At 49.2% G+C, this 60,948-nt stretch overlaps 6 protein-coding genes and 2 non-coding genes across 8 annotated transcripts; 6 read left to right on the top strand and 2 right to left on the bottom strand.

The window, feature by feature from the left end:
- The first annotated feature begins 28,384 nt into the window (after window positions 1-28,384).
- Shfl (shiftless antiviral inhibitor of ribosomal frameshifting) lies at window positions 28,385-34,041 on the top strand. Its single transcript, XM_051196781.1, has 8 exons — window positions 28,385-28,663; window positions 29,067-29,190; window positions 29,344-29,393; window positions 30,916-30,954; window positions 31,101-31,250; window positions 32,427-32,530; window positions 32,647-32,801; window positions 33,356-34,041. The coding sequence occupies exons 1-8, from the start codon at window positions 28,643-28,645 to the stop codon at window positions 33,562-33,564; spliced, it is 852 nt and encodes a 283-aa protein (XP_051052738.1). The 5' UTR covers window positions 28,385-28,642; the 3' UTR covers window positions 33,565-34,041.
- On the bottom strand, window positions 33,597-37,989 carry Angptl6 (angiopoietin like 6). The gene is made up of 5 exons (XM_051196782.1): window positions 37,444-37,989; window positions 35,927-36,104; window positions 35,098-35,285; window positions 34,742-35,012; window positions 33,597-33,866 (listed from the first exon to the last, which is right to left on the bottom strand). The coding sequence occupies exons 1-5, from the start codon at window positions 37,987-37,989 to the stop codon at window positions 33,676-33,678; spliced, it is 1,374 nt and encodes a 457-aa protein (XP_051052739.1). The 3' UTR covers window positions 33,597-33,675.
- Window positions 37,990-42,873: 4,884 nt separating this feature from the next.
- Window positions 42,874-46,711, top strand: Ppan (peter pan homolog). The gene is made up of 12 exons (XM_051196744.1): window positions 42,874-42,977; window positions 43,067-43,237; window positions 43,827-43,928; window positions 44,111-44,161; window positions 44,255-44,425; window positions 45,103-45,179; window positions 45,362-45,469; window positions 45,561-45,684; window positions 45,766-45,844; window positions 45,931-46,060; window positions 46,135-46,298; window positions 46,381-46,711. The coding sequence occupies exons 1-12, from the start codon at window positions 42,960-42,962 to the stop codon at window positions 46,572-46,574; spliced, it is 1,389 nt and encodes a 462-aa protein (XP_051052701.1). The 5' UTR covers window positions 42,874-42,959; the 3' UTR covers window positions 46,575-46,711.
- On the top strand, window positions 43,969-44,050 carry LOC127232011 (small nucleolar RNA SNORD105). Its single transcript, XR_007835318.1, has one exon. It is a non-coding gene; the product is annotated as a small nucleolar RNA SNORD105 (small nucleolar RNA).
- Window positions 45,213-45,292, top strand: LOC127232014 (small nucleolar RNA U105B). Its single transcript, XR_007835320.1, has one exon. It is a non-coding gene; the product is annotated as a small nucleolar RNA U105B (small nucleolar RNA).
- Window positions 46,712-46,891: 180 nt separating the features above from the next.
- P2ry11 (purinergic receptor P2Y11) lies at window positions 46,892-48,675 on the top strand. The gene is made up of 2 exons (XM_051196745.1): window positions 46,892-46,988; window positions 47,583-48,675. The coding sequence occupies exons 1-2, from the start codon at window positions 46,973-46,975 to the stop codon at window positions 48,647-48,649; spliced, it is 1,083 nt and encodes a 360-aa protein (XP_051052702.1). The 5' UTR covers window positions 46,892-46,972; the 3' UTR covers window positions 48,650-48,675.
- Window positions 48,676-48,836: 161 nt separating this feature from the next.
- Eif3g (eukaryotic translation initiation factor 3 subunit G) lies at window positions 48,837-53,420 on the bottom strand. The gene is made up of 11 exons (XM_051196746.1): window positions 53,233-53,420; window positions 53,070-53,116; window positions 52,854-52,937; window positions 52,658-52,746; window positions 52,461-52,520; window positions 50,563-50,667; window positions 50,278-50,467; window positions 49,642-49,749; window positions 49,378-49,514; window positions 49,175-49,281; window positions 48,837-48,928 (listed from the first exon to the last, which is right to left on the bottom strand). The coding sequence occupies exons 1-11, from the start codon at window positions 53,403-53,405 to the stop codon at window positions 48,913-48,915; spliced, it is 1,116 nt and encodes a 371-aa protein (XP_051052703.1). The 5' UTR covers window positions 53,406-53,420; the 3' UTR covers window positions 48,837-48,912.
- Window positions 53,421-55,333: 1,913 nt separating this feature from the next.
- On the top strand, window positions 55,334-60,559 carry LOC127231299 (uncharacterized). The gene is given in 4 exon segments (XM_051196829.1): window positions 55,334-55,745; window positions 55,852-57,059; window positions 57,061-59,289; window positions 59,292-60,559. Coding segments are annotated over 4 exon segments (5,100 nt in total). The 3' UTR covers window positions 60,543-60,559.
- The last annotated feature ends 389 nt before the right edge of the window (window positions 60,560-60,948 follow it).

Here is a 60,948-nt window from a genome sequence, read left to right on the forward strand (position 1 = left end):
CATCTTCTTGAATAATGGTTGATGTGAGAGGGCCCAGCCCTGGAGGGCAGTTCTATCCCTGGGCTGGTGGTCCTGAAATATATAAGAAAGCAGGCTAAGCAAGTCATGGAAATGAAGCCAGTAAGCAGTGTTTCTCCACAGCCTCTGCTTCACTTCCTGCCCTGAGTCCCCATCACGATGGACTGCATGTTGTAACATTAAATAAACCCCTTCCTCCCAAAGTTGCTTTTGGTGTTGGTGTTTATCACAGTAACAGAAAACAAAGAAGGACACCTGCCCACCTTGACTCCATTCCTTCTTTAACCCAGGATCTAAAGCACAGCTCCATCGTTAATCGTGCTATGTGGTCCTATGCACAATGTTCAACCTCTCTATGCCTTGTCACTTAGATATACAATTTATAGCAAGTACTTCCTCCATTCTGGAACTCAGTTTTTCCTCATCTGAGAAATGGGTGGGTCCCCATACATTAGGTGTGGTGTGGCTACAGGAGCATGAGGCAACTGGTCATGCTTCATCCACAGTCAGAAAGTAGAGAGAGATGGATGCTGGTGCTCAGTTGCCTCCTCTTTTGTTCATTTCTAGCTCATGGAATGGGGCTGCCCATTCAAGGTGGGTCTTCCCACTTTAATGAGACCAATCTAGAAACTCTCACAGTTGTACCTAGAAGCTCATCTTCTAAATCTTCTAATTCCAGATCCTGTCACAATGGGCTGGAGAGATGACTCAGTGTTTAGGAGCACTGGTTGCTTTTCCAGAGATCCTGAGTTCAATTCCCAGCAGCCACATCGTGGCTCACAACCATCTGTAATGAGATCTGGTGCCCTCTTCTGGGCTGCAGGCATACATGCAGGCAGGACACTATATACATAATAAATACATCTTTTTCAAAAAGATTTGTTTAAAAAAAAAAAGAGCTGGGCAGATGACACACATCTGCAACCCCAGCTGGGGGAGCAGAGACAGGCTGCATTTGGCTGGCTGAGTTCTTGCCTAGTTGGACCAGTGAGCCCCAGGCTAGTAGGAGACCCTGACTCAAAAAGTAAGGTGGAGATGAAAGGCATAATGGTGCACACCTTTAATGCCAGCACTCAGGAGACCAAGACAAGTAGATCTCTGTGAGTTTCAGGCCAGCCAGGGATACATAGTAAGGCCATGTCTCAGGTAGACAGACAGACAGGCAGGCAGGCAGGTAGTCAGGCAGACAGACAGATAGGTAACAATGTGGAGGCCCCAGAGAGATGGCTCCGTGGGTAAAGGCATTTGCCCCCAAGACCAATGAGTTCCATGGAACCACTGGGTTCCATCCCTGCAACCTAAGGGGTGGAAGGAGAGACCTGGTTCCTGCAAATTATCCTCTGACCTCCATATCCATATACATATAAGTGCACATACACCATATTCACACATGAAAACAGATACATACATACCCCACATACATGCTTTATTAACCTCCACATTGGACACACAAAAGACAATCTCTAGATGTTGACCAAATGCTTTTTATTGTATTTTGCTGTACCTGAGGTGTATGGGATGGGGATGGAGGAGGATCCAATTAAAGAATAAAGTGGCAGGAGAGAAGCTCAAAGCTCCTGATGCCCTGAGCCACTTAGCTTCTCCTTCAACACAGGGAAACAGTGAGGGGCAAAGGTAAAATCTCCTAGCCAAGTGTACTGGCTGGTTTTGTGTAAACTTGACATAAGCTGATGGGCGGTGCCTTCTTTGGACTTGTGGTCCTGGGTTCTATATATAAGAAAGCAAGTCAGGGGAAATAACCCAGTAAGCAGCTCCCCTCCATGGCCTCTGCATCTGCCTCCAGGTTCCAGCCCTGCTTCAGTTCCTGTCCTGACTCCCTTCACTGATGAGCAGCAATGCTGAAGTGTAAGTTGAATAAACCCTCTCCTCCCCAACTTGCTTTTTGGTCATGGCATTTCATCACACCAATAGAAACCCTAAACCAAGACACCAAGGGTGATTCCTTGAGAACCTAGGAATGCTAATGGACATGAATATTCTAGAACCTACCAGATTAGAGTTCGACCTAATCTGGTCAAACAACAAACAATGCTCAAAATCCACATGGAAAGACAGAAGCAAGTTGTTTCCTGACCTGTACATGTATGATGAGAGAGAGTGCTAGCTGAGTGTGGTGGCCCTCGCCTGTAATCCCAGCACCTGAAGCCTGGAGTAGTCCATCTGCCTTCTTAGGGTCTAACTTGCTGTGAAGATGCAATTTGGCAGAGAGCTGTTGAGCTCCAGTTCAACAAAGCTGCAGTTAGTTCATCTGTGTTGTCTCTGTGGTGTGCGCACAAGTGTGCACACATGTGAAGAGATCACAAGTTCCTCTATTGCTCGATGCTTTGCTTTTGAAACTATATTTATGCATTTATTTATTTAGCATGCTCTCCTGAGTGGAAATCAGAGGACAGTTTGTAGGAGTTGGCTCTCTCCTTTTCCCCTGTGGGCTCCAGGGATAAAACTAAGGCTGCTCAAACCCCATGAGCCATCTGCTGGCCCATGAACACATGAAGATGAGAGGAAGGCTTTCAAGACTCGACCTTTTCCTTTCACCTATGGGTCCCAGGAACCAAGCTTAGTTCTTCAATCTTTCTGACAGGTGGCTTTACCTATGAACCAGCTTGTTTGGCCTTATGCACAGCTATTTTTACATGTATGCTAGGGATTTGAACCCCAGGTCCTCTTGCTTTTACAGCAAACACTTTTTTTTCCCCAGGCAGGATTTCTCTGTAGCTTGGGAACCTGGAACTGGCTCTGTAAACCAGGCTGGCTTCAAACTCACAGAGATCTGCCTGCCTCTGCCTCCCGAGTGCTGGGATTAAAGGCAAACACGGCCTTATTTGTTTGTTTTTATGGGAGGGATTCATGCAGCCTAGGCTGATCTGCCTCCAGCTCCCTGAGTGCTAAGATTACAGCCTTGTTTTGCCATACCCAGTTTACTGTGAGCTGTAAGATTTAAGGAGAAAAAAAAAATGTATCTTGGGTTTTTAAGTTCTCAAGAAATGTTTACACACTCACAGAAGTGATTTTATTTGTCATAATCATGGCCATGTTCCCAGTGTGCTAAGCAGAGCCAGACCCAAGAGAAAATTCTTCTGGATAAATCATTTACGGACATCAGATGCTGTACAAGAGGCAAGGTTGCTCAAGCTGAGACTAGGCTGTTGCTCAGTTGGTAGTGACAACCCACCATGTCAGGAGCCCTGGTTCTGCCCCCAGCACCACATAAACCCTTTGTAGTGGACAAGCCTGTAATCCCAGCACTCAAGGAGTAGAGGCTTGAGGATCAGGAGTTTAGGCTAAATAGTGATTTCAAGAGTAGCCTAAGATACATAATAGACTGTCTCAAAACTAAAATCGTAATAATTTGTCCACGCTGGCAGACAAAAATCTCACACAAAATTTCTCTGCAACTCCAGCTGTGTCCAAACCAGATCAGCATTCTCTTTAACACACACACCAGCCAGCCAGACTTTCTGGGGGACAGAGCAAAGTTTCTTCCAGGAATGTGCCAAGTGTGCTATGCTTTCCTCCCTGCCTTTAATATGCATCGTTCACTTTCCGAGAAAGGAGGCTGACATAGGTCAGGAACAATGATTTACCAAGAGCAACCACTGCCTGCGAGGAGTGTTTGCTGGGTGCAGAAATTGAAGGCCAGCTCAGCAAGGGCGTCTATGTGCATGTGGGCATGTGTGTGGGGATGCCCTGCTCTCCATCTCATTCTTTTTTTTTTTTTTTTTTCCAAGATAGGGTTTCTCTGTGTAGCTCTGGCTGTCCTGGAACTCGCGCTGTAGACCAGGCTGGCCTGGAACTCAGAGATCTGCCTGCTTCTGCCTCCTGAGTGCTGGGATTAAAGGTGTACGCTGCCACCTGGCTCCCCCTCAATCTTTGAGACAGGGTCTGTCACTGAACCTAGAACTTGCTGATGTTTTATACTAACTAGCCAATGGTGAGCTCTGGGGACCCACTATCTCTGTCCCTAGCACTGGGACTACAGGCATACACCCCCATGCCTGGCTTTTACATGGGTGGTAGGACCTAACTCAGATCCTCACATTGTTGCAAAAAGCTCTTTAGTGACTGAGCCATCTCCTCGCCCCTTCTTTGTTTTTTGAGTCAGCTGTCAGACCCCTCGTGCCCCTGGACTTTTGCACCTATTATCCTTGCCACCTGGAGTCTTCAGCAGTCCCTTCAGACTGAGGCCCTCCTGTAGTGAGGTATCCACCCTGCCTGCACCTGTTGCACTGACCACTCCCACTTGGTCACAAGTGCAGATGGACATGACAGGGCAAAGCTAGGTCTGGGGTCCAGACCCCAGCTCGCTCTCTTGGTTCCGGTCGGATCACTGAGAGCAGCTTGGGTGTGGATCTTTGGAGCAGGAACTTGCAGGTCATCAGTTTCTTATGTAAGTGACTTCTCCCTGAATAAAATTAACATATATTTTAACTTCGTCCCTCGTATCTTAATCTGTGCATCTATACCCTCCCTCTCCTATTCAATTCCAAAAAAAAAAAAAAAAAAAAAACCCATAGTTTCATGTCCTGGTACTCCAGATTTAGCGGAGGATGATTTTGAACTCTTTATTATTTTATTGTTTTGTTTTGAAACAATGTCTCCCTAGATAGATTGGGATGACCTTGATTCCTAAAGATCCACCTGCCTCTGCCTCCCAGTGCTGAAGACTTCAGGTGATGCTAAGGACATAAGCAAGCACTCTACCTATTGAGCCGAATCTCCAACCCACAAGACTTTTAAAAACTCTTTATTACATCTATTGTGTGTGCTCAAGAGTGGTCATATGGAGATTACAGGGCAGCTTTCAGAAGTCATTTACCTACCTCTTTCCATTGCGTGTAGCCTGGGGACGGAACTTGGGGCCTTGGGCTTAGTGGCAAGTACACTTACTGCTGCACCATCTCAGCCATGGGAAGGTTTGATCCGTGTTTCTAAGGAAGTTCAATGTCTGGAGCTCTGGGACCAGCAAGCTAAGTGCCAAATAGGTCTCTCAAGCCTGGAACCAGGAACCTGGATAAAATGCTTAGTGTGTCCTGTGGGAACAGCTATCATAGAAACACAACAGCCATCCAGGCCTGGGGATGGGGGTGAAGTGCCACTTGTCATTAGCAGACAATCCCAAGATATCCCTGAGGTCACTGCCCTGGCACCATATGGCTCCCCATCAACAGAGGAAATTAACCATCTATGGGTCTCCTCTGACCCCCCCTAGATTGGGTGTTATCTCAAGGCTACTGCCCCTAGCACCCCTGAAAGGTCTGATAAGATTGAGGGTCATCCCCTAGGTTCCTTCTGTTGGGTTTATAATCACATCCTTCCCAAGTTGTTTAGAAATTAACCCTGCCAAGATGAGCCAATGCCAGCAGCCCTGGGCCATGTCTTGGCAGCACCGTGGGCCATCCCTGGATCCTCGGCTTCTTCCTGGCCCTCAAGGGCAGCCTCTTGGACCACACTCTACCACTGTGTGTAACAGGCAGCTCTCCCTGGTTTGACTCTCCCAGCACTATCATGCCTCATCTGTCCTCTGACAGGTAGTTTCTTCCTGATGGCCCCCAAGTCATGACAGTCAGCAGTCCCAAGAATCCAGTATCCATGCCTACTCAGACTCCAGGAGACACCTCCTGAGGTAACCATCATGATTTGGGACCCTAATGAAGAAGTGTTGTCCAGGAGCCTGTTCACTGTAGGTGGAAAATGGCTTCATGGTTCAGATGCCTGCTCTTCTTGGTTGTCATCTTGTCTTCATCTGGAATTAACTAAAACCCAAGTAGCTGGGCACACCTGTGAGGGATTTTTTGTTGTTGTTGTTGTTGTTTATTTATTTATCAGTTACAGCTCTGGCTGTCCTGGAACTCACTTTGTAGACAAGACTGGCCTCAAACTCACAGAGATCCACCTGCCTCTGCCTCCCAAGTGCTGGGATTAAAGGTATGCGCCACCACACCCAGCCTCTGTGATTATCTTGGAGTGGGAGAACACCCCAACAAAACCTGAGGAAATTGAATATCTCTCTCCAGCTCCCTGAGAGCCTCCCCGCAAACAAAGACACCAATGGGTCATCATCCCCAGATGCTTAGCTCCAGATCCTTGTCCATAGAGAAGATGGTGCTGTAAGTTTGTAACACTGACCATCTGCACCCCTGGGCACAGGGAGGCAGAAACTTGGTTTTAGTTTTGGTTCTGTTACTTTGAAGATGGCCATGACAACTCTTACAAAGGAAAGCATTTAATTGAATCTGGCTTACAGTTCAGAGGTTATGGATTAACCATGTCATCATGGTGGGAATCGTGGCAGTGGGCAGGCAGACAGTGCTGGAGAAGGAGCCATGGATCAGCCCTGTCCTGCTTCCTGTACAGTTCTGTTATTTGTCTGCCACCACAGTCTGTTCCATGCCCCAGAGCCGTGAAGTCCACCATCTTGCTATGATAGATTGAAACACCCAAAACTCTGAGCCCAATCAACCCATTCCTTTTTAAGTTGTTTCTGTCACAACATGAGGAAAAACAATGTTTCTGTGGCTAAAACAGAAACCCTCAAGGAAGGACAGTGCTCTTAACTGCTGGGCCATCACTGTAGCCCCATAACCCTCATAATATTTTTTGAAAGCCACCTTGGTGTAGGCATGTTAAGTATGTTTTCAAGGACAAACAGAGATATATTTTTGATAGACAGGTGAACTTCAAGCACCTCAAAGACCTACAGAAAATGGCATTTAAGATATATAATAACAAGGCTTTTCGTGACAGTGAGACACATCTGCACCACTCTACTTCAAAAAAGAATGGTGGGCATTGAAGAACCTCCATATGGAGTTGCTTTCAGTGTGGCAAAGATAGCCATCTGGGCAAAGAAACTGCCTTTGCCTAGACTGCTGACAGTATGCTGTCCAAACCGGATAAGCAGGACACACACACACACACAAAAAAAAAAGGTGACTGCTGAAATTTGCCAAGACAAGGTAGGACAGTCCTTCAAAGTTTCTGCTCACAGAAAAGTCTGACAGATATTCTAGGCCTGTAAGCTGAAGATGAATGCCCCAACATTGCAGAGGAAGCTTATGTGGCTGTCCAGGCAGACAGATAGATGTCTGTGTAGTTTCATAAGTTTTGGAAGTTGCTTGCTCTACACTTCCTGTTTACTTAGGTAATATTGTACCCTTCTCCAGTCTTTGATGTAGTTGAAGACTAGTTAGCTATAGTTATAGTTTTCCTGATAGAAAGTAAATTAGGTACAAAACTCTGGAGTCATCAAGAGAGAATACCTAATGGAGTATTTTCTCTAAATTTGCCAAATATAAATAGAGTGGACATTATGAATGTAATTATTACCTGATAATTATTCTTATTGTGTTAAAACTTTTCCTTTTTATTTAGATAAAAGGGGGAAATGTGACATAATCTTTTTGTACACTGGGAAGATGTTACTCTGATTGGTTTAATAAAAATCTGAAAGCCCAAAAGCTAGGCAGGATTTCCAGGCACTGAGGATGCTGGGGAAAAGAAGAAAGGTGGGGTTGCCAGTGGTAGCAGAAAGAACAGACATGCAGAAGGAGAGGTAAAGCCACAAGTCACATGGGAACATGTGGATGAATAGAAACAGGTTAATTTAAGTTACAAGAACTAGTGGAACAAGCCTAAGCTAAGGCTGAACCTTCATAATTAATAAGTGTCTGTGTCATGATTTGGGAGCTGGCTGGTGGGACAGAGAAAGGTTTGCTACACCTTGGACTCTCCCAAAGCTGCACTGATGCCAGGCAGCCTCCTGCCTCCATCCCTTCAGTGCTAGAGTCACAGACTTCTGCCTATTAACCTGTGCTAGTGAAGAATCCCAAGACTCCGAGCATGCTAAGCAAGTCCGCTACCCACGGAGCCCTAGGCTCATGTTTTAGATGCAGTGAGGTTCTGCTGTGGGATTTTCACTTTGTCTCCTTCTGTGGCACTGACCACACCCATTGGGGGGTGGAGCCAGGAGCGGAAGTGACCTGGAGAATGAGGTTGGAGGAGGCTTGGGAGAGTGCTCTCTTGCCAGCTGCACAGGGACAGGAGGACATCCAGAGGAATTCTTGGAAGCAGGAACCTGTTGTGGGAGATGTGCTCACTATGCAAGCACAAGGATCTGAGTTTGATCCCCAGCAGTTATATAAAGAGCTGGAGCCAGGCTACACAAAGAAACCCTGTCTCAAAATACCAAAATGATAATAATAATTATCATCATCATCATCTTTAATCCAAGAACTCAGGAGGCAGAGGCAGGTGGGTTCTCTGTAAGTTCAAGGCCAGCCTGGTCTACAGAACAAGTGCCAGGATAAGTTCCAAAGCTACAGAGAAACCATGTCTTGAAAAACAAAAACCAAAAATAATCATTGTTATCATCTCATTGAGGTGATAGCAAAGCAGTTTCCCAAAAATCTTGTCAAGACTTTCTTTCGGAGTGTGTGTATGTGTCTGTGTGTGTGTGTATACATGCATGCATGCGCGTGTGTGCGCACGCGCACACACACACACACACACACACACGAGCACACTCACATGAGTGTGCCTCATAAGTGCAGGGTCCTCAGAGGCCAGAGGCATCAAATCCCCTGTAGCTCTAGTTACACACAGTTGTGAGTCTCCAATGTGGGTGCTGGGAATTGAACTCAGCTTCTCTGCAAGAGCAACCAGTACTCACCAGCCCCATTTAAATATCTCATTTAAATGTCACACTAACTCCAACCGATAGGTACAATGATTGGGCTTTGAGATGAGGAACTAAAGACAGAAAGCAGGAAACAACAGAAGCAGGCCTGCACTAATCTGTATTCTCAGTGTGTGTGAGATAACAGTGAGCACAGGTTCTGTCCCTCCTGCTCTAGGACCAAGTGGTGTTCCCCCATGAGGAGTCACTGTGTGTCCAGGCCAGAGACCCCATTCAGTCAGGTGGTGGCTGGGCCCCACTTGCCAAGACTGTGTCATTCTTGCTTCCCCCTGTCAAGATTGAGATGTGGAGGTCACCAAGGCACATGAAGAATATTCACTTGGTTCGGGCAGTCCTGTAATTGGTGAGTTGTGCTGCTGCAGGAATCCCTGTTTAAGGGACAGATAATCAGGGTTTCCATGGGTCCTAGTCTCAGTGACTGATCTAAGAATGTGAGTGAGGTGTGTGAGGATGAGGTCATCAGTGGGCTGGTTTGAGAAACCATGAAGCTTCATTTTGAAGTTGTGACATCAGATTTAATCTTTGCTGTATGACATTGGGTGACTTAATTGTATTTCTCTCAGCCTCCACTTCCTCTTTCATAAGACCAGACTAATCGTGTCACCCATAGAATAGTCAGTCTGCGAGCTGTGTAAATCACCCACATGTGTGTCAAATCAAGATTAAAAAAAAAAATCCAGCATTAGCTGAACGATGATTGTGCAGGCCTTTCATCCCAGCACTCAGGAGGCAAAGGCAGGTGGATCTCTGTGAGTTTGAGGCCAACCTGGTCTACAGAGTGGGTCCCAGGACAGTTTCCATAGCCACAGAGAAACCCTGTATCAAAAAAAAATTATTCTAGCAATTAGACATTTGGATTTATTGTTAATATTATTGCATTGGTAATGTTGGGAATTGAACCCAGGGCCCTCTGCATGTAAGGCAAAATTACTCTACCACTGAGCTACACACATCCCAGCCCTGGATTTAAAAAAAAAAAAAAAAAAAAAAGATCAAATGGTGTTTTTGTTTTGTTTTGTATTTTGACGGGCCCTGAATTCACATATAGTTGTGACCTCCAACTCCTGAGGCTCCCCAGTGCTGGGGTCACAGATGTGAGCCTACTGGCATACAACTAGAATTCCATTGCTCAGCAGCAGATCTGCAACTAAAAGCCACTAACCGACAGACTCTACCAAATCTATGCACCTACTTAGGTGCATGTGTATTGGGTGGTTTTGTGTGTCAACTTGACACAAGCTATAGAATTATTAAAGGAAGGAGCCTCAGCTAAGGAAATGCCTACATGAGATCCAGCTGAAAGGCATTTTCTCATTTAGAGACCAATGGGAGAGTGCCCAGTCAATAGTAGGTGGTGCTGGTGGTGTTGGGTTCTATAAGAAAGCAGGCTGAGCAAGTCAGGGGAAATAACCCAGGAAGCAGCTCCCTCTATGGCCCCAGCCTCCAGGTTCCTACCCTGTCTGAGTTCCTGTCCTGACTTCCTTCAGCTGATGAACAGCAATGCTAAAGTGTAAGCCAAATAACTTCCCCCCCTCCACCCAACTTGCTATTTGGTCACAGTGTTTTGTCATAGCAATAGAAACCTTGACTGAGACAGCACTTAAAATTCAACACTGCCACCAGCATTTCCCTCTCCTTGTCCCCAACAGACACCATGCCTTCTTTACCCCTGATTCTCTTAAATAAATCCTTTCTTCTTTACAGACAGCTATCCCAAGACACCTGCTCTGGGCTGGAGAGACATTGGATGAGCTCTAGCTACTCTTGCATAGGACTAGAGTTCTATTCCCAGCAACCCCCATCAGATGCTTATGATGTACCTCCCTGGAGGGTATCTGACACCCCCTTCTATCCTCCTCAGGCCTGCACATCCAAACATAGCCACAAATGCCACATAAAAGTAAAAACAATTCTTTAAGAATATCCACCTGTGGAGCTGAAGTGATGGCTCAGAGTTTAAGAGCACTGGATGCTCTTTCAGAGGACCTGAATTCAATTCCCAGCACAACATGGTGGCTCACAAACATCTATAATGAGATCTGGTGCTCTCTTCTGGCAGGCAGAATACTGTATACATATTAAATAAATCTTACCAAAAAAAAAAAAAAAGGAAGGAAGAAAAGAAGGGGAGGAAGGAAGGAAGAAAGAAAGAGAAAGAAAGAGAGAGAGAGAGAGAGAGAGAGAGAGAGAGAGAGAGAGAGAGAGAATATCCACTCATGCCTGGAGAGATGACTCAGCAGTTAAGAGCATTGGCTGCTCTTCCAGACGCCCTGAATTCAGTTCCCGGCAACTACATGGTGGCTCACAATCATCTATAGTGGAATCTGATGCCCTCTTCTGATGTAGAGGAGTACATGCAAATAGAGTATTCATATACATAAAATAAATAAATGGTCTTTTAAAAAGGATACCAACTCTCCAGGACAGATAGGTCCTACATCTCAGGGGTGGGACAGGAACACCTCACACTTCACCTTCCCCAGACTTGGTGGGACATGGAACTGTGGGAAGGTTTCTAAGGGCCAGGGATGGATCTTTTCTAAATGTTATTACTTGTAAATAAACTCTATTTTTCTCTCTTGGTGAAAAAAAAAAGTAGAGTATCAACTCATTGAGGTAAAGAGCAAACTTCTGAGGTAGGAATTTTGATTATTCTCTTTTTGTTGTTGTGATTTCTGGGTTGTTGTTGCTTTTTTGAGACAGGGTTTCTTTATGTAGACTTAGCTGTCATGGAACTGGTTCTGTAGAACAGGCTGGTACCACCCCCACCAGGATTATTACCCTCCTTTTATAGAAAAAAAAGGGGGGGCACAGAAAGGTTAATTAATCTGCCTAAAGCCACACTGCAAAAGAGCTGAGTTTGAACCCCAAACCTCTGTTCTCATGGCTTGGCTGCACTTGCTTTTGCTCTCATTGGAATTGTAGTTACTGCTACCACAGTGGCTATTTTAACTTTGCATCTTCCTCCAACAGTCAGGGGTGGGGGAGCAGCTGAGAAAAAAAGAATCTTTGACAATATCCTGCTGAGCCTTCAAGGTTTGCTGGGTTGGCATGGACCATGCAAGATCTTAGGACCAAGCCAGCAAGGTAGGGGTCTGAATTGAGACTGTCCAGCCCTTCCCACATTCTGTATGTCCTGACATCCCTGATCCCATAAACTCTTGTACCTGTTCAGTCAAACTGTGTCAAAGGTAGGGGTGGGAGGGAAGTTTTTGAGCAAGTTAACAGGAACTGAGACAAAGGTGTTCATCAGCATCCAAGGATTGCAGTAGGGACATGGGTCAGGTGGGTGGAGCTGCCTTCTCTGAGATTGACAGCCTCAGGGTGGCCAACTGCAGTGAACAAGTAAGTCATGTGTCAAGATGATATCATCCACCTGACAGGTGATATCCTTGGACAGGTGGCCATGGCAGCCTGACTTTCAGTGAAGGGCAGGATGTGTTACAAGTCCCTGTGTTCACCCAGACATCAAGCAGGCACCTGCAGGTCTTATTGGTTTGGTTTGGTTTTGGTTTTTCAAGGCAGGGTTTCTCTGTGTAACCCTGGCTGTCCTGGAACTCACTCTGTAGATCAGGATGGCCTTGGACTCACAAAGATCCCAACTCCCTCTGCCTCCTGAGTGATGGAATTAAAGGTGCACACCACCACACCCAGCCTTTGTGATTATCTTAAGCTACCTGGATGCCTCAGGCCAGTGGGGAAAGGTTGGGGAGGACCAATGTCAGTGGTAAGTTGTAAGCATAGCCCTTGAGGTACCCCAGTTCCCCAGGTGACCCCAACTCCCCAGTAGTCGTCACAAAATACTCTCAGTCCACCTGTTCTCAATCTGATAGGACATGCCCTGATTTCCACCTTGGAGCCAAGACAGCAAACCACAGAGTAACACCTGGGGATGGCATCACAGAACACTTGCATGTCGGAACCTCTCCCAGCTGCCAAGAAGATATGAACACCAGAGGCACACCCAAGCACCAGCCATCCAGGCCATCTCCAGACACTGTCACTCCAGTGTCACCCAAATACCAAATCTGCAGATAGCCTTGATAATAGCCAAATAGCCATAGTCACAGTTGGGTACTGTGACTACTGGATACTAAATAGGCAGAGGGTCAAAGACCTGCCTAGGCTACATAGCAAGATCCTGTCTCAAAATAAAAAGTGAATTGGCAGGGAGATGACTTAGAGGGTAAAGTGCTACTTTGAGAGTATGAGGATCTGAGTTCAAATTCTGAGTACTCACATTAAAAAGCCACTGACAGTCCCTCCCAGTAACCTCAGCACCTGACTCAGGAGCTTGGTGTAAACAGGCAGATCCCAGAAACCTGTCTCAAATAATCAAAAAATTAGGGGAAAAGATACAGAACATCACCTTCAGTTGACCTCTCTGTTCTCCAAACACACATATGAAAGAGAGAGAGAGAGAGAGAGAGAGAGAGAGAGAGAGAAAGGAGGAGGAAGAAGATGATGACGAAGAGTAAGAAGAAGAGAAAGAAGAAGGAGGAGGAGAAAAAGAAGGAGAAGAAGAGAGGAGAAAGAAAGCTGGAGATATGGCTGTGGCTCAATGGTAGAACCTCTGCCTAGAATCCCCCAGTGAGGGCCTGGGGCAGGGATCAGCTCTGAATTTCTTGTCTAGCATTCATTCACAATGCTCTGAAAAGAAAAATTCAAAACATCTGAATCTATTCAAGAGGTAGATTCTACTCCATCCTGAGATTACCTTTCTGTTGGCAGAGACAAGGTGAGGGCTGAGTTTGCATTTCAGGAAGCACACTCATGGGACCCATATCACCCCCTCCACAGCTGCACCAAAGCAGACCATCTGCAGTCTGTCTGAGCAGTGCTCTGAGGCACACCTTTCTCCAGCATCCCCAAGGAGACTCCCAGACAATTGTAACTGAGTCCTCAGCTATAAAGCCCCCCTTCATGTGCCTGGATGTGTCTCTTCCCCTAACTGTCACCCAAATGTGTCATGATGGCAAGATGATTCAGTGGGTAAAAGCACTTTTCACCAAACCTGATGACCTGAGTTCTGTCTCCAGGACCCACGTGGTGGAAGATGAAAATCAACTCCATAAAGCATCCTCTGACCCTTGCATGTGCATTGTGATGTGTATATGCCACCCCACCCTCACATAAGCAAACACATAAATTTACAAATTAAACATGGTGTGGACCAAAGTCATACCTACACCCAGTCCTCATGCTCCAGACTCTCCTTGTTAACAGAGGCTGGCTTCCTGATCTCCTTAATAATAGGTCTCCCCACATACCAACCCTCTTCTTCCAGGTCACACCCAGATGCTGACTCATCATAGCCAAAATGGAGGCTACCATTTCACCCAGGGAAGCATGTGGTAAGGACAGATATGTCACGCCTGTGTCCATGTCCTGGAGAGGCTACATGACTCTGAGGTTTGAGTGAGCAGCCCCTTCCATGAAGGCTGATGGCCCCTGTGGCTGTTGCCATTCTGTCACTGTGACAGAATCCCTAACAAGAAGCAATCAACGGGACTCACAGGGACCACGCCATTGTGGCCTGAAAGCCATGGTGACAGGAAGAGCAGGCAGGCTGGCCACATTGCATCCACAGTCAGGAAGCAGAGAATGAACATGACTTGGGACCATACTGTAAATCCTTAAGCCCGCCCACCCCTGGTTACCTGCCTCCTCCTGTGAGGATCTGCCTCCTAAAGGTTCCACAACTTTCTGAAACACTGCCACCAGCTGATGCTCAACTGTCCAAATGTGTGAACCTGTGGGGGACATATTACATACAAACTACCAGTGGCCATTCTCTGGGTGAAAGGATCAATTTGTGTGGCCCAAAGATGGCATGGGTGTAGCTATCCATCCTCTAGCCCCTCTGGAGCTTCATTCCCTCTCTGGGATCTGCTCTAACCTCCTCCCTCTGACTCTGTAGAATTTGATTGGCAGCATCCAGGGAGCTGATAGCTTCCTGGAGACAAAGTTTCCCACCATTCAGATGACTTTGCTGTAGCTATAGCCTCATACACACTGGTGCTCATCTTCAGCCCCCAAGCCAACCCACTCGGATAGCTTTACCAACCATGTGCCAAAAGCCCCAGGATAGGCACAAACATCCCCTCAAATGCAGCATTTATATGAGCTGTCAGTGCTTACTGAGAAACCACTATGTTCCAACTCTGAGCTCAGACCCTGAGAGACAAAGATGAGTAAGATACACAGGGCACTCATCTTCCAAGGTCCCATTATCTCCAGAGGACATAAGCAGTTGGCAAACACCAGTGTATAATTACTAATGGAGACAGACACTGGCTAGATAGTGAACATGGTGGCAGACACAGAGATTGGAGGTTGGGTGGCTACTAAATGCACAGATGCAGCCAGGCACAATCACACACACCAACCCACACACAATGGAGGCTGAGGCAGGAAGATCACGAGCTAGAAGTCAGCCTGGGCTATATAGTGATACCCTGTCAAGGAAAAGATAAAGAGGGAGGGAAGTAGGGGAAGGAAGCAAGTGAGACAAAGACTGAAAGAGGGAGGGAAGGAAGAAAAAAGGAAAGAAGAAATGTGGGAAGGAAAAGATATAATATGGTCAAAGGTAAACTGAAAGCCATGAAATATGGGTCCCCCATGACCCCCAAAAAGCTACTTCTTGTCCTCTCCATCCTCATGTCCAGTGTGAAATTAGGGAAGTGCATTAAGAGTAGGTTCCCACCCCCCCCCCCCGCTGCTCTTGTCCCTCTACTGTGCCAGCCCCAAATAACACAATGAGACTCTGTATTAGATATAAAGCTATTGGCCAGGTACTAGTTTCTTATCGGCTAGCTCTGTCTTAAATATTAACCCATTTCTATTAATCCAAGTGTTTCCACATGGTCTTATCTTACCGGAGAGAGGGGCTGGTGTTCTGCTCTCTATCCTCCATCTTCAATCTCCTCCCTACTTCTTCCTCTCTCCTCCTAGCCTCCTCATCCTGCCCATCTTCCTTTCCTATTGGCCAACAGTGCTTTATTCATTAACCAATAAGAGAAACATATTTACAGAATGACATCTCCCATTAGAAGTGTGCTTTCCCTGGAACTGGAGGGACTTCAAGGCTCTTTGTTGAACCTCAGTTATCCATATCTGAGTAGCTGGAGCCCTATCTCATAGCATGATTGGTGTTGTGCACATTTAATGAAGGGTTTTTCATAAATTGCAGTTGAGTCAGACTTGCTCATCATTCCAGTACTCAAGAGGCTGAGACAGGAAAAGCATTGTTAATTGAAAACCAGCCTGAGCTACAAATGACTTCTAGGACAGCCTGAGCTACATGGTGAGACCCTGTCTCACAAACATTATAAAAACAAATTAAAAAAAAAAAAAACCTTAGCCAGGAGGTGGTGGCACACACCTTTAATCCTAGCACTCAGGAAACAGAGACAGGCAGATCTCTGTGAGTTCCAAGACAGCCAGGGCTACACAGTGAATCACTGTCTCAAAAAACATTTTCATGAATTAATTAATTTTTAACAAAACGGGGGCTGGAGATGTGGATAGGTTGGTAGAGTACATGCATTTTATGCACAAAGTCCTGGGCTCCATTCTCAGAACATTATAAACTGGGTGTAGTGGTGCACACCTATAATCTCAGCACTCAGAAGGTAGAGGCAGAAGGGACAGGAGGGCACAATGTCTACATAGTGAGTTTGGAGCCAGCCTAGGCTACATAAGACCTTTTCAAAAAAAATGAAAGGATATAAGGTATGTGACCCAGAGCAAATGAAGCTGTGTAACTCAGCTCTGCATAAATAAATGGATGTGCCTCTTGCAAATGAAAGCTCTTGGCCAGTGGACATCCTTTCAGCAACCTACTCGCTAATGCAGAAGCAGAAGCTGCAGCTGGGTCTGCACAGTGAGACAAACACTATTGCTATTGTAGAGTGGTTGATTGACAGGTGGGAGTTGAGAGGTAGCTTTGGGTCCACCCAGGTGGTACAGACTGGGTAAGTCAGAGACTGGGAATAACCAAGGTATTGGTGCACCCAGACCCAAGGCAAGGCAAGGAGCTGTCTGTGGTCCTGAGTAGACTCCCAGGGAGTTGGTGTTAAGTCAAGGTGCCCATGTGAGCTGTCCGCAGTACTGACAAGGATTTTGGGAAAGAGGGACCAGCACAGGTGCTAGCTCGTCCAGCCCTATGTGAGATAAGCTACCGCAGTTCTGTACAGGGTGCTGAGCTGGGGCCTAGAGAAGCCTGGCTGTGGACATCCTGACAACCCAGAGGAGATCCATGATGCTGAGGACCTTGGGGACAGGGGCAGGGTGTGGTAACTGAGGTGCTGGTGTATCTCAAAAGCCACACAGCTGTCTGCGGTGCTGAATGGGGTTTTGGGAAGTGGAGCTGGAGTCAGTCACCAAATTGCTGAAGTTCGCAGTTTAATGCAAGAGTGTCTCTCCATGGTGCTGAATTGGGGAGCATCAGTAGTGCTCATGTGCCAGGCCCAATCCATGCTGAGCCTTTTAGGGTGCTTGTCAGAGCCCTGGTAGGATGGGTCCCTGTTTGTGGTCCTGAACTGCTGCCTGTGTTCCAACACCCAGACCACCATGGTGGCCCTTGAAGCCTTGATCCACTTCAGACAAGCTGTCCCCTTCGAGGGTGCCGAAATCAATGTCCTCAGCAGAACCTTGAATGTTCAGTAGACCATTGATCACAACAATGTCTTCCAGCAGTGGTTAGCAAAGATAGTGCTCTAAGGAATGAAGAGGTGCTCTGCAAAGAGGTGGCAGGGGCAAAGACGCCATCACCTCCACCCCTCAGTGGGCTCACTGCCATAGAGCACACCATGACCTGCCCTGAATCCTTAGTGAGCCTTGAAGGACATGCCTAACATCCATGAGCCTGTGTTGCAAGAAAGCAAAACCTGTCATAGACTTCGGAGAGCTGTTAACAGAAAGGACTATTCCTCACTCTTCTGTAGCAGGAAGTGCACCGGCAGTCAGTGCCCTGAGGACTGTCCCCTCAGTCAGACTTTAAATTTCCATGAGAAGTCAGGGAGGAAAGACAGAGAGGATAGCTGACACGACTTTTCTGCCTACTGGACCCTGACCATGTACTATGCATCCTCGGGGGCCTGAAAGGAGATCTGCAACCTGCAGGTAAATGTTACTCTGCAACATGCCCCTGTCAGTGAGCTGTGCCCAGCTGCTCACCAGCCTCCAGCTGCTGCTTTACTGCTTCTGCTATGAGTAACCACAACTTTCTACAGTCACTCAAACCACATTTATGAGCATCAGTTACATGCTGGGCCATTTCTTGGTCATAGGAGCATTTCTATGAGCCCGGAGTTGGGCATCGTGTATGTTGTAGGAGAGATTTTTCCTGGGGAGACACCACACACACACACACACACACACACACACACAAACACACACACACACACACACACACAAACACACACACACACACACCTCTCACTCTGGAAAGGGAACCAATGACAGACCAAAGTAACAATTCACCGGGGTTACTAACAGGAGTTTGGGTGAGAGGTTATTCACATGGAGCAGTGATGACTCAAAGTAGCTACATCAGTGAAAAGCCCATCCCAACACAGGCATTGACTCACAGATGCTTCATTTGCAGAAGCACAGATGCTTCATTTGCACAATGTGCAAGCAGCTGCACAGGCCTGAAAATCATCTCCTCCTGCGGCATGTGTGCACGTCTTCCATGACTTTGGGAAGAACCCTGGTAAATTATGTACATTTAATTTTTCCTAGATATGTGATTTTTTTTACCCCTTCCTGCCTCACCTGAACGGACTGCTTCAAGTCATAGGGCATTACTCTGCAACAGCATAGGGCAAATATCTGCAATCCCAGCACTGGGAGGTTGAGGCAGGAGGGCCACTGAGAGTTCAGGACCAGCCTGAGGTGCATAGTAAGAGATAAGGCTCTGCCATGAAACATGGCTGAGAGTCCACCCCATTGCCAACTTATTCCTTTGCTTTCTTCTGTTGCAGAAAATAAAAAAGGGAGAAGAGATCTTCCACCTCTAGATAGAGACCAGGTCAGAGCCTGGCTTGGGGCTGGCAAAAGGGTTTCAAGATCTGCTACTGTCCTCCATGTTCCCCGGGTACTAAAAAGCAGGTGGGGTCCTGCAAACTCGCCTGTTCCACACCTGTGCTTTACCCTGCCCACTCCATCACAGCCATCATGCCTCGTAACCTCATGGCTCCTGCTGCTACAGCTCTACCCTTGCTGTTCTGCACCACGTGCTCCAGCCTTGGGACCTTTGCTATTCTGTCTTCCTGGCTTGCTCCTCCTCCAGATCCTTTATGGCTCTCTCTCTTTCTCACTTCTGTCATGAGTACCTCAGAATGATCTCCAAAGACCACTGCCTTGCACAGCTCTTTCATCTCTACTAGTAGCATCATTCTTTGTATGCATACATAATGAGGAAGCATGCATGATGCAGTGCACATGTGGAGGTCAGAGAACTCTTCCAACTTCATTTGGTTCCTCACTCAAAACTATCTTGCCAACCTTACTACAAGTTACTTTATCCACTGAAGTGTCTCGATGGCCTCTCCATATTCTTCCTAGCCCAAGTTTGATCCAAAAACAAGCATTATTATATCACCTACTGAATGCCAGCCTCTGTCCTTGAAGTGAATGACACAATTCTAAGGCTCACTGCCTATCAGGAAAGAAAGAGGCTGGGGCTAGGGCTGGAGCTGGGGCTCAGTTGGTAGAGCACTTGTCTAGCATGCAAAAGCTCTGGGTTACACCCCAAGCACCAAATAAACAGGATGTGATAGGCAGAATGATTAGAAACTCAAGGTCATCCTCAGTTAAATGGTGAGTTCAAAGCCAGCCTGTGCTACATGAGGTCGAAAAGAAAGATAGGATTGAGCCCTGCACAGCAATGACCATATCCAAAGATCTGAGAAGCCGAGTGGTTGGAGAGGTGGAGAGCAGATGTAGAGGTGTGGAAGGATGCCCTCCAGCCACCCCAGAATCCAAACAGCCTCCACCTGACCTTGCTGGATTGTGTGGCTCCCTGAGCAAGGATGACAGCAGATGTCAGAAGGAACTCCAGGTGGCTGCATGTGAGGTGGGAGTGCACTTTGGTGAGTTGTAGCCTGAGCTACGATCTGTTCCACAAATCGAGTGAAGGCCTAGAGATAGAAATAAAGAGACAAGACAGAAGGTCATTAGTTCGGGGGTTGGAGAGATGGCTCAGAGGTTAAGAGTACTGACTGTTCTTCCAAAGGTCCTGAGTTCAATTCCCAGCAACCACATGGTGGCTCACAACCATCTAAAATGAGATCTAGTGCCCTCTTCTGGCCTGCAGGGAATACATACAGGCAGAATGTTGTATATGTAATAAATAAATAAATTTAAAAAAAAAAAAAAAAAGAAGGTCATTAGTTCAATGGCAATGTTGGAATGCCAAATGCCAAATGCCATTTATTGAGGGGAAAAAACGGGTGATGGGAGATGTCATTCTGTAAATATGTTTCTCTTATTGGTTAATAATAAAGCACTGTTGGCCAATAGGAAAGCAAGATAGGAGGGACTAGGAGACAAGGAGGAGAGAGGAAGGAGTAGAGGGGAGATTCAAGATGGAGGACCTACAGGGTAGTACACCAGGCTCTCTCTCTGGTAAGATGAGACCATGTGGAGATACTTAGAGTAATAGAAATAGGTTAATATTTAAGACAGAGCCAGCCAATAAGAAACTAGTAACTGGCCTACAGCTTTATATCAAATACAGAGTCTCTGTGTGTTATTTTAAGACAGAGCCAGCCAATAAGAAACTAGTAACTGGCCTACAGCTTTATATCAAATACAGAGTCTCTGTGTGTTATTTTAAGACAGAGCCAGCCAATAAGAAACTAGTAACTGGCCTACAGCTTTATATCAAATACAGAGTCTCTGTGTGTTATTTGGGGCTGGCACGGCTGTGGGACAAGGCCGGCAGGTAAAACCTACTCATAACAAATGGGCTTAAATACTGACTTACAGCACAGTGGAAAACAACAGGATTTTTAGGCTTAGCTCCTCCCCCACGAGATGTGTGTTATCAAAATGGGAAGAGTACCAATAGCAGCTTTGGGGCAAGGAGTTCCGGCTAATAGCTTCTGGCTTGCTCAAGGTGCCTCGGTGGTCCGTGCAGGGCCCTACAGTGACTGTGGGCAGGCAGTATGGAACAGATGGCTCCCACCTGCTTAGCAACACCATTTGCCACTCTGTCTTCCCCAGAGCACAAGGTCAAGTTGAGCTCTGTACAGGCCTGTCTTGAACCTGTGCATCTCTACATGATGCAACTCCAAGCCAACCTCAAGGCAGGTAGGACCCACATGATAAGAAAATGGGGTGCACCCTACCCTAGGAGTGGAAGTCCCTGTGTGGGGAGAATTTTGCCAGAATTGTGTCCTTTCTAGAAGTAGACTCTGTCATTCCACACCACAAGAAGAAATTCATTACCCATGTTACCTGCCAGGGTAGCAAGGATTGCAAGAACAGAAATCATACTTCAACATGGGCCAGGCATCAGTGGAAATCCAACCAATGTATACAGTGCTCTTGGTGGGGACCATTCTCTTCTGCCCAGCACTCAGTTCTACAGTTCATAGTGGACCTGTCCACCACTGGTCTGGAGTGCCAGTTCTGCCTAGAGTGGAGGCACAGGCCATGCACTGGACAGTTCCAGGGACCTTCATACTTGTGGAGATGGTGTGTGTGTTAGGACTCAGTTATCCAGGGCGGTGGTGGCACACACCTTTAATCCCAGTATTTGGGAGGCAGAGACAAGTGGATCTCTGTGAGTTCAAGGCCAGCCTGGTCTACAAAGGACTCAGTTATCCAACAGAGGGCAAAGGAGGACATTTCCCCCAAATCTCTAATCATAGGGGCTAGCAGCTGGGAAACCAAAGAGACCTTGTATTGGACATACTCCATAATGAATTTTTTGTATGCACATGTGCTCATATGTGTGTGGCTCCATGGAGGAGAGAGTACATGTGCCTTTGGAGGCCAGAAGTGGATTCCTCTCCACTTGTACTTGGAGATGGGGCCTTCCACTTAACCCAGAGCTCACTGGCTAATCCATCTAGCCAGCTTGTCCCCAGGATCCTACCTGAGTGCTGAGATTCAAGGCAGCTGCCATGCCTACCTGGCTTTCATGTGGGATGTGGGATTCATCCCTGCTGTCTCCACAATTGTTTGACAAGCCCTTTCCTGAAGGAGTGACTAGCCCAGCCCCCAAACTGAGCTTCTCACAGTTAGAGGAGCAGGACAGATGGTCCAGGTGGGGAGGGACAGCAGGCACTCCGTGTCTATCTTCTCATCTCTCTGCTCCCACCCAAAGGTACACGTACTTCTTGGGCAAGAAGATATTCCTTGTGCATTGGCCAACAAAGAGGAAATGTGACAGTAAGCCATAGCTGCAGAGACAGAGGAAACTGGGGCCCCTTAGGGCCACTGGTCTCATTAATAAAAGAATTTAATATCTAGACAGTGGTGGCACATGACTTTAATCCCAGCACTAGGGAGGCAGAGGCAGGCAGATCTCTGTGAGTTCAAAGCCAGTCTACAGAGTGAGTTCCAGGACAGCCAGGACTGTGACACAGAGAAACCTTGTCTCAAAAAAAAAAAAAAAAATTAAGAATGGACTCAAGGGCTGGAGAGATATCTCAGTGGTTAAGGGCACAGACTGCTCTTCCAGAGTACCTGGGTTCAATTCCCAGCACCCACATGGCAAATCACAACTGTCTGTAACTCCAGTTCCAGAGCATCTGACACCCCCACACCAATGCACATACAATAAGTTAAATAAAGTTTTAAAAAAGAGCAGACTCAAATGGGAGCACAATGATAGATACTTGTGAGGGTCAGCTGTGGATCAGAGGAGGCAGCTGGGAAGGAGAAATGCCATTCCACTGAAAGTCAGATACAGGGGGGAGGTCGCCAGCTTCAGAGTAAGTAAGGAAACTGAAAGTGTTGAGGGGAAATCCCAAGGCTCAGGAAAGCATGTTTAGAAAAGACCTAGAAGAAAAGTTACACTTTTTGGCATAATTTAGAAAAATGGTGTCATGGTCCCTGTTCTCTTGTTGTGAAGAGACACACCATGACCATGGCGAGCCTTATGAAAGAAATCATACTGGATGCTGGTGGCACACACCTTTAGTCCCAACACTCAGGAGGCAGAGGTATGTTGATCTGTGTGAGTTCCAGGCCAGCCTGGTCTACAGAGCTAGTTCCAGGACAGGCTCCAAAGCTACACAGATGAACTTAACCTCATAAAACCAAAGAAGAAGAAGAGAGAAAGAGGAAGAAGAAGAGGAAGAGGAAGGAAAGGAGCAAGGGAGGAAGGGAGAGAGGAAGGAAGGGAGGGGGGAGAGAGGGAAGGAAGATGGAAGAAATCACTTAATTGGGACTAGTTACAGTTTCAGAGGTTTCCTCCATTATCATCATGGTGGTTTGCAGGTAAGCATGGTACTGGAGAAATAGCCAAAAGCTATGTCCTTATCCTCAGGGAAAAACAGAGAGTAACACTGGGCCTGGCATGGGCTTTGAAACCTCAAAGCCCACCTCCAGTGACACACCTCCTCCAACAAGGCCACACCTCCTAATCCTTCTCAATAGCCCACTGGGATCAAACATCCAAATACAGGAGCCTATGGGAGCCAGCCTCACTCAAACCACCACAAGCAGACAGACTTACTACCCTACCCTACATGGTTTCTGTCCATAAGCTTCTGCACTGGTGAAGAGAATGCTGGGAAGGAAAAGTCCAATATCTCATTAAAATACTAATTGTCCATCTCTCTAGCATGGATGGCTTCGGTGAGCATGGTCCCTCAGCCAAAGTGATCAAACCAAGCCAGCTCTCCACCCCAGGTCAGATTCTAATACTGAGACCTGAGACCAGAGAAGGAGGGAGGATCTCTGAGAAGGCTTGGCCAGTTGATATGACCTTAAATAAAGAATACAGTCTATGACACCCAGCTTTAAATGAATGTCAAGTATGAAGTGCCTGTCACACACGCCACTGTCTCACACCAATCTGGACTTAGGCTTACTTTGTATCCTTCCAATACACATACTGATTTCTACCACAAACCTTGGGGCTTGCTATCCCTCTGTGCACTCACTCACTGTGTCTCTGCACTCACTCACTGTCCTGTGCACTCACTCACTGTCCTGTGCACTCACTCACTGTCTCTGCACTCACTCACTGTCCTCTGCACTCACTCACTGTCCTCTGCACTCACTCACTGTCCTGTGCACTCACTCACTATCCTGTGCACTCACTCACTGTCTCTGCACTCACTCACTGTCTCTGCACTCACTCACTGTCTCTGCACTCACTCACTGTCCTCTGCACTCACTCATTGTCTCTGCACTCACTCACTGTCTCTGCACTCACTCACTGTCTCTGTACTCACTCACTGTCCTCTGCACTCACTCACTGTCCTGTGCACTCACTCACTGTCCTCTGCACTCACTCACTGTCTCTGCACTCACTCACTGTCCTGTGCACTCACTCACTGTCCTCTGCACTCACTCACTGTCCTCTGCACTCACTCACTGTCCTCTGCACTCACTCACTGTCCTCTGCACTCACTCACTGTCCTCTGCACTCACTCACTGTCCTCTGCACTCACTCACTGTCCTCTGCACTCACTCACTGTCCTCTGCATTCACTCACTGTCCTGTGCACTCACTCACTGTCCTCTGCACTCACTCACTGTCTCTGCACTCACTCACTGTCCTCTGCACTCACTCACTGTCCTCTGCACTCACTCACTGTCCTCTGCACTCACTCACTGTTCCTCTGCACTCACTCACTGTCCTCTGCACTCACTCACTGTCCTCTGCACTCACTCACTGTTCCTCTGCTAGCTATATTCCTCAGCCCATCCATGGGGCTCTCCTTAAAGATCACCACTTCAAAGAACTATCCCTTTAAAATCCAGACAATGGAAAACTTGGGAAGTCAGTTTTCGCCTACCACAAGGGGTTCAGGGATCAAATGTAGGTGTTCAGGCTTGTCAGCAGAGGATTTTACCTGCTGAGCCCTCTTGCTAGCTTCTCACGTGTTCTTTTCTCTGACTGTGTGATGCCCTGACTGCCAGGAAATACAGCCAGCAGAGAGTTAAAACCAGATGGGCACCTGCTCTTTGAACTTGGATCAGAATTTCCATGCCAAAATAACCTGTGGTCTTTTTAGCTTAGTCATCTTCTGGCTGCAGAAAGAACATAAGACACCCAGTGTCAGAGAATAGAGTAAGAAAGTCTTGTGTAGCCTATTTCTCTCTCTCTCTCTCTCTCTCTCTCTCTCTCTCTCTCTCTCTCTCTCTTTCTCTCCTGACTCCCATACTCCTGCCATGGCACACTCACAACACAGTCACCCAATGTTTAAAAACAAAACAAAATAAAAACAAAAGCTGGGCAGTATGTATTTAATCCCAGCACTTGGAAGGCAGAGGCAGGTGGATCTCTTTGAGTTCCAGGCCAGCCTGGTCTACAGAACTAATTCCAAAACAGCCAGCCAGAGAGAGAGAGAGAGAGAGAGAGAGAGAGAGAGAGAGAGAGAGAGAGAGGGAGGGAGGGAGGGAGGGAGGGAGGGAGGGAGGGAGGGAGGGAGAGAGAGAGAGAGCACATACAAGTCAGAGAGCAATTGGTTCAAATATCTCACCTGCTATAAAATGACCCATTAATCCACACACCAATCCATGAAAAGCATAAAAGGGTTGTCACAGGGTCCTAATCCCTCCATCTTCCTCCTGTCTTCCCTGAGGATAAAAGATTCTTACTGAGCAGGCTAGTTTTAAATGCTCCCCCCTCCACCGCCTCAGCCAGTTCAGTGCTGAGATGGGACCCAGGACTCCATGTACTGTCCCCACTGAGCCCAGTTCTAGCCTGCAGTTTCTATGTTCATCAGACTCACCCAAGCACAGACCTGAACAGGCTCCTCCATCTCTACCTGGAGAGGCATTCTGAAAAAAGTTCGATATAGCAGGACTGACAAAAGCCAAACCACAAATATGTGTGCATCTGGCATGTGTCTAGTTCCCAAATCTATTGTGCTCTCAGGGGAACACAAATTAGATCTGTCCTTTGTTACTCCTCACCTAGTAAGCCTCATAGTCAGAATGTCATACTTGCTATTTTCTTCCTTTCTTTCTTTCTTCCTTTCTTTTTTCAAGAGAACAGAGTTTCAATGTATAGTCCTGGCTGTACTGGAACTATTTCTGTAGACCAGGCTGGACTCAAACTCATGGAGATCAGCCTGCCTCTGCCTCCCAAATGCTGGGATCAAATATGTGCACCACCATATTTATTTCTATTGACACATAACTACACATTTTTGGGAGACTACATTGTAACACTTTACCACCTGTGACCATGGACTAATGATAGAAATGGTGCATTAGTGTAGCCTTCACAACAAACATAGATGTTTCTTCAGGCATCTTCTAGCTGTTTTGAAACAGTAGTCAGCACAATGGAATTTACTCTTGCATTCTAACTGTACACTGAACCCTTGACCAGGATTCCTCCCACCTTCCCACCTGCTACTGCTTCTAGATAAATTTCTTTAGTCTCCACTGACTGAGGTTGAATGGCTTATGTACCTTAATATAATGTCCACCAGTCTTATCGCTATCACAGCATATAAGAAGGCTTCTTTTTTATGGGTAAGTAATATTCCATGTGTGTGCAAACTACATTTTCTTTATCCATTCTCCTATTAGTGAGCATGTAGGTTGATTTCAAATCACAGCTTTTATGAACTATGCCACAATGCACACAGAAGCAAGCATCAAGCATTGTTTCTTTTTCTTTTCTTTGTTTCTTTTTTCTTTTTTGTTTTTGTTTTTCAAGTCAGGATTTCTTTTTGTAGCCTTGGCTGTCCTGAAACTCACTCTATAGACCAGGCTGACCCTAGGCTGACCTGAAATTCTCAGAGATCTGTCCTTGGTTACTCCTCACCTCGTAAGCCTCATAGTCATAATGTCATACTTCATATTTTCTTTTTTTCAAGCCAGTGTTTCTTTGTGTAGTCCTTGCTGTCCTGGCACTATCTCTGTAGACCAGACTGGCCTCAAACGCATGAAGATCTGCCTGCCTCTGCCTCCAGAGTTCTGGGATTAAAGCCATGCACCACCACCATCCCCACCCCTCAAATCAGGCATTCATTAACATGCTGGTTTCCTTCCCAATAGTCAATTGACAGATGTTATGTGCATTCTATTTCCTGAGGAAAATTCTATGCCATTTTCCCACAATAGCAGTAATATTTCACTATAATTTATTGATGCCTATCCAAGTGGAGGTGTTCCTTCAGACCTGGGTGGAAACCAGGGACTCATACACGATACCCACATGATTATTAGCCTTTAGATTTGCAATGTGGGATTCCCATGAGCCAGAAGTCTACAACGGTGTTAGGGACCCAGAGTCTGTCTTCTCCACACCCTCATTCTGCCTCCAACCTACACGACACTCCAAAGGTCTCCCAATGATTGGTGAATATCTATGTCCCACATTGTACTAAATGCCATTAAGTCTCCCTGGAAGACCAAACATGGAGGCTCACATCTGTAATCTCAGTAATGGGGAGACTGAGGCTGAAGGACCACCAGACCACACATTCAAGGTCAGCCCAATCTATACTTTGAGACCTTAGGTACACATCTGTGACCCCAGAATTCAGAATGCAGAGGTAGGAAGACACAGTGACATACAAAGTCCAGGGGAACCTGGATTAAGGGAGACTTGGAAACTACAGGGCCCTGAGAAAAGGGCGGAGGGGTGGGGAGATCAGTTTCCATTTCCTTCTGGTGTTGGTTTTCAGGTTTTAGGTTCTTCATTAAACCATTATTATCTGCAGGGTTGTGGTGGTGCCTTTAATCCCAACACTTGGGAAGCTGAGGCAGGCGGATCTCTGTGAGTTCGAGACTACAAGAGCTAGTTCCAGAACAGCCTCCAAAGCCATTTCTCAAAACAAACAAAAAAAAAAAAAAAAAAAAAAAAAAAAAACACCCTTCATTATCTGCCCTTTGGCATCCACCCTGATTAGTGAAGGATCTGGGTGCTCTTGCATCAAAGTGAGAAACCCAACCTCTGTACCCAAAGGTGCAAAAAGAGGATCACACGCAGCAAGGAAAGCATTTGAACCCCCGGGGAAAACCCAGGCGTCTTAAATCTGGGGCCTATTCTCTGCTCAAGAAGTTCATAAAAGTTGTCCCCCAAAAAATGCTTTCGTTTTGTCCTGGGATCTTTTCTTTTCTTTCTTTCTTTTTCTTTTTTCTTTTTCTTTTCTTTTCTTTTGGGTTCTTGTAGCCCAGGACAGCCTTGACCACTTGCTCCTCCTATCTTCCAAATACTGAGATAACCGGTGTGTGTCACCCTGCCTGGCTTGCATGCCCATTTTACAGAGGAGGAAACTGAGACTGGGGGAGCTAGAGGGAAAGATGCTGCAGGGATGGGAGCCTCTGAGTAGAGCAAAGTTTCCTTGGGGTCTTAAGAAGCTTCGGGTTCCGCGTAGGAGGAGCAGCCTGGGAGCACCAAGACCCGCGTCCGGGCCGTGCGGCCCCGCCCCCACGGGGGACGTGAAGACGCGGACCCCGCGCAGCGTGGGGACATGTGACCGACTGCAGAGGCCGCGCTGCATCCCCAGCCCGGCCGCGCTACTGCGCAGGACGCGGGGAGGCGCGCACCGAGGCCGGGAGCACCACCCCGGGAGCACCCCGGGGCGCGCGAAAAGACACGCATCCGCACGGCCAGGGCGGGGTCTCGGGGGGAGTCCCCAGCTTCGCGCAGAAACGAAACCGAAAGAGGGGACCGAGGGAGGCGGAGCCGCGCCGGCACCACCCAGCCCTGCGGGGCCCGGACCCGGGCGCGGCCAGGTGTGCACCGGCCACCATGGCTCAGGATGGCGTGGAGGTAGGATAGTCGCGCCACTACCGACAGGCCGGGCGGGGAGGGCTACGGGGACACCTCGACCCCCTGGCGTGCTTCCCTGCTCCATCCCTACCACAGCAGGGCAGCAAGGTCAAAGGTTAGAAGGAAAGGGGGTAATATGGCCTGCATCCCAGCTCTCTCTCTCTCTCTCTCTCTCTCTCTCTCTCTCTCTCTCTCACACACACACACACACACACGCGCGCGCGCGCGCGCGCGCGTGGAGAACTTTGGATTTTTCCAGGAAATGGTTTAAAGGGAAGGGGGATGGGGATGCTGAGGCCCGAAGCAGAAGCCTGGGTCAAGTTCAGGAGAATGAAGAGGCGGGCGCTGCTCCCCCCCCCCCCCGTCGCTCCCCACACCAGAGTTCACCTCCCCTCCATCCCAGTTGGAGAAGAGCGTCAGGCGCCTCCGGGAGAAGTTTCATGGAAAAGTGTCCCCCAAGAAGGCGGGGGCTCTTATGAGGAAGTTTGGCAGCGACCACACCGGAGTAGGGCGCTCTATCGTGTATGGTGAGTCAGCACAGGGGGTACTGAGTGGGTGTGGTTTAAGAATCGCTGTGTGCTGTGTCGTTGTAGCTACCCTGGCTCCCCTTGACAGTAGGCACTCCACCACCTGGAACTCCTACACACCCTTCAACAGCCCTTCCCATATTCCCCTACTAGGTGTCAAACAGAAAGATGGACAAGAGCTGAGCAACGATTTGGACGCTCAGGTAACCTGAACTCCCTCTCTCCTCAAAGAAAGGGGAGAATCCCTTTTATCTCTGGCAGAAGGAACAAACCACTGCTGTGACAACCCACCTTGCTATCTAGGTTCCTTCCTTGTCCCAAGCAGCCAGCAAACAGTAGGTGCTCATTACCTGCTGATTACCTAAAATGGAGGAGGCAGGACAGTAGAATAAGGAGGTTGTGGCTGTTGAGGAAGGCTCAAGGAAACTCTACTCTGGCCTGGGCAGGAAAGAGGTCCCGATGGAGGAGAAGGAATGAATGGACAGCTGAATTCATACACTCTCTTCCGTGGCTGTACCCTGTGTGTTGAACTTGCTTGAAAGGCGTGCCAGAGTTTTATTTTGTTTTGTTTTGTTTGAGACAGGGTCTCACTGTGTAGCCCTGAACTGTCCTGAAACTCACTTTACAGGCCAAAATTGCTTTAAACTCAAAGAGATCCACCTGCCTCTGCCTCCCAAGTGCTGGGAATCAAAGGCATGCACCACTATGCTGGGCACCTAGAAGAATCTGACAAATCATATTCTTTAGGTTTAGGTCTATAAGCAATATGACAAAAAATAAATAATAATAATAGAAGGAAGTAGCCTTTATGGACAAAGCCTGAGGATCAGACCTCCTGGTTCATTTCATACCCCTTTCTCCTGTCCCTAGGAGACAATCCTATTACACAAGAAAGCCCAGGGTCTGGGGACGAGCATTTGACTTTAGGGATTCAAATTCTAACCACTTGCAATGAAGCATGGGCTCTGTGAGGACCCTCAAAAAGAGAGGGACTTGTCCACCATCCTCATCTGGGAGCAATAGAGCAGCCAGCTGGCTACAAGCCCCCAAGTGGGTCCTTTTAAAGCCATGTGGCCAAGGAGCTGAGAGATAGCTCAGCTAAAGAGCACTTGCTTCTCTCATAAGGGACCCTAGTTCCATTCCCAGCACCAACATGGGACAGTTCATAACCACTCCAGTTTCAGAGGTATCTGACACCCTCTTCTGGCCTCCATGGGCTCTGCACATATGTACATGTACACAGAGAAACACATACATACACATTTTAAAACTTTTTAATCTTTAAAGCGATGTGGCTTCAGAGGCCAGGTGTCATATGTGTGGTCTCTGCATATTGAAAGGTCATCCAGGCCTCTGGGTTCCATGGGCCACGATCACTGAGTGAATTCAGATTCTGGGCCATCTGGGAAATGAGACCAGCAAAATATCTACTTCTTAAGGATCTTTGGGACTTCATGCATCATAGGCATGGGCTCTAATGCTGATCCATGCCCCCAGCCTTCTATTACTTGTGAACCTCCCAAGTAGCTGAGACCCAGGTCTGGTGACGAACTGAAGAGCTGTCAACACAGGCAATAATGTTTCATCTCTGCTGTACCTATACAGAGCCAGGATCCCATATGCATTCAGGAGCCCCATACAGGGGCTTTTCCCCCATTAAATACAGGTATAGCACCCCTAGAGCCTTTCCAGTTTCTGCACTCCCTTTTCTGTGTCTTCCCTCAGGATCCACCTGAGGACATGAAGCAAGACCGAGATATCCAGGTGTGTTGGTGGCTGGATGAGGCAAGGTGTGGACAGAGGAGGAGATGCAGAGTGGACAACTATCCGGGGTACAGGAGTAAGGATGGTTGCTGTGGGCTCCACAGGCACAGGTGACCCTGTTTTGTCCCCATTCATCCATGTTGCAGGCAGTGGCCACCTCTCTGTTGCCCCTGACACAAGCAAATCTTCGAATGTTCCAAAGAGCCCAAGATGACCTCATCCCTGCAGTGGACCGACAGTTTGCCTGCTCTTCCTGTGACCACGTGTGGTGGCGCCGCGTACCCCAGAGAAAGGAGGTGCTACCCCAGACCTACTTGATTCCCTCCCATACTCCACTCCTGATCTCTGTGTCCAGAAATTATGTTTCTGACTGAAGGTCATCAACTGTGTGCGTGTGTGCGCATTCGTGTGTGTGTGTGTGTGTGTGTGTGTGTGTGTGTGTGTGTGTGTGTGTGTGTGCATGCATGTAGAGGCCAGAGTTTGGTCTTTCTCCATTGCCCTCCACCTTATGTTTTTGAGGCAGAGTCTCAAAAACTGCACCCTGAGGCTCACCAGGGGGTTGTGTGCATTTAGTCATGCCTGGCTCTTAAATGAGTGCTATAGATTTGAACTCAGTCCCATGAGCAGGCACTTTATTCACTGAGTCCCCCACCATTTTGTGTTTATTTTTTAGTTTGGGGGGGTATTTATTTTATGCATACTAGTATTTTGCTCATTTGTATGTCAGTGCACCACAGTGCCACCCTGGTATTGAGAACTGAACCTGGGTCCTCTGCAGGTATAGCAAATGCTCTTAACCATTGAACCATCTCCCCAGCCCCTTTTGTGTTTTGAGACGGTCTCATGTAGCCCAGGCTGGTCTCAGACTCATACATATGTAGCTGAGGATGACACTGAACTCCTGATCCTCCTGCTTCCATACCTGGTTCATGTGGGGCTCAGGTCATAAGCAGGGCTTCATGCATGCTAGGCAAGCTCAACTTCATCCTTGAAGGGCCATTCATCCTTGAACTTGAGAAGTCAAACCCTTGGCTTTGACAGCTGGGGCAGAAATCAAACCCAAATCTGTTTTCCTAACTTCTTTTCTTTTTTCTTTTTCTTTTAGACAGGGTCTCTCCATGTAGTCCTGGCTAGCCTGAAACTCAAAAGATCCACCTGCCTCTGCCCAAGTGCTAGGCTCAAAGGTGTGCACCACCACATCCAGCTTGGCTTCCTAATCTCTTAATAATTAGTATGCTTCTGATAAGGGCGGAGGCTGTGGCTCCATTAGCATGGATATAGCATAGCACTCATGAAGCCTTGAGTTCCATCCCCAACACCACATACTAGGTACAGTGGTGTAGGCCTTCCATCCCTGCACTTAAGAGGTGGAGGCAGGAGGATCAAGAGTTCAAAGCTAGCCTAGGCTATGTGAGACCTGTTTCAGTCCTACACATTGGCACTGACAGCTCTTGGCCCTTCCCTGCTCTTAGGTGTCAAGGTGTCGCAAGTGTCGGAAGCGTTATGAACCAGTGCCAGCTGACAAGATGTGGGGCCTGGCTGAGTTCCACTGCCCAAAGTGTCGTCACAACTTCCGGTGAGGGCCCTGACCCACCCCAGCCCATCCTCAACCCAGCCCCAGCCTAGTCCCCTCCTCCTGTCCCCTGGGGCCCAGCTGCCCCCTCAGCCCCTCACAGCCCTGCTGGCCCCCAGGGGCTGGGCACAGATGGGGTCCCCATCACCCTGCTACGGGTGCGGCTTCCCCGTGTACCCTACTCGGATCCTGCCCCCACGCTGGGACCGTGACCTGGATCGGCGCAGCACACACACCCACTCCTGCTCAGCTGCAGATTGCTACAATCGCAGAGGTGAGGCCCGGTGTATACCCTACATTCTGTATCTCCTGTGTATTGAACCCTGGCTGCTTCCTCCTTCCCTGAGTCCTCCATGGCTCCCTGGAGCTGACTGCTCCCCCACTCCTCCTATGGATTTTCCAGCAGCTCCATAGTGTCCAGCCTGTTAGGTCCATGGTCCCCACAACCCGTGAGTCTGTTTTTTGTGGACAAGTTCCCATCTTCCTAAAGAGTTTCAACACCTGTAAATTTTATGACTTCTGACTTCTTTGTCATTTGGCTCCAGTGGGTGGGTTCCTGCAGAGCCCCAGACCCTCTCTTTTTTTTGGGGTTTTTTTTTTTTTTTTTTTTTTTTGTGGTTTTTTTGAGACAGGATTTCCCTGTGTAGTTTTAGATCCTGTCCTGGAACTAGCTCTTGTAGACCAGGCTGGTCTCAAACTCACAGAGATCCACCTACCTCTGCCTCCCGAGCACTGGGATTAAAGGCATTCACTACCAACGCCTGGCTGCCCCAGACAGACCCTCTTATCTCCAGAGTCTCACACCTCAGCAACTCTCCTTCCCCCTAGAGCCCCATGTGCCTGGGACTTCCTGTGCCCACCCCAAGAGCCGTAAGCAGAACCACCTCCCCAGAGTGCTGCACCCCAGCAACCCCCACATCAGCAGCGGCTCCACAGTGGCCACATGCCTGAGCCAAGGTGGCCTCTTGGATGACCTGGACCATCTCATCCTGGAAGACTTAAAGGAGGAGGAGGAGGATGGTGGGTGTCAAGAGTGACCCTGGCCAGACACACACAGGAACGGCAGACACAGAGTGTGGACACCTCATGTTGCTATAAGATACCAGTTCAAGGAACTAGAAATACTCTTGGGAGTACTCATGGGCCAGTCACAACCGCACAAGCCGGGTCAGCATAACAGCCTTCTTGAGAGAGTACGCTCCTCCGCGGAACTCGGCCCAGTAGACCCCGTCCTGGTAGCGGCTCCGGTAGTGACCTCCATGATACCATACACCATTGAGATTAGAGTGGGCACAGGCATGGTACCACCAGCCCCCACGATGGTACAGGGCACAATTACCTGAGGGCAGAGACAGAGTTTGTATTCCCACCAAAATAAAAGTCTCTATCAGCATTTCTTTGTGCAAAGCTTTTGCAAGCATCCCTCAACCTTCCGTGTCTTATTGAATAGAAACCCTAATCCTCCATCTCCTCACCAAAATAAAAGACTCTAGCTTCTCATTTTCTTCTTCAGAGTAATGGCCTTAATTCTCTATTTCTTTACCAAAATAAGAGGCATGCCTTTCCCATATTTTCTGCAAAGTAGTAATCTATCATTCATTCCTTTAAGGGGGCTTTCTGTTTCCTTTCTAGGCAGTTTATTAAAGGTGGACTGGCACACACCTGGTAATCTCCATATGTGGGTGGCAGAAGGAAGAGGGTCTGGAGTTTCAGACCACTCTGGGCTCCATAGTGAGATCCTATCTCAAAAATAAACAACCCTGAGCTAGGATAGAGCCCAGCTCTGTCCCCACCAAAAGAAGCTTAGCTTTTGCTTCTCACAGTGCAGGGTGCCTAGATCATCAGAGAAGTTTCGGGACTCCCTGCCCCACCCCCTTTTTCTCCACTTAGCACAGCCATCTCCTTATCTCCTTACACTGAAGTACTTACCTGAGAGGATTTCTTTCTGAAACAGGGTATCCGGTAGCCCAGGCTGACCTTGAATTTGCTATCCCAAGGATGACCTGGAAGCCCTGCCCCTCTGGCCTCCCTCTCCTAGAACCTGTGCCACCACACCAAACACACCCCAAGGAAACTTTACATTTAGTTTTAATGTGTCCACAGAGGCTAGAAGGACTGGATCCCTTGTGGCTAGAGCTACCCAGTGCGGGTGTGAGCAAGAGTTCCTGCTGTGCTACCTCCTGTAAACCACATTAGCTGTCCACCTCTCCTTACCAGAATAGGCGTCTCGATCCCTGTCCACGGTGCTGAACGGTTTGTCGTTGTGCCAAGAGAGGGAATCTCCAGCATCACCGTGATACTGGCCAAGCCGCAGACGGTAGTGGTCACTCTCAGGTTCCAAGGAGAAACTGTCATAGTGGGCTCGTGCCCCACGACCTCCCCAATCCTCCAGGAGTATCAGCAGCTCATGGTCCCCACGGCTGGTCACCTGATGCACGGGTTCCAAGCCAAGCCAGTATTCCCCGTCTGGCCGCCCAAAGCCTGCCTGGAAGGGAAGGAGGAACAGGAGGTCAGGACAGGGTGTCCTCCCTGCCCGGCCAGTCTCCATCATCCCTGCCTCAAGCACCCACCTTGTAGTGCTGCCAGTTGGTGAAGAAATTGACGGAGCCATCTTGCCGCCGCTGGATGACAGTCCAGCCTCCACCCTCCTGCTGCTGTTCACACCACACGGGTAGCACCCGTCGGCCCAGCCGAAGCTCATATACTCCACTCTGCCTGTGACCTGCCCCATGAGCCTCTGCACAGTCCCTCCACGGGCCTGTGTTGAGGTACAGCATGAGCCAACCAGGCCCTTACTGGATCAGAGTCCTGATTCTTACCAGTGCCCTTACCCAAATAAAAGCCATCTTCTGTCCCCATCTGAGGAAGGACTATTTCCTTGCCAGTTCCTCTTCTCTCAATAAACATGATCCTATGAGCCAACTTCTCACCAAGTACTAATCGTTCATGCCCTCATCAAAATAAGAATGCCCCATGCCTATTTTCTCACTATATTAAAGAAGATTGGTTAGGGCTGGAGAGATGGCTCAGTGGTTATGAGCACTGACTGCCCTTCCAGAGGATTGTGGTTCAATTTCCAGCATCCACATGACAGCTACCAACTGTGACTCCAAGATCGGATACCCTCACACCGACATACATGCAGGCAAAACACCAATGCACATAAAAAAAAATTTTTTTTAAAGATTTGTTTCTGTACTGTTAGAAGGTACTGCATGCCTTGATGATGCAACTGCAGATCTTTTCACAGATTAACAGTCCTTTTTTATCCCCTCATCAAAATAAGAGCCTCACTTCCTCTAGTCCCCACACTATGAGCCAAATCCTGACTCTAGTATTTCCATCTACCCACCCACACACACTCCCCACACACTCCCCAGCATGCCTGTCTTGACTTACCCACTGGTCTGGTGGAAACAGCAAGGTGCCCAGTAGGCTTGGGAGGAGATGGGGGCTCCTGCTGTCTCGAGCTCTGATCTCTATGGTGCTCTGGAATTTGGTCCAGACTCCTGCTGGTGTTGCCAGCACTGCCCACTAGACTCAGAGGAACCAAAGGCACCAGAGGCAGTGGCAGGACCTAGGGCCATACAGTCAGACATGATGACATTAACCCCTCAGCTGGGAAGGCCAGGCATCCCCTGGCATGGGGGGGCAGGCAGGGTCAGTAGATCAAATCTCCCATCAGATAAACAGAAAATCAGGCAGGCAATGCCTCAGCTTTACCTCCCACCCTACCAAAAGACTAATCTGGGCTTTTTGTTGGTGGGGTATACATTTGAAGCATGGAGAGCATTGGCTTTCCTGCTCTATCGCTCTCCCTGTTCGTTTGAGTTGGCCTGGCAGCTAAAAAGTCCCAGTAACCTCTATCTACCCACATCACTACAGTACATACAAACATACAATCCCCTGCGGTGCTGGGGATTGGAGCTCAGGTGCTCATGTTCACGCAGCAAGCACTCTTCCAAACTGCTTCCCAACCCTGCTTTATTTATTGTGTTTTGTTTTTTGTTTCAGAGTCTCTCTCCAACTGGCTGGCCTGGAACTTGCAACAACCCTCCAGCCTCTGCCTCCTGTCCTGGGGATCTCAGGTGTCCCACACCTGCCTTCCTCTGTGCTTTAGCACTCAGAGAAAGCTAGGTCGATTCCCACTCTGTGGTTAACAGCTTCCTTGCACCTATCTGCTGAGTGGGGCACATGGACCTTGCATGATGTAGGAAAATCTGCAGAACCACCACCAATCCAGAATCTAGGGCCAACATGGGTATAGTTCAGCAGTACAGCAGCTGTCTCTGTTGACAGCAATGAAAATCAACAGTCCAAGCCAGGCCTGCTGTCAAATGTTCGTCATCCCAGTACTTAGGAAGCAGAGCATGAGAATCAAGGATTTAGAACCAAGTCTGGGCTACACCGGGCCCTGTCTCAATTTAGAAAGAAAGAAAGAGGAAAAAAAAAAAAGCTGATGACAGAAATAGCCCAAAGTTCATAAGCAATTAAGAGCACTGACTTGCTCTTCCAGAGGACCCAGGTTCAATTCCCAGCACCCACATGGTGGCTCACAGCTGTCTGTAATTCCAGTTCCAGATGGCTTCTGGCCTATCTGGATACTGCACATACATGTGTGCAGACAAAATTCACACACAATTAGAATGAAATTCTTTAAAAACAAGATCGAAGAACCAGCTTGACCTACAGAGCGAGTTGCAGAACAGACAGGAAAAGGTATGCAGGGAAACCCTGCCTTGAAATTAAAAAAATAAATAAATAAATAAAATAAAATAAAAAGAATGTCCTTGGTGTGGCGATAGAGAGCCTGGGCGCCTGTGAATGTTCTGTGGAGCAGTTAACCCGGATGAGCAGTGGGTGGCGCCACAGGCACCGTTTCAGATTTGGGATCTGGTATTGCCCAGCGTAGGTACCTGCTGCTGGCCCTGGTCCGGGGCCGCGCACGCGCGCTGCAGGCGACCCAGGAGGTGGTTATGCTGGCTCACGAGCTGCGCATGCTCACGGAGCTGTACGTCCAGCTGCTGCAGGCGCTCTGCCGTTCGGCGCGCCTCGGCCTCGGCGTACAGCGCGCGCTCCACAAGCAGACTGAGCGCGGTACCAGGCTCCGCCTCCGGATCAGGCTCCGCCCCCGACTCCGACTGCAATTGCGTGCGCAGCTGACCCAGGCGCTTGTTCAGGCCGTGGATAAGCTCACGCAGCGCGCGCACTTCGCCCTCGAGCGCACTTCCTTCGGCCGCGCGCCTTTGTAGCCTGCGCAGCATCTCCTCGTGGCGGCCTATGCGCAAGCGCAGCGCAGCCAGCTCGCCATTGTGGAAGGCGTCGGAGGTCCCGCAGACTGAGCCAGTCGCCTTCTGCGGGGACAATACCAGCGTGACGCGGCATCGCGAGGCACCTCCACGTGCCCGCCAAGCGCCCATCAGAAGCAGCAGCTGTAGCGTGCGCAATCCGACAGCCCCCATGACCACCTACAGTGGAGAGAGGAGGCTACTGTCTGTTTTAGCCTAGACTGGTCCTAAAGCTCCCAGGTACTAGGGAGGACCCACGGTAGTGCACAGTGACACAGCGCACATTCTCCTTTTATCATAGCTGATCCAGTAAGTAGCATCTGTGTGCACCCCGGTTCTGGACACCTGGGCCTGATCACCTCCCCTCGGAACCCTCGGTGGCTCCCACTTGAAGAGAAAATCCTCTATTGTGTGTGTTGGGGGGGACAGGTGCTAGGGATGAAACCCTAGATCTTGCTCATGCTGGGCCATTCATTTCTAATTTCAGACAGACATCACTATGTATCCCAGACTGGTTCCAAACTTGGGAACCTACTACCGCTAGATAGGCGGTGTGTGCCACGATTCCATGCTTCATACAGTGTCTTCAATCAGGTTAATATTCATAGATCCCCATTCTGGCCCTACAGAGCCCACACCCAGGTTCCCATGCCACCATTCCCCCAACACTGTCACACACTTGCTCCTACTCAGAAGGAAGCATGAGAACAAAGGTCCTGGGGTTGGATCTTATTTATTCAGATGCACTGAAAAGAACAAATAGCAAAAAGGCCTGTGAGCGTGGCATACAAGGGAAGAAGAGTGAGCAGGAAAGCAGCCACTCGAAGGGCTCTACTCTGAAGCACAGGCAACCATGCAGCTCTCTAAGCTAGAGACCGGGTGTGTTAGCTGCAACAACCCCTGATCACGTAGGAGCTTCCAAGCACAGAGCAGGGTTTTCTCTTGGGCACATGTGGCTGCCTTCTCAGACCAGCCTGGAGTTAAATAAGAGGCCTGGGAGGTCTCCCGCCCCCATCCAAATCAAAACCAGGAGTCTAGACAAACAGCTACCACCACTTCTACCGACCCCCCCCCCATCCAAATCAAAACCAGGAGTCTAGACAAACAGCTACAACCACTTCTACCCCACTCTCACCTCTCACGACCCAGATGCTGACTCCAGTGAGGTTTGCAACAAGCCACAAAATCTGAGGGAGACCTGAAGGATTGGAAGGGTCTCTGAGTTGTCTGGATAGAGAAGGCTGGAGGGACAGAACCGCCCATCCCCTGAGCCTGGGAGCACAGTAAGTGTAAATATTTAGTATTTCCAGTGTGAGAATCCAAGCAGAAAAGCCAGATCGCCTTGCCCGGCCTCCAGAGTGTGATAACAGAGGCCACTGCCCTCCATGATTGTCTTCCTTCTCAAGAAGCTCACAGAGCATGGGAGGCCCTGCACCCTGGTAGACATGTGGGAGCCAGACTCGGACAATTATGACATACTAAAATGAAAATGATGGGTATCAGTGAGCAACCTGCCTGGTGCTGGGGACACCCTTAAGGGGTAAAGCTTGTTCCTCATTTAACCCTAGCAGCCAGGCCAGGGATGTTACTCAACTGTAGAATTCTTGCCTAGAATCCAGTAGTAAAGCACTTGTAAGGTCCTGGGTTGGTATCCAGTACTGCAGGAAGAAAATAAAACCTCAACGTGTGGTGGCACAGGCTTAATCACAGTTTACCTGGGAGGCAGAGGCAGTTGGATCTCTATGAGTTCCATGCCAGCCAGTGAGCTCCTATCTAAAAAGGGGGTGGGGTGGGGTGGGTGTTAGTTCAGGATTGATGGATGCAATGTGAAAATAAAACAAAGACTGACCTCATCAGAAGCACACTGTACTACAGAAGTGGAGACTGGGTGTCAAAGTGCAGGGGCAGAGAAGAGTTGGAAATTTTATCTATATGTTTGTAGTCTCAGGGCTGAGCCACACTAGCAAATGTTTTTATCATATGCTGATCTTGTCAGGTTTCTCCTGGCTCCTGACTGCAGATGTTCGCATTACCATGTAGGCTTTCTTGTCAGGCAAGGTGCTCTTACCAGAACATGCAGGGAGTTCCCGTGCTCTTATCAGTATGCACAGGGAGTTTCTAAGATATCCGAGCTGCTTTAGACCATTGTCTTAGTTACTGTTCTACCTCTGTTGAAGAGACACCATGACCAAGGCAATTTACATAAAAAACATTTAACTGGGGCTTACTTACAGTTTCAGAGGGTGAGTCCATGGCCATCATGGCAGGAAACTTGGCAGTAGACCGAAGGACATAATCATTACATCTGATTCACAAGCAAGAGGCAGAGAGAAAGACACTGGACCTTTTGAAACCTTAAAACCCAGTCCCAGTGACATACCACCTCCAACAAGATCACACCTCCTATTCCTTTCCAAACTGTTCTGTCAATTTGGAATTTGGTACCAAACATTCAAATATACAAGCCATTAACTATTCACTGGGTGTGGCGGCACAAGTCTTTTATCACAGCACTCAGGATGCTGAATCAGGTGGATCTCTGTGTGTTCCAGGCTAGTCTGGTCTACATAGTAAATGAAATCCTGTCTTAAAAAATAAAAGAAAAAGAGGAGAAAGGACGAAACTTCTCACACTCCTGTACATATTTCAAACCTTAAAAAGAAAATAGCTTGGGCCTGTGGAGCAGCACCTGCTTTTAGAGTCATCTAGTCCAGCACACACACTACACAGCACACTGCACAGTACACATTGCCTGGCACATACTGCAACAGCACACTGCACGGCACACACACTGCACAGCACACTACACAGTACACACTGCATGGCACACTGCACAGCACACTACACAGTACACACTGCATGGCACACTGCACAGCACACTGCACAGTACACACTGCATGGCACACACACTGCACAGCATAGCCAATGCTCACACATCCCACTACAGATTCTGTTTTTCTCTTACAAAGTCACATTTTCATGTCAGTCAAACCACTCAGAGACAGAACAAGAGCAAAAAGTCCACGCAGTCACTTCCCAGAGACAGGTTCCACAGCCCAGACCCAGGATCCCTCACCAGACCTACACTGGGCAGAGCAGCCTCTTCTTGCCTAGCAAGGTCCTCAACTTCCCAAAACTGAGCGCACTCCAGGGCCAGGAGAAGAAAGGGCTGTTCCAGACTAGAAAGCATCAGCCAGCCCTGAGCTACAGCAGTGCCTGCACAGCTCCTTTGCCCCATTACCAACAGAGAGAAGACACATCTGGAATCACAGAAAAGGCTAAAGGACAGGAGAACTTAGGAGGCAGGAAGCTGAGATGAATGGAGACAGGGACAGGAAAAATAAGAGATAATGAAAAGGAACAGTTGGCAATGAGGTTGTAAGGGGAGGAGTAAAAATAGGAAGCTAGATGGGGTGGAGAGGAAAAACAGGAGGTAAAGAGTTAGGAAGCTAGGAAGGGGCTTAAGAGACACAGGTTCCTGGAAGGAGATAAGATGCTAAGCCTTGGGGCCAGTGTCCCTTCCTTCACTCAAAGTTGTTTTTGGGGGGGAGAGCCTGAAGCCAAGATGATGTGGGGAAGTACAAACTGGAAGGGGGATGATTTGAAATTCCAGAGGGAAGCTTCCACCGATCTGCACAAAGAGACCCTGGGGAGCATAACTGGCCCTCAGGATCTGGAAGACAAAGATGAGGGACCACTCAGGGCTCAGTTCATTGACTGAACCCCACATGCCAGAGACTAGTGTGCCCAGGATCAGTATGATCTTTCTTTATTAAGGTCAGGGAGACAGGGCACTCAGTTAGGGATCTGTTAGGAGTCTCAGACATAGAAGCCAGCAAGATGCCCTACTCACAGGCGGATGCTGAGTCCAAGGCTAGCTTGGGCTGCACAGAGAAAGAATGGTGAGAAGAAAAGACAGGAAGGAAGGGAATGGATGGAGGGAGAAAGAGAAAATGAAGAATCAACCTAAGGATGTGAGGAAAAGCATAAGGGGATTAAAGGCGTGCACTACCACCACCCAGTGCACTTATTGCTCTTCTCGATAACCCAGGTTCAATTCCTAGCACCCACTGGGCAGCTCATAGCCATCTCTAACTCCAGTTCTCTCTTCAGGATGCCCTCTTCTGGCCTCCTCAAGCACCAAATGGTATACAAACATCCATGCTGGCAAAATACCCATACACATAAAATAAATAACTTAATTAAAACATTTTTAGAGATCTGGCAAGATGACTCAGTGAGTAGAGGCAACTGCCACGAAGCCTGAGTACCTGAATTCCATCTCCAGGGTTCACAAGGTGGAAGGAGAGAAGAACCAATTCTTCCTAGTTACCCTCTGACCTCCCCATGTGTGCCTTGGCATATGCACCACCACAGATAAGTAAATGCAATTCATTTGGGAAGGGAGCAAATGAAGTCATTAATCCCAGAGTTTGGAAGACAAGCCTGCGGACCTGTGTGAGCTGACCAACCAGGGCTACACTGAGACCCTGTCATAAAATGTATATATTTAATATATACATATATACATTTATAGGCAGGCATTGGTGGCGCATGCCTTTAATCCCAGCACTCGGGAGACAAAGACAGGTGGATCTTTGTAAATTCGAGGTCAGCCTGGTCTACAGAGTGAGTTCCAGGACAGGCTCCAAAGCTACACAGAGAAACCCTGTCTCGAAACAAAACAAAAACAAAAAATATATACATTTATGTAAACGAATGACCCTGTCTAGTCAGGCATAGAGGCACATGCCTCTAATGCCACAGCTCGGCATAGGCAAGCGGTTCTCTGTTCGTTGCAAGCCCTCCTAGGAGGAGGTAAAACCAGAGTCACCTTGCAGAAACATGCAGGATCAGAGTTCGTACCCTTAACTGACTGTACGGACCCACCCTGTTTCCGCAGAAACCTGCATGGCAAATCTATAGTAATCCCTGTAAAGATTTCCGTATTGGTCCTTAAACCACCCAACGCGAAGCACCACCGAGTGACGTCACTGGCGGGAGCACCGGAAGTGGGAGGGATAGTAGCCACGCGGCACCGGAAGTGGACCACAGAGAGTGAAGTCAGCTTTGAGCCTCCTGTATCGGAAGTGAGCGGTGTACGCCGGAAGCATCAGAGGCAACCTCGTGGAGAAGCAGGCAGCATGGGGCAGTCGGGGCGGGTGAGGCACGGAGGCCCGGGCGGACATGGGGCTCAGGTGGGGTCGCAGCCGAGGCCGGGGCGCTCACCGCTCGCCTGTCGCCCCTGCAGTCCCGGCACCAGAAGCGCGCTCGCGCCCAGGCCCAACTCCGCAACCTCGAGGCCTACGCCGCACAGCCGCATTCGTTCGTGTTCACGCGAGGCCGGGCGGGTCGCAGTGTCCAACAGCTCAGCCTGGATGTGCGGCGGGTCATGGAGCCTCTCACCGCCACCCGCCTGCAGGTCTGCATCCCCTAGGCCTCCAAGCCCCAGTCCCGGGCTTCGCGGCGGCAGCAAGGAACCCCGGCGAGGACTTGGGGCCAGAGGTTGATGATTAAATTCAGTGGCAGAGCATCTGCCTTCCATGTGGGAGGCCCCGGCTGCATCCCCAGCACCGATTGAACCAGGCATGATGATATATAGCTGAAATCACTGCTCTCGAAAAAGGGAAGGGGGTCTTATGTTGGAGGCCAGCCGTGGGTACATAGTGAGGTCTCGTGTGTTAAAAAAAAAAAAAAAAAAGAGGCACGCAGCAAAGGGGGCTTGCTGCTAAACCTGAGTTCAGTTCGCATGACCCACTTAGTGGAAGCGGTGAACCAACTTCTGAAGGTTGTTCTCTGACCTCCATCTATGTGCCCCTACGCCACCGTACACAAAATTATACTCTTTAAAAATTATTTTAGAGTTCTGGGGCTATAGTTCAGGAATAGCTAAGTCCCCAGTCCCCCCAGAAAGTTGGGGTGGGGATCAGAAGTAATATCTCAGAAGCCATAGTTTAAGCTTCTTTGTTCAATAAGACTTATCTATATCCATTCTTTTTTCTAATTATCAGGTTCGAAAGAAGAACTCGCTGAAGGACTGTGTGGCAGTAGCTGGCCCCCTCGGTGTCACACACTTCCTTATCTTAAGCAAAACAGACAGCAGTGTCTACTTGGTGAGTGGGAACCATGCCCTCCCCTCCCTCGTCCCAGCTGCTCCTGCCTTATGATGAGCCCACTGCCCTGAGCTGTTGTGATGCTGGCTTCAAAGTAAACGCTCTGAAGCAATGGAGCAAGTTTCCCCCTTGCCCTACCTCCTAGCCAGACCCCTCCACCTCACCCATTCTTTCTCTGACAGAAACTGATGCGCCTCCCAGGAGGCCCCACTTTGACCTTCCAGATCAATAAGGTGAGGGGTAGAGGTGATATGGAAGCCCAGCTTTCCTGGGGAGGGCCCTGGTCACACAGATGGTCCTCAGCCTCTCTCCACCCTCCCCTTCAGTACACACTGGTACGGGATGTTGTCTCTTCCCTGCGCCGACACCGGATGCATGAGCAGCAATTTAATCACCCACCCCTCCTGGTGCTCAACAGCTTTGGCCCTCAGGGCATGCACATCAAGCTCATGGCTACCATGTTCCAGAACCTGTTCCCATCCATCAACGTACACACGGTGGGCCAGATCTCTTGGCAGCTGCTGGGGGTGGGCAGTTGGGTAGGGAGCAGGTGTTGCAGGCCCCGTGTCATATCATTGTGTGGAGAGATTTGCTGGCATGAGAAACTAACTTGATCTTAAATTCAAAGGCAGGGCTGGAGTTTGTGTGATTTTTGTTAACTGAGACAGGATCTCCTGCATCTCAGGCTGGCTTCCAACTTCCTGTGTGGCTGAGGCTGGACTTGAGCTTATAGCTCTCCATCCCTTGCATGTTTAGTCCACCTTGGGTGTTGTACACCTGGTTTAGGTGTTGGTAATCAAATTTGGGCTTTGTGTATGGGAGGCAAGTACTATACCGACTTGAGCCACATTTCTTGACACAAGATCTTGTGTTAACCCCAGCATGGTCCTGCCTCAGCCACCCAGCCTAGCAGAACTAGAGTTTCAGCTGCTAAACCTGGCCCTAGTAGTTCTCAGGATATGCTAATTACAAGGTACCACTTAGAAGTCTGAAGGTTGGCTTTGATGGTTCCTATAACTGAGCCTTTTAGCCAGTGCTCCAGACAAACTGTAGACACTGATTGCAACCCCTGTCCCTGTGGGACATCCCTAGCCTATATCCCTGCCTTGGATATAGGCTGCTAAAGGGAGACAGTACTCCTGTGCCTGGTTGGAACCTCTCCTTGGTCCTCCAGGTGAACCTGAATAGCATTAAACGCTGCCTTCTCATTAACTACAACCCGGATTCCCAAGAGCTGGACTTCCGACACTAGTGAGTGTTGGTGGGAGGGACTCAAGGTGGGATGCCCATGCACCTGATGAAAACTCTGCTGCTGAGACCATGTGATTGCTCAGACTCAAAGTAAACGCCCTGATGCATGCCCAGAATGGGGAGGGCACAGAGCTGACTTTGGACCCTACCCTTCACCCCTTCCTCTGTTTCTACCACTGCAGCAGCATCAAAGTGGTGCCTGTGGGTGCAAGCCGGGGCATGAAAAAGCTCTTGCAGGAGAAGTTTCCCAACATGAGCCGACTTCAGGATATCAGTGAGCTGCTGGCCACGTGAGAAAGGCTCTGGGTGGGTGGCAGTTGCAGCTCAGGGGTCCTAGAGCTGGCCTGTGAGACACCCAAGGTAACCTGCTGTCCCATACAGGGCTGCGGGCCTGTCAGAGAGTGAGGCAGAGCCAGATGGTGAGCACAACATCACAGAACTACCCCAGGCTGTGGCTGGCCGTGGCAACATGCAGGCCCAGCAGAGTGCCATCAGACTTACAGAGGTGAGTGAGGGGTAGCTCAAGGTGACTCCCACAGCCTTCAGTCCTGAGGCCAGCCTGACTCTTTCATCCATGTATCTCCAGATTGGCCCCCGGATGACACTGCAGCTCATTAAGATCCAAGAAGGTGTTGGGAATGGCAATGTCCTCTTCCACAGTTTTGGTAAGAGGACAGGGCAAGGCCAGCCTGTTAGAATAGTGCTAGGTCCCATTATAATCTTGACAGGTGTGTCTGGTCTTTCCTCACAGTGCACAAGACTGAGAGTGAACTGCAGGCCATCTTGGCAGCAAAGGAAGAGAAACTACGGCTCAAGGCCCAGCGTCAGAACCAGCAGGCTGAAAACTTACAGCGCAAGCGGGAACTTCGAGAAGCCCACAAGTATGCAAAGACAAGTGGGTGGAAAGGTGGGTGGGAGCCTGAGCCAGCTCTCCCATGACATTCTTGTCCTCCAGAAAGAAGAGCCTGGCGGGTATGAAGCGAGCGGGCACGGGGGCTGATGGTGACAGTGACGCTGAGGACCCAGGGGCACCTCCCGAGGCAGTGGGGGCGAGGCAGCTGGAGGAGGAGGACGATGCTGAGTATTTTCGCCAAGCTGTGGGCGAGGAGCCTGATGAAGGTGTGTGGAAGGGTCTGTGCTGGTGACACGAGAGGAGGCCCTTTACTTCTTCTTGAGGACCTTGACCATTCTCTCCTTACAGACATGTTTATCAGAGTGGCCAAGCGGAGACGGCAGGGAGGTCCTCAAGGGAAGAAACAGAGGCCTGGCTTGGGCCGAAGTCAAGGTGGCAACTGGCGGCCTCTGAAGCCAAGGGGTAGATCCCAAGGAGTCAAGACCAAGCTGGGGCCCAGAGCCACATGCCACGACCCGGTTCAGCCATCAAGAAGAATCTGAGCCTGCTTGGCTGTGGATGGACCGTGGATGCCCCACATTGGGGCTCAGGAGCTGCCTTCAGTTCCAATGCAGCTCAATTTCCTTTCATAAAGGAACTACCTACCCAGTTCTTACCTCCAATAAACCTGAATATGGCATCGTTTTGTTTGTTTGTTCACTAGTTTGGGGTTTTTTGTTTTTGAGTCTGCCTCACGACTAGTTGGGGCGGGGATGGGGCTAACAGTATTTAGTTGTGACAGGCCAAGCAACAGACAGGCCCAGCCCAGATGGTACAAGGAGGGAGTGGGCTAAGTGGGAGGTGTTACCATGACTGGCTATGCAAGTTGAGATGGGCCAGTGGCCACACTGCTGGGGAACCCAGGAGGTACCTTCTGTAACCCAGAGCTGCTGTGAGGACCATGGCTGCCCTCTCAGGTAAGCTAATACTTGGCCAGTTAAGACAAGGGACTTGTGCCCTGTGGAGCTAGCTAACCAGTATCCCACCAGATAACAGCTTGGAGGGAAATCTCTTTAAGGATCTGGGCAGGTGCTACAGACTGCCAAGAGTTTGGGGTGGCCTGTCAGATGCAGTCTTTGTGCACCGTGTGTGGTACTTTGAAGAGGCTACCTGGTCAATGGGAATGGATCAGCAAGGCTGTAAAACTGGGGTGGAGTTGTAGGGAAATGATAAAGGTACAGAGTAGCAACTCTTGGCACCCTCAGATATCTACAGCCTGATGCTAGCAAAACAGGAGTGTGGTGGGGAACTGGTCTGGATGGTGACTGCAGGCTTCTGTGTAGACAGTATAGGGTCTTGTGGCTATACCAGCTTGGTTCAAAACCAGACTGAATGTGACCCTGGCCCATTCCACTTGAAGATAGGCTGGTCCCCTCCCAGGTGGTGATGGGGACCTGCCAGGCCACATTTACATGCAAGCCTCCACTTGCTCACCACTCACTTGTAGGAACTGGTATGCATGCAATGCAGGCTGAGGCGGGCTATGGTTCAGTCATTTACTGTGCCCACAGGTACCAAGCCCTGCCCGGAAGAATATGTGGAAGCTGCTGAACGGGAATACAGGCGCTTTCAGGAGGGCTACCTTTGGGCCATTCTGATGGCAGAGTTCCTGGTGGCAGTAGGGGGCAATGGCCTGGCCCTGTACCGCTTTATCACCCAAGAGCAGAGGCCCTGGCATCCAGCTGTTGTCTTCTCTGTACAGCTGGCAGTCAGCAACCTATGCTATGCACTCACACTACCTCCTCTAGCTGCCTACTTCTATCCACCCAAAAATTGGAGCTTTGGGGAGGTGGCCTGCCGCCTAGAGCGCTTTGTCTTCACCTGCAACCTGCTGGGTGGCATCATTTTCATCACCTGCATCAGCCTCAGCCGGTATATGGTGGTTGTGCACCCCTTTTTTACACGAAGACACCTGCGACCTAAGCATGCCTGGGCCGTCAGTGCTGCCAGCTGGGCCATGGCCATCCTGCTGGCTGCCCCCATGCTCGGCTTCTCCCATCAGAACCAGCCCCAGCCAGGACTTGGGCCATGCAGTAAAACCAATCGTGAGGCCTGTGTCAAATGCCTGGGGATGATGGAGGACAGTCAGCTAGAGACCTTCAGAACCTACAGCCTGGTGCTGGCATGCCTGGGTGGCATCCTGCCTCTGCTGCTCACACTAATGGCCTACAGTGCCCTAGGGCTGGTGGTGATGCGCAGCCCGAGCATGACCACAGCCCAGAAGCTGCGTGTGGTAGTGCTGGTGACCAGTGGTGTGACTGTCTACGCCTGCTCATATGCGCCTTACCACATCACACAAGTGCTCCATGTGAATGCCATGTTGCGCTGGATGGCTCACTGCCCCAGCTTCACCAGTGAGTCACAGGCTGTGGCGGCGCTAAACCCAAGGGCCTTCTTTGGCTACCAGACAACCCGCATCCTTGTGCCCCTGGCCACATGCATGCACCCCCTGCTCTACATGGCAGTGGCACCCAGCCTCAACTGCCACCCATGCCATGGGAAGTCTGAGGACCAGAGCCCTTGCCAAGACCTGCCTCTAGCAGACACAACCACTTCCCAAAGCCAGCAGAGCCCTTAGGCCTCCTCCTCACAGGCTGGGTTGTGAGAACAACCACCAAGTGCCAAAAGTCCCCAGCTAACCCCTTACCAATGGAGGCTGTCTCCCATCCAGGCAGATTCTTTACAAGACCTCAGCCTGAGGGAGAGACCAGCTCCTCTCCCACCCCCCTGACAAGGAAGACACATGAGAACAAGCAAGATACAAGTGTGTTTGGAGTCTATTTAATGGAAGCTTTCTGTCCCTGAGGGTCTGAGTGACAGCAGCAGGCAGTGGGTGTCTTATTAGTTCGTTGATGGCCTGGAAAGAGGGAGGGAGGGAGGAGGTTAAGGTTACAGTCAGGGACTTGTGACCCTAAAAGGTACCTGAGACTCAGTCAGTCACACACCAGGGAAGCCCAGGCCTTGCCTGCTTAGGAACAATAGCATCAAATCTAGCAAAGTTTTTCCCAGAGCACAATAAAGAACCTTCCTTCAGACAGGCCTGGCAATCACATAACTGGTGCAGGACTACAGTGGGCTACAGAGGATGTGGGAAGGATCTTACTTGGCCCATTCGACATTGAGGATGAGGTGGTCGTAGCCAAAGCCAGACACCCCTGCAATGGCTCGTGCAGCATCCTCCCGGCGGTGGAAGCTAATAAAAGCAAAACCCTGGGGGCCAGGGGCAGACAGTCAGAGGCGGGAGTAAGATGTGGGTCCCAAGACAGGTACTATCCAGCCACCCATTCCCCAGACCAGACCACCCACCTTGGACTGGCCAGTGGTCTTGTCCTTGGCCAAATATATGCGAGAAATGGAGCCAAAAGGCCGGAAGAGTTCCTGGAGATCAGTCTCACGTGTGTCCTCAGACAGGTTAGTGACTCGGATGGTAGCATTGTCGTCGGCTTTGTGGGCAGGGCAGGGTGAGGTAGCAGTGAGAAGCATGCCAGTTAGACCCCACCCCCATAATACAGGATAATTACAAGGTGCCTGGTTGTCTACTTGCTACCCAGGCTATTCCTAGCCCCTCACCTCTGCGATTTGGCTGCATGGACTCCCCACGGCGACTGGCCCCATCCCGGAGACTTGGGGGCACATACTTCCCTGTCTTGTTCTGGGCGGCCTGCACAGGCTCCAGCTCTGGAAAGCAGTGGACAAAGTCAAGTTCTGCCCTGGCCCTGAGCTGCAGGTATTCAGTTGTCCTTTGGAGACTCCAAAGGTCACATCCAGAAGCTACCACCCTTCAAAATCTCCTGACAACAATACGGGTAAAGTGAACAAGCTACAGGGCAGATGTGGTCTTGGCACCCACAACCTAGCACTGCTGAGCCCCACAAACTACAGAACACAGGCTCTCAGCACCTAGACCGAGGGTGTTCATGATAGGTGAAAGGCAAAGCTCCGCACAAGTCACCAAGAGGCAGCTACCTACAAGGTACCTTTAGATTTTGACCTACAAACCCACACTAAGGCCAGCACATGGGTACTCCTTACATACAACACACAAGTCACCAGCCACATGTACATAGGAAAGACCATGCCCTAAGCAAACGAGGTGTCTATGAGGGTCCCCAGGCACAGGCTGCTCAAACCTGGCCAGGGAGAAAGGAAAACAGCACACTGCAAAAGAAAGAGCTGAGGCCCCTCCCAGGTGCCCCAGGCCCACACCTCCAGGCAGCTTCTCCTTCTCCCCAGTAGACAGGCCCAGCTGCTCAGCCAGCTCCTTCTGCATAGGCCCCAGGGTGTCCTTATAAGGGCAGCGGGTGGTCCAATGATCGCCTTTGCAGATACGGCAGGATACAATCTTCTGGCCCTTGAGCTTGTTCATTGGGTCTTCTTCCTCCTGGCAGTTTAGGTCCTGGTGGGGAACAAAGAGGGGTGGGTCAGAGGGAGATGACGCCCACCCCACCCCCACTGCACATCTGGGTTACCCACCATCTTCACCCTGCTCACCTCTTTGCTAGTGATGAATGTCATGGAGACATCATCACTGACTGTGGTAGTGGCCACGTTGGGCCCTGGTGGGTCAAACTCCGAGTTGCCAAACTTCTTCCAGTTCTAAGCTCCAGAAGGATGGGGAAAAAATGAGGACAAAGGCAGGCAGGATGCCACAGTGGGGTACCCCAGAAAAACAACCACGTCAGAGCCTTAAATCCTACATTCTAGTGTTCCCAGAGACCTCCCATGGTGACAATTCTCATTTCCTAAGCTAGGTGTAGTAGTACATAATTGTCACCCTAACACTTGGAGATAAAAACAGAAGATTCTGAGCTCAAGGTCATCCTGAGATATACAAGTTCAAAACCAGCCTGAGCTATGTTGTAATGAGGCCGAGCCGGGAGGGGGGTATTTGGGAGAAAGGGAGGGAGGGTGATAGGTAGATAAATGCTGGTGAGGTGGTTCAGTGTGGAAAACCATTCATTGTACATCTAAGAACCCAAGTTTGATTCACAAACTCTCACATAAAAAGTTAAGTATGAGCCAGGTGGTGGTGTCTCACATCTTTATTCCCAGCACTTGGGAGGCAGAGGCAGGCAGATCTATGTGAGTTCGAGGCCAGTCTGGTCAAGATAGGCTCCAAAGCTACACAGAGAAACCTTGGCTCAAAAATCACAAACAAACAAACAAAAAGAGTTAAGTATGGCCCAGGGGCAGGGGACGCTATCTAAAGAGAGTAAGTTATAGAGTGACACGATAAAGCAAGTCACTCAGTGTCCTCCTCTACCCTGTGTGTGAATATACACACATTCATGGACATTGATGCATACACTACAAAGACAGAAGTAAAAGAACTCCAGGAAACAGCAAGGAGACCCAGAGTGGAGTGGCACACAACTGTGCCATTGCAGTTTCTAGGCAGGTCCAGGGCCAGCTCCCACCAGGGAGGAAGCTGGAGGATGTTCAAGAGTCACTCAGATCACAGGAACCTTAAGCTAGTTAAACCAGACTTCCTTCCTTCCTTCCTGTAATATGGGGACCACAAAGCTCCCTGCCTCCCTAGCCTGGTCTAGAGGTTGGGAAGCCATGTCTTGCTAAATGGCATGGAGCCTTGCTCTCAATGCCTTGCTGCCCTTTCTCCAGAAGTCCTTGCCCCTCGCTCAGTAGAAGTTGCTTGTCCCTCCAGACAGAACAAAGGAGTAAGAATTTAAGTCAGGACCCAGGAGGCTAGGCAGAAACATTTAGGGTCTGAGAGCTTGTTTGGAGGTTCTAGCAGGGGAGCGCAGCTACTCCTATTCCCTTGACCAAAGACCAGTCCTCCTCTATCCAGGGTTGGTCATACTCTTCGACCAAGTGCGCAGCTTCGGGAGGGACGCACATGGAGCGGTGAGGGAGGAAGGGGACACCTGCCTAGCCAGCCTGATCTGCCAAATCAACCCTTGTGATCAATGGGGTGACAGATGTTGCAGCCAGATCAGCCTCAAATCCAGAAGCATTTAGAATTTGAAGACTGCAAAGCAAGAGTAACAACAACAAAAAACCCAAGAAGGCTGGGTATATCTCAGCAAAGATCTGTCACATAAGTATCCATTGGAGTAAAATCCCAAGCACCCAGTGAAAAGCTAGGCACAGAAGTGCGCAACTGTTATCTCAGAAGGTACAGACAGCAGGCTCACTGGGGATAGGTGGCCAAATCTAATCCCTGATGACAAAAGCCCACCTCAATCCCAGAATAATGTGTTGGGGGAATGACACTGTACACAGGAGCACACAAAAGGGGGAAAAAACCTAACCTCATCTACTCCTGAACCCTAAACTTTCAGGGCCTGACACTAAATCTTAATTCTCTATCAACATGAAAGGGTTTCCCAACTCCTCTGGGTCAGTCTTGGGGTCAGACAGGAGGGTCTCACCTTCCTCCTCGCCACAGCCTTTGACGCCTTCCGGGTTTCAATCCTGAAGGTTCTGACAATCTGAAGATGGAAAGAGAAAGGAGCCCTTCCAGAATCTCAAGGCTTCCTCAGCAATCCAACACTCACACCCCTCATCACCAATCCATGTACCCCAAGCACAAAGGCACACTGACCCTCTGCAGCCACCTCAGCCTCACCTTGAACTTCTTGCCATCTTCATCTATCTTGTACTCCGTCACGGTCTTTATGTTCCCGTTGATGACTTCCTTGGGAGGTGGCAGTGGGTCTGTAGGAAGATGACAGAAACTGAGTCCTGGATAATGGACACTGGCTGGAAAATAGGCTTGAGGGTGGGAAGGGAGGAGGGGGATGGCAGGAACGGATGTTGCTCACCTCCTGGCAGTAACTCAGGCTCTGGACTGGTGTCACCGGTGGACAGAGGGATTCCTTTTAGGAGCTCGCTGGTGACACACTTGTCTGTCAGATGGAATGCGGGGAGGAAGAAAAGTGGGCCACAGGGCTAAAACTTACAAGCCAAGGTGGGGGAACTTTGGGGACTTAGTCCACTCCGGGGTCAGAGCGCGGGAGGGGCCGCACACAAGCACTCACCGTCCTCGCCCTCCTCTTCCACCTGGTCGGCCCAGCTGGGCTTCGAGCTGTGGGAACACAAGATCGGTGAGCGGGTCCCGATCCCCGCGCCGCCCCACCATCATACACCCAGAGCTGCCCCCACACCGCCCCTCTGGAGAACCCGCCACCGTCCCCTCCTCACTCAAAGTCGCCAGTCGGCATCGCGAAGTCTAGATCCACGCAGCTCTCAGCCCGGGTAGAGAGCGGAAGCGCAGGGAGAACGAGGCTTCCGCTGCCGCCGCTGCAGCCTAGAGCGGCCAGACCGCGGCGAGTACAGCGCCTTCCTGTGGACAAAAGTGGACACGCGAGTCTCATTTGCCGCAAAGTACTGGGACCCAAGCTGGAAAGAGATTCAGGAGAAAACATCCAGAACTTTTTAAAAGCTGCATCGCCCACCCCACCCCTGCTCCATCTTTTTTGGGGTGATGGGATTAGAAGTCAGTGTGTCACTCTGTAGCTAGGATAGAAAACAATTCCCGACAATCCTCCTGCCTCAACCTCCGAAGGGATGAAATTTGAACCAGAGGCTTGCCTGAAACTCACAGAGATCTGTCTGCCTCTGCTTCGCTAGTGCTGGGATTAAAGACATGCGCCACCATCACCTGTCTACAAAATCTAAGTGGAGAGCATTGGCTCGGTGGTTAAGGGCATTCTTCCAGCACACCTGGGTTCCACTCTCAGTACATAAATGGCTGTTCATAATTGTCATAGGGCTAGTCCCAGGGGATCCAATGACCTTATCTACAAGCACCAGACATGCACATGGTGCACTAACATAGATATAGGCAAAATACCCACACAATACAGTAATAATACATTTAAAAATACAAAGATAAGGTGCTGATAAGATCTTTCCTTGGAGCCAGGTAGTAGTTTAACTTATGAGCAAATTGTATGCAAAGATGTGACAGTAAGAAGGCTGTGCAGTGGGGAATGGTGGGATATACCTGTCATCAGACACTCAGGTGAGCTTTCAAATTCTGTTTGCACTGCATAGTGAAAACCTAAAGATAAATAGTTTTGTTCTTTTTCTAGAGAGCAGAGTCTCGTGTAGCCCAGGCTAGTGTCAAGCTACTGACCCTGTCTCCACCTCCCCAGTGCTGGGATGATAGAGCACCACCGCAATTGGTTTATTTAGTGCCAGGGATGGAGCCCAGTGCATGCTGGGAAAGCTGTCTTAGTCAAGTTTCTATTGCTGTAATAAACGCTATGACCAAACGCAACTCAGGGAGGAAATTGTTCATTTTATCTTACAGCTTGGAGTCCTCCACTGAGGGTGAAAGACCCCCACTATCCTTATTGCCTGTTTAAATTGCTCTTGCTAATTTGCCAAGGTCAAACTATGAGAAAAGTACAGGAGGGAACCAGGTGCTGCTCTCATCCAACGCCAACCAGATATCTGTGGTCTGCAGCTTGGACTAAAGCAAGGTCAGCAAGACAGTGTCCAGTATGCTGAGATAGTCATAACTGAATTCTTTGTATTCTTTGTGCCCAACCCGAATAACCAACTGTCCTTGGTTAACTACAACTGCAACATTTAGATGAAACAATGAAATCCCTGTAACCATGCTTCTGCTTCTGTAAGCCTGCTTCTTGCCACCCCAACCCTATATAAACTGCCTGAGTTTTAACCTCAGCACGCTCAGTCCCCCCAAAAGACTGAAGCGTCCACAGGTACCTGTGTAAACAATAAACAACCTCTTGCACTTGCATCCAGTGGTCTGGTCTCGTCTCTTGGGGGCAAGGGCCTTCCCCCCTGACAGGCTCCAAACTCTTGGGGTCTCTGGGGGTCTTTCATTGGAGGTTCCACCGAGATTGGAGACCCTTCCCCCTAGAGACTGACACTGACACCCACCGGGAGGTAAGCTGGCCAGCGCTTAATTTCTGTTCTTTGTTGTCTTGTTCATATGTCTTTTACTTGTTGCTTGTTGCGCAGCGATCGGTAATCGGCTAGGCTAGTCGAGTCTGTAGGCGGCTTGAGAAGGAGCTGACGAGCTCGGACTTCTACCCGCCACCCTGGGAGACGTCTCAGGGATCTGGGGTGCCCGATTTTTCGGGGCCCACAACGAGTCCCGGGGATTCGTGGTTTTGGAGGGGCCAGAGGGGGCTTAAGACCCTCTGTGCCTCCAACTCAGTATCTGGTTTCGGTTTTACGCCGAAGTCGCGCAGCGTGTCTCTGTGCCGGCTGTCTGTGTGTTCTGTTTGCCTTGTCTATTTACTTGCTTCTTTATTTTGAAAAAGACATGGGACAATCTGTAACTACCCCTTTGAGTCTGACCCTAGGTCACTGGAGCGAAGTCCAGGGCCGAGCGCACAACCAGTCAATGGACATAAAGAAAAAGAGATGGCAAAACCTCTGTGCTTCTGAATGGCCGACATTTAACGTCGGCTGGCCCCGTGATGGGACTTTCGACCTTGGTATTATCTTGCAGGTGAAGGAACGAGTCTTCGATGCCGGGCCCCACGGACGCCCTGACGAGGTGGCCTATATTGTCACCTGGGAAAATCTGGCCTCTGACCCACCCTCTTGGGTGGCTCCCTTTGTCACCCCCAAACCCCCTTCCAAATCTCTCCCCAAGACTGATGTGGCCCCCACTTTCACAGGGACCCACTGCTCCCCCTTTGCCTTCTTCTGTACCACTCGTTCCCTCTCAGGCACCTGCCAAATCTCAATTATATCCTGTCCTCAAGAAAGAGAAAACCCCTCACTCCAAATCTATTCTTCCTGCTGATGAGTCTGATCTTATAGATTTACTTTCAGAAGACGGAATCACCCCCCCTTATCAGCCCCCTACCCAGGGCACTGTAGGTGGCGGTGATGCCCGGCATAGGGGTCCGGACAAACCAGACAGTACCAGTACCACTCCTGCCCTGGACTACAGACAAGAAGAGACTACTGCAGACTCCCCGGTAGCTGGCAGACTCCGTGGTCGAAGGGAGACAGCCACAGAAGGAACCTCCCGAGCCTTTCCCCTGCGCCAGACTGCTGGACCAGGAGGCCAATTTCAATACTGGCCTTTCTCGGCGTCCGACCTCTATAATTGGAAATCTAACAACCCCTCCTTCTCCAAAGACCCTGTAGCTCTCTCTAATCTAATTGAATCCATCCTAATAACCCATCAACCCACTTGGGATGACTGCCAACAGCTTTTGCAGGTCCTTCTAACCTCAGAAGAAAAACAACGTGTCTTCCTGGAGGCGCGAAAGAACGTCTTAGGAGATGATGGGAGACCCACTCAGTTGCCTAATGAAATTGAGGAAGCTTTTCCCCTAAATCGTCCTGACTGGGACTTCAATACTGCTGCAGGTAGGGGACACCTGCGCCTTTATCGCCAGTTACTCATAGCGGGCCTCCGCGGCGCTGGACGCCGTCCCACGAATTTGGCTCAGGTAAGACAGATAACCCAGGGACCGGAGGAAACTCCGACTGCATTTTTGGAGAGGCTAAAGGAAGCCTACCGTATGTATACACCCTTTGATCCTGATAGTAACGAGCAAAGGGGCAATGTTTCTATGGCTTTCATTTGGCAGTCGGCTCCAGATATTAGGACTAAGTTGCAGAGATTAGATAATTTACAAGATTATAGCCTGCAGGATCTGGTAAAGGAAGCAGAAAAGATCTTTAATAAGAGAGAAACACCTGAGGAAAAAGAAGAAAGACTTAAAAAGTTGCAGGAGGAAAGAGAGGACAAGTTAAAAAAGGAACTAGAAGAGAGGGATCATAGAAACCGGAAAGAATTAAACAAAATTCTGGCCACTGTAGCTCAGAATAATCATAGTGCAGGAAGTCAGGAAAGAAAGGGAGAAGGAAGGAGGCCCAGGGTAGATCGAGACCAGTGTGCCTACTGCAAAGAAAAAGGCCATTGGGTCAAAGATTGCCCTAAGAGACCTAAAACTCAGAGGCGTGGAGACGGACTCCCAAGACCAACTCAGCTTCTAGCCCTAGATGAAGACTAGGGCAGTCGGGGCCAGGAGCCCCCCCCCCCCTGAGCCCAGGCTAACCTTAAGAGTCGGGGGGCAGCCAGTCACCTTCTTGGTGGACACTGGAGCCCAACATTCAGTTCTCACTGAAACGAACGGGCCATTGAGTACCAAAACAGCTTGGGTACAAGGAGCCACCGGAGGAAAACAATACCGATGGACCACGGAGAGAAAAGTTCATCTCGCATCAGGTAAAGTCTCACATTCCTTTTTGCATGTACCGGACTGTCCATATCCATTACTGGGTCGAGATCTACAGACTAAATTAAAAGCCCAGATCCATTTTGAAGGATCAGGAGCTAAAGTCTCTGGCCCACAAGGGGCTCCACTTCAAATATTAACTTTACAATTGGAAAATAAATATAGACTTTTTGAAAAGCCTCCTGAACAGCAGGAAGAAATGGACTTATGGTTAAAACAATACCCCCTGGCCTGGGCAGAAACAGGAGGCATGGGACTGGCCATACAACAGCCACCCCTAATAATTCTCCTGAAGGCAACAGCCACCCCTGTCTCAATTAAACAGTATCCCATGTCAAATGAGGCATATCAAGGAATCAAGCCTCACATTAAGAGACTATTAGACCAAGGGATCTTGATCCCCTGCCGATCCCCATGGAACACTCCACTTCTGCCTGTAAAGAAGCCAGGAACCGGGGATTACAGGCCAGTCCAAGATCTTAGGGAAGTCAATAAGCGAGTGGAGGACATTCACCCCACGGTGCCAAATCCCTATAACCTACTAAGCACCCTGCCTCCTACTCATCCCTGGTACACTGTCCTGGACTTGAAAGATGCTTTCTTCTGCCTGAGGCTGAGCCCCCAGAGCCAGCCTTTATTTGCTTTTGAATGGAAGGATCCAGAACTGGGCATTTCAGGGCAATTGACCTGGACACGCCTACCCCAGGGGTTCAAGAATAGCCCCACTCTCTTTGACGAGGCCCTTCACCAAGACCTGGCAGATTTCCGGATCAAGCATCCATCTCTGATCCTGCTGCAATACGTGGATGACCTCCTCCTTGCAGCCACCACTGAACAGGACTGCACAACAGGTACTGGGGCCCTATTACGAACACTGGGGAACCTGGGATATCGAGCCTCTGCCAAAAAGGCTCAAATATGTAGACAGGAAGTCACCTATTTGGGATACAAGCTAATGGATGGGCAAAGATGGTTGACACCTGCCCGCAAAGAAACTATATCTCGTATACCCATTCCCCAAAACCAACGCCAACTTAGGGAATTTTTGGGGACTGCAGGCTTCTGTAGACTCTGGATTCTGGGGTTCGCAGAAATAGCAGCCCCCCTTTACCCACTAACCAAGCAAGACACACCTTTTAAATGGACTGAGGAACAACAGCAGGCTTTTGATGCTATCAAACAGGCCCTGCTGTCCTCACCAGCCCTGGGCTTGCCAGATGTCACCAAGCCTTTTGAACTCTTTGTTGATGAAAAACAGGGCTATGCAAAAGGAGTCTTAACCCAAAAGTTAGGACCCTGGAGACGGCCCATTGCCTACTTGTCTAAGAAATTAGACCCAGTTGCATCAGGATGGCCTCCATGTCTCCGGATGGTGGCAGCGATTGCTGTTCTAATCAAGGACGCCACCAAATTGACTCTGGGACAGCCAATGACCATACTGGCACCACACGCAGTTGAGTCCCTCATCCGTCAGCCACCAGATAGATGGCTATCTAACGCCCGTCTAACTCACTATCAATCCCTGCTTCTGAATGTAGACAGGGTTCAGTTTGGGCCAATAGTAACCCTGAACCCAGCCACCTTGTTACCGCTGCCAGAGGGACCAGTGTCCCATGACTGTCAGCAGATACTTGCAGAGATGCATGGAACACGGCCTGATCTGTCCGATCAGCCCTTGAAAGATGCAGACTACACCTGGTTCACGGACGGCAGCAGCTACTTGCTAAATGGTGAGAGACGGGCAGGGGCTGCAGTGACGAATGCCTCAGAGGTCATATGGGCCACTGCACTCCCCGGAGGCACCTCTGCTCAGCGAGCTGAACTCATTGCTCTGACTCAGGCTCTCCAGATGGCAGCAGGTAAGAAGCTTAATGTGTACACTGATAGCCAGTATGCCTTTGCCACTGCCCATGTCCATGGAGAAATTTATCGGAGAAGGGGCCTTTTAACATCAGAAGGCAAAGAAATCAAAAATAAAAATGAAATCTTGACATTATTAAAGGCCCTGTTCCTTCCTAAAAAAAATTGAGCATAATGCATTGCCCTGGACATCAAAAGGGGGAAAGCCTGGAGGCAAAAGGAAATCGCCTGGCTGATGAAGCAGCCAAACAAGCAGCCTTAAGCCCCCAACTATTGACTATTAGCATATTGACTGAAAAGGAAACAGCTAAGACTCCAGATTGGGACTATGATGAAACAGATTTGGACATTGTTCAGAAACTAGGTGCAGATTATGACCCCAATCGGCAATGCTGGGTCTACCAAGGAAAGACTATACTGCCTATAAAAATGGCAAAAATGTTAATAGACCACCTCCATAAGCTGACTCATTTGAGTGCCAAAAAGATGAAAACTTTGCTAGATAAACAAGAAATTGGAACTTACCTTCCCAATCGGAATTTATTACTGGAACAAGTAACTGCTAACTGTCTGGCCTGTGCCCAGATTAACCAAGGAAAAACCAAACTGGATCCTGGAACCCGGCTTCGTGGCCATAGGCCTGGTGTCCATTGGGAAATAGACTTTACTGAAGTCAAACCTGGAATGTATGGTTATAAATATTTACTGGTTTTTATAGACACCTTTTCAGGATGGGTGGAAGCGTTTCCTACCAAACATGAGACTGCAAAAATGGTCACCAAGAAACTATTGGAAGAAATCTTTCCCAGATATGGGATGCCACAGGTAATAGGATCAGACAATGGGCCTGCCTTCGTCTCCCAGGTAAGTCAGCTGGTGGCCAGGTTGCTGGGGATAAATTGGATACTACATTGTGCTTACAGACCCCAGAGTTCAGGACAGGTAGAAAGGATAAATAGAACCATTAAGGAGGCTTTATCCAAATTAACGCTTGAAACTGGCTTTAAGGACTGGGTACAACTCCTACTTCTGGCTCTCTATTGGGCCAGAAACACTCCAGGCCCTCATGGCCTAACTCCCTTTGAAATCCTATATGACAGTCCACCGCCAGCTGTATCATTCTTTGATGCTGACATTTCTGATTTTGCAAACACCCCTTCCATACAGGTGCATCTATGAGCCTTACAGATAGTCCAAGAAGAGGTCTGGAAACCTCTGGCGGCCGCATCCCGGGAGGAACAAAGAACCTCTTGTCAGCCCCACTCTTTCCAGATTGGCGATTCCGTCTGGGTTCGGAGACATCAGACTAAAAACTTAGAGCCCCGCTGGAAGGGCCCCTACACTGTGCTCCTGACAACTCCCACCGCCCTGAAAGTAGACAGGATTGCTGCCTGGATGCATTTTAAATAGACTGGTACTGTTCAAAAATACACACACACACACACACACACACACACACACACTTGTCAGTTGTTCAGGCCCTAGTTTTGACCCAGCAGTACCAGCAATTAAAACAAATGAAAACTGAAAAACCATGAATAAAGGGTTTTATTCATTTTATAGAAAAAGGGGGGAATGAAAGACCCCCACTATGCTTATTGCCTGTTTAAATTGCTCTTGCTAATTTGCCAAGGTCAAACTATGAGAAAAGTACAGGAGGGAACCAGGTGCTGCTCTCATCCAACGCCAACCAGATATCTGTGGTCTGCAGCTTGGACTAAAGCAAGGTCAGCAAGACAGTGTCCAGTATGCTGAGATAGTCATAACTGAATTCTTTGTATTCTTTGTGCCCAACCAGAATAACCAACTGTCCTTG

This window comes from Phodopus roborovskii, unplaced genomic scaffold (genome assembly GCF_943737965.1).
Source record: "Phodopus roborovskii unplaced genomic scaffold, PHOROB, whole genome shotgun sequence".
NCBI lineage: Eukaryota > Metazoa > Chordata > Mammalia > Rodentia > Cricetidae > Phodopus > Phodopus roborovskii.

Bases quoted from the DNA above. Each gene is read 5' to 3' on its own strand.
- Shfl (XM_051196781.1), top strand. From the start codon at position 28,643: ATGGCTCAGGATGGCGTGGAG. The intron at 29,394-30,915 runs GTAACCTGAACT...GTCTTCCCTCAG, and splicing joins GCAACGATTTGGACGCTCAG to GATCCACCTGAGGACATGAA. The intron at 30,955-31,100 runs GTGTGTTGGTGG...TCCATGTTGCAG, and splicing joins AGCAAGACCGAGATATCCAG to GCAGTGGCCACCTCTCTGTT.
- Angptl6 (XM_051196782.1), bottom strand. From the start codon at position 37,989: ATGGGGGCTGTCGGATTGCGCACGCTACAGCTGCTGCTTCTGATGGGC. The intron at 36,105-37,443 runs GTACCTACGCTG...GTATGGCCCTAG, and splicing joins CGGACCAGGGCCAGCAGCAG to GTCCTGCCACTGCCTCTGGT. The intron at 35,286-35,926 runs GTAAGTCAAGAC...ACCTCAACACAG, and splicing joins TGTTTCCACCAGACCAGTGG to GCCCGTGGAGGGACTGTGCA.
- Ppan (XM_051196744.1), top strand. The intron at 44,162-44,254 runs GTGAGGGGTAGA...CCTCCCCTTCAG, and splicing joins TGACCTTCCAGATCAATAAG to TACACACTGGTACGGGATGT. The intron at 46,299-46,380 runs GTGTGTGGAAGG...CTCTCCTTACAG, and splicing joins GGGCGAGGAGCCTGATGAAG to ACATGTTTATCAGAGTGGCC.
- Eif3g (XM_051196746.1), bottom strand. From the start codon at position 53,405: ATGAGACTCGCGTGTCCACTTTTGTCCACAGGAAGGCGCTGTACTCGC. The intron at 50,468-50,562 runs GTGAGCAGGGTG...GTTCCCCACCAG, and splicing joins CATTCATCACTAGCAAAGAG to GACCTAAACTGCCAGGAGGA. The intron at 49,282-49,377 runs GTGGGTGGTCTG...CCTGGCCCCCAG, and splicing joins AGACCACTGGCCAGTCCAAG to GGTTTTGCTTTTATTAGCTT.